The following is a 58,097-nucleotide window of genomic DNA, read 5'->3' on the forward strand; positions in this document are numbered from 1 at the left end:
GATTGGATCCAATCTGCCACAAAATCTGGGAGGATTTGGGATTTTACCGCCGTTCGGTTGACGTAAGTTATGTCGTGTGGTGCTAACTCGATAGCCCATTGAGACACTCGACCTGTGGCTTCCGGATTGGTCATTATGCTCTTCAGGGGTGCTTCACTCACAACTTTGATCGGGTGCTCCGTGAATTAGTGCCTCAGCTTGCGAGCCATACTGCATATGCCAACTTCTGGTGATGAGGATACCTCTGTCTTGCGGGGGTAAGTACTTCACTGAGGTAGTAAACGGGCCTCTGCACACCATGAACTCTCCCTGCTTCTTCTCGTTCGACAACCAAAACGCTACTGAAGACTTGAGCTGTAGCGGCTATGTACATCAGCAATGTCTCCTTTTCGCGCGGAGTTACGAGCACCGGGGAGGTCGATAGGATTCTCTTCAAGTTGTCGAAGGAGTCTTGTGCTTCTTTTGTCCACTCGAACTTTTCTGACTTTTTCATCAAGTTGTAGAAGGGCAAAGCTTTCTCCCCTAGCTTCGCGATGAACCTGCTAAGCGCTGCTAATCGGCCTGCCAACTGCTGCACTTGGTGCAGATTCTTTGGTGGCTCCATGTCGAGAATAGCTTTGATCTTCAAGGGATTAGCCTCGATTCCTCTGGCTGATATGAAGTACCCGAGTACCTGTCCTCTGGGTACCCCGAAGAAACATTTCTTCGGATTCAACTTAATTCTGTATCTGTCCAGATTGTCAAAGGTCTCCCGCAAGTCATCGATGAGCGTGGCTGCGTGCTTTGTTTTCACCACGATATCGTCGATGTAGACTTCAATGTTCCTCCCGATCTGCTCCGCGAGGCAGGCTTGCATGCAGCGTTGGTAAGTAGCTCCCGCATTTTTCAACCCGAAGGTCATGACATTGTAACAGAAAACACCGTGTGGAGTGATGAACGCGGTTAGCTCCTGGTCCTCCTTCTTCAGTTTGATCTGGTTGTACCCGGAGTACGCATCGAGAAAAGAGAGACGATCGCACCCGGCTGTAGAGTCGACTATCTGATCTATTCGAGGCAGTGGAAAATGATCTTTTGGGCAATGCTTGTTGAGGCTAGTGTAATCGATGCACATACGAAGGGCGGTTGTGTCCTTCTTCGGCACCATGACTGGATTAGCCACCCATTCAGATTCCTTAAACTCTCGGATGAATCCCGCCTTGCGGAGCCGATTAACTTCTTCACCGATTGCTCTTCTTTTGGGTTCAGAGAACCGCCGCATCGACTGCTGTACTGGCTTGGCCATCGGATCAACATTTAGGGCGTGCTCAGCGAGTTCCCTGGGGATACCTGGCATGTCGGATGGCTCCCATGCAAATATCTCCCAGCGCTCACGGAGGAACTCGATGAGCGCGCTTTCCTATGCGACATCTAGGTCAGCCGAGGTGTTGACCGTTTTCTTCGGATCAGTAGGGTGCACCTGCAGTTTTTTGGTTTCCTTCGCAGTATCGAACTCATCGGATCTTGTGTTTCGATTGTCGGCTGGTGGCTGTCTGTGATCTGTAATGGCGTCGATCGCGTTGAGTTCTTCCTTGGCTCCAAACTTCGAGGCGATCTTCTGAAATTCTCTGTCGCAGTTGTCTGACCGAGCGAAGCTGCCGTGAACGGTTATTGGGGTCCCGTTGTTGCCTGGCATCTTTAGTTTCAGGTATGCATAATGAGGCACGGCCATGAATTTGGCAAACGCAGGTCTGCCGAGGATGGCGTGGTACTGGGATTCCCAGTCGACTACCTCGAACTCAATCCTTTCTTTCCTGAAATTACTGGGCGTGCCGAAGACTACGTCCAATGATGTTTTACCCAGCGAGTAGGCGGGTCGAGTCGGTATAATGCCGTGGAACCCTGTGTCGGATTCTTTTAGCATGTCGACTGTTAAACCCATTGCCCTCATCGTGCTGGCGAATAACAGGTTCAAGCCGCTTCCACCGTCCATAAATACCTTGCCCATATTGTATCCTCCAATCTGTGCTTCCAGGACAAGGGCCGCGTGACCGGGCCTTGGGACGGCCTTCGGGTGGTCCACCCTGCTGAAGGTGATGCTCTGATCTGACCAATCGATAAAATCCGGCGTATCAACCATGGCAACTTCCGCGTATTTTACTTCTCGGGAGAACTTTTTGATTTCTCTTTTCGAAAAGCTGGTTTTGTGGATCATGTTGATCTGTCCACGCAGTGCGGGGAATGCCTCGACTGGTTCATATTCGTCTTTTTCCATTGGCTCGTATGGTTCTGGTACATATGGCTCTGGCTGATGACCATAGGACCTTGCTTTCTCTTCCATTATGCGAACTCTTGATGTGGCTTCAGCTCTAAGATCGTCGCAGAACTGCCGAATCTCTAGGAAGTGTCGGCAGTTCCTTAACAGATGGCTGGACTTCTCCCGACCATCCTTAGGATCGAAATAAGAGTGAAGATAACATGGCGCTTCAAGTTGCTCTGTAGCTGAGAGGTGTGGAGAACGGGTGCGTCCTCTGATTGATGACATGTCATAGCATCGAGAGTGGACTACTGTTCCGCCTTCCTCTTCACGGTGCGAACTCCTTTGTCTCTTTCTTTGTCTAGCTGCGGCGTCGGGATTTTTCCGGTTGCTCTCTCGTATGCTTCTGGGCGAAGCCTTTAAGGTTGCAGCCAAAGGGACACCCTCCTGAGGCACAACCTTTGAGTGGGACGCGCCGGCCCCGGGGAGGCGAAGAAAACCTCCGGAGTCGACGACGAAGTGGACGCCACCGAAAACAGCTTCCGTGTTGCGAGACGATGCCATAGAGTTCGGGTGAAGCTCTTCGTGGTGCGGCACAGATTCGAAGGATCCGCAGCGGATCGGGTCTCTTGACTTTGCTGGCGTCGGTGACTCGAGTAAGAACGCCGCGGACATAACTGGTGCTGCCGATGACCTGCCTTGTGCCGATAGGGGCTTACGGTTGACGGAATCCTGTAGGCTGACACGAGACATCGGTTCACAGACAAGCGGGGAGAGCAATTTACCCAGGTTCGGGGCCCTCGATGAGCTAAAACCCTTACGTCCTGCCTGTCTGTTCTTTGATTATGAGAATAATGGGTTACAATGGGGTGCCGAATAGTTCGGCTGAGATCTAGGCGAGATTGCCGTTGCTAGGGTTACCTAGCTCTAAGCTTTTCCTGGCTAAGATTGCTAAGATTGCTCGTGTCCTTCGGCAGCCCCTCTCCTGGCCTTTATATAGGAGGCCAGGTCTCAAGAGGTCTAACCGAATACAACTAGATTTACAGTAGTTTAGATCCAATCTTTTCTTGTTTGTTCGCTTCCTTGTCTTGCCCGTCAAGGGATCTTCTGGTGCGCCGACCTAGTGGCCCATCTAGCCTTCGGGTGTCTTTATGGGCCCCCAGTTAGTCAATACAGGATAGGGCAACGTCGGTTACTCGAAGGGTAATGCCCACGTCAGTCTCTGCTGCCCCGGACGGAAGCAAACACGAGCAGACACACCCATCCATCCAAGATGAGCGTCAACGCTTTGGGTATATCAAACACACCACCTCTGCTGCATGACGGTTCCAGGTCTGCCATCATACGCTCCAGTTTATCCATGGTGACATGATCAAAATCTTGGTAAGAAAATAGGATGCCATGCTTATCAGTGTTGCCTGCATCTACAAGTTCTAGCATCAGTCTGGCATATAAGGTTTCATGCCAGAGAGTGACGCACGCCTCTCCCAAATCCTCGTCCGTGCGATCTTGCATGATGCTGAGAAGGTTCTTCACGCTAGCTATTGAAGAACTGTGGCTGCCCCATAGACAACATAGGACTCTCAAATCCTCAACAGTTGAATCGTACATGCTGCGTAGTTCAAGACCGGGTATCATCTCAGGATGTACAGCTACGAGGAATACCATGTAATCTGATAGGATCTTGATCGCCTTCAAATATGTGGATGATGCCGCATCCTTGGGGTTGTCGCTGGACAACAGGAAAACATTTGTAAAGATGTGCCAGGTAAGGATCACCTCTTGGAGTTCGGCATCAAACACTACAGGAATGGCGACGTACGCCGAGGGCCGTGGCATACGCCGACGGTCAAATGTCGGGGCCATCGGCGTATGGCCCGGCACGGCCAGCCAGCAAGTCTCACCCTCGGCGTATCGTTGCCGTCGGCGTAGCGAAGTCTACGCCGAGGGCAGCCCTCGGCATATGTTTGGCCCTAGGCGTAGACAGGGCTACGCCGACGGCCACCCTCGGCGTAGACTATTTGTCAAATTTGTCTAATTTTGTAAAAATCATAACTAATTCATATGATGTCAGAAAAATGCGTATAAGGTATCAAAATGTTCAGAAAAACATCCTCTATCCGTTTATGTCAAAATCATGCATATTTGAATCATGTACATCATGTTAATATAGTAACAATTCAAACACTTTCTTATATGTCATCGGGTTCTCGTTTTGGCCAGATGGCGATTTAAACGAAGTCAGAAAATCCCGCGGAGCCGCATGGCGTCATTTTATGTGTTCTAGTAACCACTCCAAAAGACGAAATTGGGATACGGCAGTTATTTTGAAACACCCTTCACAAACAGGGCTATCAAGTCCGGAGTTCTATGACTTTTAGGGGAAATGAGTAGAAAATGGTCCGTGACACCGCATAGTTTGTCGGAACGAGGCCAAATTTGGCACGTGCGTGGTCCCTGGGATGGGAAGCAATGCCCGGAAGAGGATTTCCAATCCGACCCATGGCCGATGGTTTTTCATTTTCGGGGTGCCAAAACGGGTTTTTTTGTGAACCAGCTACATGAGGCGTATTTTTGTATTGCGCGAGACCTCCGCGTAGTAGTAGGACACCGCCTCCGCACCACATATCACATGTCATATGTGCGTGCTAGCTATCCGGGAAATCCCTGCGGCTTCCTGCTGTGTCCCGTTGAATCCACTAGAAAGTGACCGGATTTGAACTAGGGGTACACTTTCCGTCGCTCAATAAATTCTGGGAAAAATGTTTCTAGATCTACAACTCATCACTTTATGTGATAAATTTTTTCCGTTTAGCACGATGGTGAACGGGTGCACCAGCGCGCCCGGTACGGCCATACCGCATCTCCGTGGGGGCCCGTTTTGGCCGGAAGGAAATTTAAACTAAGTTAGAAAATCCCTTGGAGCCGCATGGCGTCATTTTATGTGTCCTAGTAACCACTCCAAAAGACGGAATTAGGATACAACAATTATTTTGGAAAACCCTTCACAAACAGAGCTATCACGTCCGGAGTTCTATGGCTTTTAGGGCAAATGAGTAGGAAACGGTCCGTGACACCGCATAATTTGTCGGAACGAGGCCATATTTGGCACGTGCGTGGTCCCTGGGATGGGAAGCAATGCCCCAGAAGCGGATTTCCAATCCGACCCATGGCCGATGGTTTTTTCATTTTCGGGGTGCCAAAACGGGTTTTTTTGTGAACCAGCTACATGGGGCGTATTTTTGTATTGCGCGAGACCTCCGTGTACTAGTAGGACACCGCCTCCGCACCACATATCACATTCCATATGTGCGTGCTAGCTATCTGAAAATCCCTGCGGCTTCCTGCTGTGTCCCGCCGAATCCGCTGGAAAGTGACCGGATTTGAACTAAGGGTACACTTTCCGTCGCTCAATAAATTCCGGGAAAAATATTGTTAGGTCTACAACACATCAATTTATGTGCTAAATTTTTTCCGTTTAGCGCGATGGTGAACGGGTGCACCAGCGCGCCCGGTACGGCCATACCGCATCTCCGTGGGGGCCCGTTTTGGCCGGATGGCAATTTAAACTAAGTTAGAAAATCCCTTGGAGCCGCATGGCGTCATTTTATGTGTCCTAGTAACCACTCCAAAAATTGGAATTAGGATACGGCAATTATTTTAGAAAACCCTTCACAAACAGAGCTATCACGTCCGGAGTTTTATGGCTTTTAGGGCAAATGAGTAGGAAACGGCATGTGACACCGCATAGTTTGTCGGAACGAGGCCATATTTGGCACTGCGTGGTCCCTGGGAAGGAAGGCATGGCCCCGGGAGCGGATTTCCAATCCGACCCATGGGTGATGGTTTTTTCATTTTCGAGGTGCCAAAACAAGTTTTTTTTGTGAAGCAGCTACATGAGGCGTATTTTAGTATTGCGCGAGACCTCCGCGTAGTGGTAGGATACCACCTCCGCACCACATATCACATGCCATATGTGCGTGCTAGCTATCTGGAAATCCCCGCGGCTTCCTGCGGTGTCCCGCCGAATCCGATGGAAACTGACCGAATTTGAACTAGGGGTACACTTCCCGTCGCTCAATAAATTCCGCGAAAAATGGTTTTAGGTCTATAACACATCACTTTATGTGATAATTTTTTTCTGTTTAGCATGTTGGCGAACGGTGCACCAGCGCGTCCGGTACGTATTTCGCATCTCCCGAGGGGGCCGTTTTGGCCAGATGGCAAGCTGGACGTCATATTTGGATTACTCTAATTTTTAGGTTCAAATGATGATATGGATGTTATATTTAGATTCCTCTCATTTTTCTGATCGATTTAGACATAATATTTGTGGAATTTTCAGTTTTTCGATTTAAAGATATTAATTATTCCATATTAAATAGAAAAACCCAAAAAATAAAATTATTTTATTGTTATTTGAATTCAATATTATTATTCATTGTTACTTATATATTCATTGTTGTTTACTTAGGTAATTTTTTGGAATTCAAAAATAAAGAGTTGTGACATCACGGTCCAAGGGTTAATAGGGTTGATAGACTATTATTATCAGTAAGGTGTCAATTCTTTAAGGGAAGCTCATCCGAATGGAACCAAGAAGTTAAGCGTGCTGAGGTTGGAGTAGTGTGAGGATGGGTGACCGGCTGGGAAGTTTAACCATGATTGTAATTTGACCTAGGATTAATTGTACTTAGAGTTAAAAGTGTATGGGTGAAAGATAAACAAGTAAAAAAAATGGTGTAAAAAAATTAAAATTTGAAAAATTTTAAAACTCTATGCCGATGGCAAAGCCCTCGGCATATAAAAAAATTATTATTTTTTCGAATTTTTTTTTTTGATTTTTTTTTGGAAAAATGAAAATGAAAATTTTTAAAATTTGTATGCCGACGGTTTTAGTAGCGTGCTACGCCGAGGGCCGGGCTACGCCGACGGTAATATTTTCTATGCCGAGGGACCTAAACGCCGACGCCATACGCCGAGGGCTGCCGTCGGCGTAGCCTACGCCGAGGGCCAGGCGTGGCTACACCGAGGGCAGCTGGCCGTCGGCGTATGCGTCCATTCCTGTAGTGAAAGTTCAGAGCTTCATCTAATCTCTCACGCCTCATGGTAGTTTCATTGTCTAATTCAGGACGAAAGCCTGGCAAATCATTAATAGGGGACATCATCTCCATGAGGCCCCACATGCCATTTCCCTAGGGTGTGGACTCAATCTCATTTTCTGCACTTGGAAGGTGAATATTCTTCACTAGTTGCCATACATGTTCGAACACCAACTCCTTGACATCCTGTGAAATCACTATGGTCTCTGTTAGATATATATTGTATATTGTAGCTTTCCCATATATTAGGAGCTTCCTGCATATTTGCACATGTACAATATATTGTGGCCTTTGGCCCCCTGGTAATACAATAAGTCTATTACCCTAACATGGTATCAGAGCTGTAGGTTAGCTCCTCTCCTCGCAGCAGTCGCCGCCACCCGCCCCGGCCTCCTGCCGCCGCGCCCGGCCGCCGCCGCTGTCTCTCTCTCGCCGTCCGGCCGCCGCCGCCCGGCAACCGCCGCCCGGCCCCGTCCACCGCCCGTCCTGGCCCCGTCCCGCCTCCTTCCGCGCCCGGCCCCCGTCCCGCCGGCCCGCCCGGCCCCCGCTGCTGCCCGTCTCCGGCTGCCCGCCCGGCCCCGCTGCCGCCCGTGTCCAAGGCTGCAGCCGCCCGTCTCCCAGTTTCGTCTCGATTTCGATCTAGTTTCGAGCGTCTCGTAAAAAAAACTATGTCTTCCTCGTCGGGTTATCTTGCGATTCCTCGCTGCCCGGTGATTTTTGATGACGCGAATTATCCTGATTTCGCTGCCTTCATGCGTGTCCACATGCGCGGTCTTCATCTTTGGGGTGTGCTCTCTGGAGAGGTCCTCTGTCCGTCACGCCCCACTGCTCCTACAACGCCTATTCCATCGATGCTTGTTGCCCTTTCGCCCGATGCTACTCAGGAGGTCAAGGATGCAACCAAGAGTGCTGATGACACTGCTCCGCACCGGCTTGATCTGACTGACTACACTCAGTGGATAGATGAGGATGCTCGTGCTGCTACTGTTCTCACTTCCAGTGTTCTACCTCAGTATGTTGCTGAGTTCATGGGTCTTCCGACTGTTGCTGCTCAGTGGGTTTTTCTTCGTCAGCGCTATCAGCCGTCTGGGATGCTCTTTACCTGTCTATGGTTCGTCAGGAGCATGCTCTTCAGCAGAGTGATTCCACTATTGATGAGTTCTATACTCAGAGTGCTTCTATCTAGCGTCAGCTTGATTCTCTTCGTACAACTGTGTGTGCCACCTGTCCCTGTTGTCTGACTGTGCGCGCGGATCTGGAGTTTCAGCACGTATTTGAGTTCCTGTCGTGGCTCCGCAAAGAATTTGAGCCTCGTCGGGCCCAGTTGCTTGCTCGTGGTCGTGTTCCGCTCTCTGAGGTACTGTCTGAGCTTCGTGCTGTGGAGACTCGTTTTCGTGGTGCTGGTCTCCTTGAGGTTCCCTGTGTACTTGCTGCTCGTGGTGCCCCTGTGCCGTCTGTTCGTGGTCTTCCTGTGTCGTTGATACGTCTCCGACGTATCGATAATTTCTTATGTTCCATGCCACATTATTGATGATATATACATGTTTTATGCACACTTTATGTCATATTCGTGCATTTTCTGGAACTAACCTATTAACAAGATGTCGAAGTGTCAGTTGCTGTTTTCTGCTGTTTTTTGTTTCAGAAATCCTAGTAAGAAATATTCTCGGAATTGGACGAAATCAACGCGCAGGGTCCTATTTTGCCACGAAGCTTCCAGAAGACCGAAGAGGAGACGAAGTGGGGCCACGAGGTGGCCAGACTATAGGGCGGCGCGGCCCAAGCCCTGGCCGCGCCGACCTGTAGTGTGGGCCCCTCGTGTGGCCCCCTGACCTGCCCTTCCGCCTACAAATAGCCTTCGTCGCGAAACCCCCAGTACCGAGAGCCACGATACGGAAAACCTTACTGAGACGCCGCCGCCGCCAATCCCATCTCGGGGGATTCAGGAGATCGCCTCCGGCACCCTGCCGGAGAGGGGAATCATCTCCCGGAGGACTCTACGCCGCCATGGTCGCCTCCGGAGTGATGTGTGAGTAGTCTACCCCTGGACTATGGGTCCATAGCAGTAGCTAGATGGTTGTATTCTCCCCATTGTGCTTAATTGTCGGGTCTTGTGAGCTGCCTAACATGATCAAGATCATCTATCTGTAATTCTATATGTTGCGTTTGTTGGGATCCGATGAATAGAGAATACTATGTTATGTTGATTATCAATTCATGTCTATGTGTTGTTTATGATCTTGCATGCTCTCCGTTATTAGTAGATGCTCTGGCCAAGTTGATGCTAGTAACTCCAAGAGGGAGTATTTATGCTCGATAGTGGGTTCATGTCTCCGTGAATCTGAAGGAGTGACAAGAACCTCTAAGGTTATGGATGTGCTGTTGCCACTAGGGATAAAACATTGGTGCTATGTTCGAGGATGTAGTTACTGATTACATTACGCGCAATACTTAATGCAATTGTCTGTTGTTAGCAACTTAATACTGGAGGGGGTTCGGATGATAACTTGAAGGTGGACTTTTTAGGCATAGATGCATGCTGGATAGCGGTCTATGTACTTTGTCGTAATGCCCAATTAAATCTCACTATACTCATCATAATATGTATGTGCATGGTCATGCGCTCTTTATTTGTCAATTGCCCAAATGTAATTTGTTCACCCAACATGCTGTTTATCTTATGGGAGAGACACCTCTAGTAAATACAATCTACTGCAATATTGTTCTACTGTTTTCTGCAAACAATCATCATCCACACTATACATCTAATCCTTTGTTACAGCAAGCCGGTGAGATTGACAACCTCGCTGTTTCGTTGGGGCAAAGTACTTGGTTTGTGTTGTGCAGGTTCCACGTTGGCGCCGGAATCCCTGGTGTTGCGCCGCACTACATCTCGCCGCCATCAACCTTCAACGTGCTTCTTGGCTCCTACTGGTTTGATTAAACCTTGGTTTCATACTGAGGGAAAACTTGCCGCTGTACGCATCAGACCTTCCTCTTGGGGTTCCCAACGGACGCGTGCTGTACGCGTATCAAGCACTTTTTCTGGCGCCGTTGCCGGGAAGATCAAGACACGCTGCAAGGGGAGTCTCCACATCCCAATCTCTTTACTTTGTTTTTGTCTTGCTTAGTTTTATTTACTACTTTGTTTGCTGCACTAAATCAAAATACAAAAAAATTAGTTGCTAGTTTTACTTTATTTGCTATCTTGTTTGCTATAAAAAAACACAAAAAAATTAGTTACTTGCATTTACTTTATCTAGTTTGCTTTATTTACTGTTGCTAAAATGGGTACTCCTGAAAATACTAAGTTGTGTGACTTCACAACCACAAATAATAATGATTTCTTATGCACACCTATTGCTCCACCTGCTACTACAGCAGAATTCTTTGAAATTAAATCTGCTTTACTAAATCTTGTTATGCGAGAGCAATTTTCTGGTGTTAGTTCTGATGATGCTGCTGCCCATCTTAATAATTTTGTTGAACTATGTGAAATGCAAAAATATAAAGATGTAGATGGTGACATTATAAAATTAAAATTGTTCCCTTTCTCATTAAGAGGAAGAGCTAAAGATTGGTTGCTATCTCTGCCTAAGAATAGTATTGATTCATGGACTAAATGCAAGGATTTTTTTATTGGTAGATATTATCCCCCTGCTAAAATTATATCTTTGAGGAGTAGCATAATGAATTTTAAACAATTAGATACTGAGCATGTTGCACAAGCATGGGAAAGAATGAAATCTTTGGTTAAAAATTGCCCAACCCATGGACTGACTACTTGGATGATCATCCAAACCTTTTATGCAGGACTGAATTTTTCTTCGCGGAACCTATTGGATTCAGCTGCTGGAGGTACCTTTATGTCCATCACTCTTGGTGAAACAACAAAGCTTCTTGATAATATGATGATCAACTACTCTGAATGGCACACGGAAAGAGCTCCACAAGGTAAGAAGGTAAATTCTGTCGAAGAAACCTCTTCCTTGAGCGATAAGATTGATGCTATTATGTCTATGCTTGTGAATGATAGGACAAATGTTGATCCTAATAATGTTCCGTTAGCTTCATTGGTTGCACAAGAAGAACATGTTGATGTAAACTTCATTAAAAATAATAATTTCAACAACAATGCTTACCGGAACAATTCTAGTAACAACTATAGGCCCTATCCTTATAATAATGGCAACGGCTATGGTAATTCTTATGGGAATTCTTACAACAATAATAGGAACACACCCCCTGGACTTGAAGCCATGCTTAAAGAATTTATTAGTACACAAACTGCTTTTAACAAATCTGTTGAAGAAAAGATTGGGAAAATTGATATACTTGCTTCTAAAGTCGATAGTCTTGCTGCTGATGTTGATCTTTTGAAATCGAAAGTTATGCCTCATGAGAATTTTAATAATAAAATTGTTACTACAGCAAATGCCATCCAAGTTAGAATTAATGAGAATATAAGATTGATGGCCGAATTGCGTGCTAGGTGGGAAAGAGAAGAAAATGAAAAAGAAGATAATATAGCTAAAGTTTGGACTATTACCACCACTAGTAATGCTAATGCTACACATGTTGCTGCACCTCCTACTAATAATAATAAAAGAATTGGTGTTAGCAATGTTTCCACTTCTAATGCAAAGCGCGAGAAACTGCCTGAAACTGCTAAAACTGCTGAAACTGCCTGTGATAAAACTGCTGAAATTTTTTCCAACATTGGGGATGATGATCCCATTGCTTTAGATTATAATGATTTGAATTTTGATGATTGCCACATCTCTGAAGTTATAAATTTCTTGCAAAAACTTGCTAAAAGTCCTAATGCTAGTGCTATAAATTTGGCTTTCACGCAACATATTACAAATGCTCTCATAAAAGCTAGAGAAGAGAAACTAGAGCGCGAAGCCTCTATTCCTAGAAAGCTAGAGGATGGTTGGGAACCCATCATTAAGATGAAGGTTAAAGATTTTGATTGTAATGCTTTATGTGATCTTGGTGCAAGTATTTTCGTTATGCCTAAGAAAATTTATAATATGCTTGACTTGCCACCGCTGAAAAATTGTTATTTGGATGTTAATCTTGCTGATCATTCTACAAAGAAACCTTTGGGGAAAGTTGATAATGTTCGCATTACCGTTAACAATAACCTTGTCCCCGTTTATTTTGTTGTCTTGGATATTGAATGCAATGCATCTTGCCCCATCATATTGGGAAGACCTTTTCTTCGAACTGTTGGTGCTATCATTGATATGAAAGAAGGTAATATTAAATATCAATTTCCTCTCAAGAAAGGTATGGAACACTTCCCTAGAAAGAGAATGAAGTTACCTTTTGATTCTATTATTAGAACAAATTATGATGTTGACACTTCTTCTCTTGATAATACTTGATACACACTTTCTGCGCCTAGCTGAAAGGCGTTAAAGAAAAGCGCTTATGGGAGACAACCCATGTGTTTTTACTACAGTACATTGTTTTTATTTTGTGTCTTGGAAGTTGTTTACTACTGTAGCAACCTCTCCTTATCTTAGTTTAGTGTTTTGTTGTGCCAAGTAAAGTCGTTGATAGTAAAGTTCATACTAGATTTGGATTACTGCGCAGAAACAGATTTCTTTGCTGTCACGAATCTGGGCAAAATTCTCTGTAGGTAACTCAGAAAATTATGCCAATTTACGTGAGTGATGCACAGATATGTACGCAACTTTCATTCAATTTGAGCATTTTCATTTGAGCAATTCTGGTGCCTCGATAAAATTCGTCAATACAAACTGTTCTGTTTTTGACAGATTCTGCCTTTTATTTCGCATTGCCAGTTTTGTTATGTTCGATGGATATTTCGATTCCATTGACTTTCAGTAGCTTTGTGCAATGTCCAGAAGTGTTAAGAATGACTATATCACCTCTGAACATGTATATTTTGATTGTGCACTAACCCTCTAATGAGTTGTTCTAAGTTTGGTGTGGAGGAAGTTTTCAAGGATCAAGAGAGGGAGATGATACAACATGATCAAGGAGAATGAAAGCTCTAAGCTTGGGGATGCCCCGGTGGTTCACCCCTGCATATATCAATAAGACTCAAGCGTCTAAGCTTGGGGATGCCCAAGGCATCCCCTTCTTCATCGACAACATTATCAGGTTCCTCCCCTGAAACTATATTTTTATTCCACCACATCTTATGTGCTTTTCTTGGAGCGTCGGTTTGTTTTTGTTTTTGTTTTGTTTGAATAAAATGGATCCTAGCATTCACTTTGTGGGAGAGAGACACGCTCCGCTGTAGCATATGGACAAGTATGTCCTTAGGCTCTACTCATAGTATTCACGGCGAAGTTTCTTCTTCGTTAAATTGTTATATTGTTGGAATTGGAAAATGATACATGTAGTAAATTGCTAAAATGTCTTGGATAATGTGATACTTGGCAATTGTTGTGCTCATGTTTAAGCTCTTGCATCATATGCTTTGCACCCATTAATGAAGAAATACATAGAGCATGCTTAAATTTGATTTGCATATTTGGTCTCTCTAAAGTCTAGATAATTTCTAGTATTGAGTTTGAACAACAAGGAAGACGGTGTAGATTCTTATAATGTTTTCAATGTGTATTTTATGTGAGTTTTGCTGCACCGCTTCATCCTTGTGTTTGTTTCAAATAACCTTGCTAGCCTAAACCTTGTATCGAGAGGGAATACTTCTCATGCATCCAAAATACTTGAGCCAACCACTATGCCATTTGTGTCCACCATACCTACCTACTACATGGTATTTCTCCGCCATTCCAAAGTAAATTGCTTGAGTGCTACCTTTAAAATTTCCATTCTCCACCTTTACAATATATAGCTCATGGGACAAATAGCTTAAAAACTATTGTGGTATTGAATATGTAATTATGCACTTTATCTCTTATTAAGTTGCTCGTTGTGCGATAACCATGTTCACTGGGGACGCCATCAACTACTCTTTGTTAAATATCATGTGAGTTGCTATGCATGTTCGTCTTGTCTGAAGTAAGGGAGATCTACCACCTTATGGTTAGAGCATGCATATTGTTAGAGAAGAACATTGGGCCGCTAACTAAAGCCATGATCCATGGTGGAAGTTTCAGTTTTGGACAATATCCTCAATCTCAAATGAGAAACTTAATTGTTGTTACATGCTTATGCATAAAAGAGGAGTCCATTATCTGTTGTCTATGTTGTCCCGGTATGGATGTCTAAGTTGAGAATAATCAATAGCGAGAAATCCGATGCGAGCTTTCTCCTTAGACCTTTGTACAGGCGGCATAGAGGTACCCCTTTGTGACACTTGGTTAAAACATGTGCATTGCGATGATCCCGGTAGTCCAAGCTAATTAGGACAAGGTGCGGGCACTATTAGTATACTATGCATGAGGCTTGCAACTTGTAAGATATAATTTACATGATACATATGCTTTATTACTACCGTTGACAAAATTGTTTCTTGTTTTCAAAATCAAAGCTCTAGCACAAATATGCTTTTCCTCTATGGAGGACCTTTCCTCTACTTTTATTGTTGAGTCAGTTCACCTATTTCTCTCCATCTCAAGAAGCAAACACTTGTGTGAACTGTGCATTGATTCCTACATACTTGCATATTGCACTTGTTATATTACTCTATGTTGAAAATATCCATGAGATATACATGTTACAAGTTGAAAGCAACCGCTGAAACTTCATCTTCCTTTGTGTTGCTTCAATGCCTTTACTTTGTATTATTGCTTTATGAGTTAACTCTTATGCAAGACTTATTGATGCTTGTCTTGAAGTACTATTCATGAAAAGTCTTTGCTATATGATTCACTTGTTTACTCATGTCATATACATTGTTTTGATCGCTGCATTCACTACATATGCCTTACAAATAGTATGATCAAGGTTATGATGGCATGTCACTCCAGAAATTATCTTTGTTTATCGTTTACCTGCTCGGGACGAGCAGGAACTAAGCTTGGGGATGCTGATACGTCTCCGACGTATCGATAATTTCTTATGTTCCATGCCACATTATTGATGATATATACATGTTTTATGCACACTTTATGTCATATTCGTGCATTTTCTGGAACTAACCTATTAACAAGATGCCGAAGTGCCAGTTGCTGTTTTCTGCTGTTTTTGGTTTCAGAAATCCTAGTAAAGAAATATTCTCGGAATTGGACGAAATCAACGCCCAGGGTCCTATTTTGCCACGAAGCTTCCAGAAGACAGAAGAGGAGACGAAGTGGGGCCACGAGGTGGCCAGACTATAGGGCGGCGCGGCCCAAGCCCTGGCCGCGCCGACCTGTAGTGTGGGCCCCTCGTGTGGCCCCCTGACCTGCCCTTCCGCCTACAAATAGCCTTCGTCGCGAAACCCCCAGTACCGAGAGCCACGATACGGAAAACCTTACTGAGACGCCGCCGCCGCCAATCCCATCTCGGGGGATTCAGGAGATCGCCTCCGGCACCCTGCCGGAGAGGGGAATCATCTCCCGGAGGACTCTACGCCGCCATGGTCGCCTCCGGAGTGATGTGTGAGTAGTCTACCCCTGGACTATGGGTCCATAGCAGTAGCTAGATGGTTGTCTTCTCCCCATTGTGCTTAATTATCGGGTCTTGTGAGCTGCCTAACATGATCAAGATCATCTATCTGTAATTCTATATATTGCGTTTGTTGGGATCCGATGAATAGAGAATACTATGTTATGTTGATTATCAATTCATGTCTATGTGTTGTTTATGATCTTGCATGCTCTCCGTTATTAGTAGATGCTCTGGCCAAGTTGATGCTAGTAACTCCAAGAGGGAGTATTTATGCTCGATAGTGGGTTCATGTCTCCGTGAATCTGGAGGAGTGACAAGAACCTCTAAGGTTATGGATATGCTGTTGCCACTAGGGATAAAACATTGGTGCTATGTTCGAGGATGTAGTTACTGATTACAGTAGGCGCCAGACTTAATGCAATTGTCTGTTGTTAGCAACTTAATACTGGAGGGGGGTCGGATGATAACCTGAAGGTGGACTTTTTAGGCATAGATGCATGCTGGATAGCGGTCTATGTACTTTGTCGTAATGCCCAATTAAATCTCACTATACTCATCATAATATGTATGTGCATGGTCATGCCCTCTTTATTTGTCAATTGCCCAACTGTAATTTGTTCACCCAACATGCTGTTTATCTTATGGGAGAGACACCTTTAGTGAACTGTGGACCCCAGTCCAATTCTCTATACTGAAATACAATCTACTGCAATACTGTTCTACTGTTTTCTGCAAACAATCATCATCCACACTATACATCTAATCCTTTGTTACAGCAAGCCGGTGAGATTGACAACCTCGCTGTTTCGTTGGGGCAAAGTACTTGGTTTGTGTTGTGCAGGTTCCACGTTGGCGCCGGAATCCCTGGTGTTGCGCCGCACTACATCTCGCCGCCATCAACCTTCAACGTGCTTCTTGGCTCCTACTGGTTCGATTAAACCTTGGTTTCATACTGAGGGAAAACTTGCCACTGTACGCATCACACCTTCCTCTTGGGGTTCCCAACGGACGCGTGTTGTACGCGTATCAGTCGTCGGCTTCGTTGCGGTCTCCAATACCACCGATACTCTCTACTCCTCCGGTCTAGGGCCAGTGTCAGCCTCAGCAGCCTCGTGGTATGACATCACCTCCTCGTCCTCCCTGCGCCTACTATGGCAAGCCTGGCCACGATGTCTCTAGCTGCTGGAGCAGGGATTTCAGTCTACGTCAGCAGTACCATGCTCGTAAGCAGGCTGGTTCTTCAGGACATTATCTGTGGTCTTCGTGGTCTGCTCGCTGCTACAGGCTCCTCCTCGACGGGTATAGCTGGTTCTGTGCCTGGCTCTTCTAGCACCGTGCGACCACCATCTTCTACACAGTCAGGTACATCATCCCCGTGGTAGCTGGATTCTGGAGCTTCTTTTCATATGACTTCTGTGTCTTCTATTCGTTCTGGTCTTCGCTCTCTTATTTCTCATGTCCGTATTATCACGACTGATGGTACCTCTCTTCCTGTTTCCAGTCGAGGCACCATCTCTACTCCCTCTTTCTCTGTTCCTGACGTTTCTCATGTTCCTAGTCTTAAGATGAATGTTTTTTTTCTGCTAGTCAGCTTACTGATTCTGGTTGTCGCGTCATTCTTGACGCTGATTCTTGTGCTGTTCAGGACCGCCGTACACAGGCCCTGGTTCGAGCTGGCCCTCGCAGCCTTGAGTCTCCGGGGCTATGGGAGTTAGACTGGCTTCGAGTTCCATCCGCTGACACTTCTTCTGCCAGTTCTCCTGCGGTTGATACTTCCGTCACTGGCTCTTTTCAGCAGTGGCCTCATCGGCTGGGTCACCTTTGTGGCTCCCGTTTATCGTCATTAGTCTGTCGTGGTCTTCTGGGGTTTGTCTCAGGAGATGTGTCTTTAAATTGTCAGGGTTGTAGGATAGGCAAACAGATTCAGCTTCCCTATCCTACTAGTGTGTCTGTATCTCAGCGATCTTTTGATTTAGTTCATTCAGATGTTTGGGGTCCGGCTCCATTTGTTTCAAAAGGGGGCCATCGATACTATATTTTGTTCATTGATGATTTTTCACGGTACACCTGGTTATTTTTTATGCTCTCTCGCAGTGAGGTACTCTCTATTTATCAGCGTTTTGCAGCCATGGTTCGTACTCAGTATTCCATGCCTATTCGTGTGTTTCGTGATGATTCTGCAGGTGAGTATATCTCCCAGCACCTGCGTGATGTCCTTGCTGAGCAGGGCACCCTCGCTCAGTTCTCGTGTCCCGGCGCCCATGCTCAAAATGGTGTCGCCGAGCGTAAGCATCATCATATTCTTGAGACTACCCGTGCTATGATGATTGCTTCCTCTCTTCCGCCGCATTTCTGGGCTGAGGTCATCGCTACGTCGACTTACTTCATTAGCATTCAGCCTTCTGCTGCCCTTCAAGGTGGCATTCCTCTCGAGCGTCTCTTTGGTAGTTCTCCAGACAACTCGACTCTTCGTTTATTTAGTTGCGTTTGATATGTTCTCCTACCTCCTCGCGAACGCACCAAACTGACCGCTCAGTCTGTTGAGTGTGTTTTTCTCGGATACAGTGATGAGCATAAGGACTATCGCTGTTGGGACCCCGTTGGTCGTTGGATGCGCATCTCTCGTGATGTCACGTTCGATGAGACGTGTCCATTCTATCCTCGCCCCACCTCTGGTACTTACCCGGTAGATGATATATCTTTTCTTCTATTTCCTGATGCACCTCCCATTGTCCCTTCTCCTCGACCTCTTAGTTCTGATGCGCCCCCTTCAACCTCGGCGCCATCCTCTCCTCCGTCTAGTTCCCCTAGTTCTCCTTGTTCTCCGGCTTCGGACCCTTCCTCTGCTGTTCCTTCTTCCTCTTCTTCTGATGAGTCATCTTCCGCCGATGAGCTTCCCTCTTCACGTCCTGTTCGTCAGCGTCGTGCTCCAGACCGTTACTCTCCTAGTCACTATGGTCTCTCTGTCGTCTCCGAGCCGACTTTCTATCGGGATGCCGAGCGTCATCCTGAATGGCAGCTTGCCATGGCTGAGGAGATCGCTGCGCTTGAGCGCACTAGCACCTGGGATCTTGTTTCTCCCCCTTCTGGTCTTCATCCTATCACGTGTAAGTGGGTCTATAAATTAAGACCCGCTCTGATGGATCTCTTGAGCGCTATAAAGCGCGTCTTCTGGCTCGTGGCTTTCAGCAGGAGCAGCTCCGTGACTATGATAAGACTTTTGCCCATGTGGCTCATATGACCACTGTGCGTACTCTTCTTGATATTACTTCTGTTCGACGCTGGTCTGTGTCCCATCTTGATGTTCATAACGCTTTTCTTAATGGTGAGTTGAGTGAGGAGGTTTACATGCAGCCTCCTCCTGGGTATTCTGTTCCCGATCGGATGGTTTGTCGTCTTCGGCGTTCTCTTTTTGGCCTGAAACAGGCCCCTCGTGCATGGTTTGAGCGCTTTGCCTCTGTGGACTGTTGCTGGTTTCTCTCATAGTCTTCATGATCCAGCGCTTTTTGTTCACACTTCTCCTCGTGGACGCACTCTTCTTTTTCTCTATATTGATGATACGATCATTACTGGTGATGATCCTGAGTATATTGCCTTTGTCAAGGCTTGTCTTCGTGGTCAGTTTCTTATGACTGATCTTGGTCCTCTTCGCTACTTTCTTGGGATTGAGGTCTCCTCCACTTCTGATGGTTTTTCTATCTCTCGGGAAAAGTATATTCAGGATCTTCTTGCTCGTGTTGCTCTTGGGGATGAGCGCACTGTTGAGACTCCTATGGAGCTTAATGTTAAGCTTCGTTCTACTGATGGTGATCCTCTTCCTAATCCGACACGTTATCGACATCTTGTTGGGAGTCTTGTTTATCTTGCTGTCACTCGTCCTTGTGTGGCGAACCATTGATTGAGAGATGGCCGAGAGTGTAGACAGCGGTGAAGTCGGCCATGAGGTACACTAACCACAGAAGGATCCTCAGCACAGCAGAGGATCCGTGTCGACGGGTCCTCGCGAAGACAAAGAGGAAAATCTGCAGTGTGAAGCTGAGTAGGACAAGGATTTGAGTTGCCCACTCATTCCAGAGCAGCAGCACCGGTCCTCCAGCCATTGAACCACCGGAAGTTGATTTACTGTAACAACAAAATGAAAAGAAAAGGTTCTTGTTAGAAACTAAATATATGCGTTTTCGCTTAATTCCATAAAGAACACTTGATCATGCATCGAGGTGATATAAAATGCACCGGCCTATGCAACAATACGGTGCCAAGAACCTGTTAACACATTTAAGATGTATGCATTGTTATCTGCATATGCAAGGAAATCTTTGTTTTGAAGGAATTGTTCCCCTCTGATTTTCATTATTAGAACGCAAGGCTACAGTAGCTGGCACAGTAAGTAATCTGTGTCGAAAAAAGAGTTTCAGCACCAAAACTGACATTTCCATGGAACTTTAGAGTTTCTTCTGTATTAGTACTTGAACGTAGCTATGCTCCGACGAAATTGCATACGATCTACAGTAACTCCACCTGGTAACCACTAACTGTTAGAATACGTCATGGGCCTGGGCCCGTTACCTTATGGTTTGCTTAGGGGTCAAGTAAGTCTTGCTTGGGAGTCAAGTAGACCTCTCTCTATATAGAGAGGAGATGTATCAATCTAATCAAGCAAGAATTAAGAAGGAAATCCCTTCTCTCTTGCCACCGGCCGTGGGCAAGGCCCCCGGGCGGCCTTCTCGCGCCCTCGCAGCCCTCTCTCTCCCTCCCAAACCCTAGCAGCCACATAACATTTGGTATCAGCTTTCCCGGGTTCGATCATGTCCAGCCCTCCACCGAGTTCTTCCCACCCGCCGCCGCCGCACTCCGACGTCCCCGCCGTTCTCTCCCCGGCGGAGATCACCGCAGCCCTCCGCGATCTCGCCACCGCGGTCCAGGAGATCCACCTCTACTTAGCTGGCCCCTACGGGCCGCCGCCGGCCGCGCCACCAGCCGCCACCACCGGGCCACTGCTCCTGCCGGGGCAGCCGCCGCATCTGGCGGTCTCCGCCGCGGTCGCCGCCACCACCCCGCCCTGGTTGGCGTGGCCGTCCCAGCCCCTCACGGGCCCCGTCGCGGTCGTGGCCTCGCTGCAGCAGCCGACGTTGCTGCTGTCGTCACCGCCACCCGACGCTGGGCTGCTGCAGTCCCCGCTGCCGCTGTCCACCATCTCCGGGCCGGGCCCTACCTCAGCACCGGGGGTTCCTCTTCTCCAGCAGCCGGCCACCTTCTTCCCCACCGGGACGCTGCAGCAGCAGCAGCTGTCGCCGCCACCAACGCTGCCGCTGCAGCTGTTGTCCTCACCGACGTTGTCCCTGCCATTCGGTGGGCAGCTGCAACAGCAGCAGCAGCTGCTGCCGCCACCGACGCCGTCTCTGCCTTTCGGCGGTGTGGGAGCAACCTTGGCCCCGGGCTCTACATCGACACCGCCCGGGATGCCCTTCCACCAGGTCCGTTTCCCTCCGTCGCCATCACCGCTTCCGGCTTGGATCGCTATCCGCCACGTGTCGGCGGCGGTGAGGCTGCAGGCTGCTGCGCGCGGCCTCCTAGCGCGTCGGCGTGTGCGGGAGATGTGTGATCTACAGCTGCAAACTATTAGCCCTCGGAAAACTGCAAACTGAGTTCGAGCTACACGTAGCTCTTTTTCTAATAATAAAGTTAAGAACAACATCTTAAGCTTCAAAAGTTCTACTCCCTCCGATTCATGGATTGTATTCTACCAACATGTAAAATCCCAACTCAGAAGACGAGCTCCAAAACAGATAGGGTGTTTCTGCACCCAGTTTGCTGTCGGTAAGAATAAGTCTTTACGTGGGAGATGTAGCCACCTATTGTAGCCAGATGCATGGGAAATGGTTTGTCAGCATATCACTGGGAATGCGATTCCTTGCAGCTTGTTCATTACTAACCACCTATTGTAGCCAGATGGGTAGTGAGTGTAGCGTTTTGGAGGCAAAACTCAAAAACATATTTTTAAAATTTAAAAAAGTTAGGAATTTTTTTCGCAAATAGAGGAACATATTCTATGTGTGCACTTAAAGTTTCATATAAAACCAACAATTTTTGTGCCCTCCGTAAAAAAAACAAAAAATATCATGAGAAATAGACTATTTTAGCACCAAAAATGTATCTTTTTTACACAGGGCACATAGCATCTCACTTTTTTGCCGAAACAATTTTGTGAGCAATATAACATGTCAAGATATATATGCACGAGACTTTTTTTTTGGTATTTTTTGACACTTTTAAATATATTCAAAATGCCTTTCAAATAAAGGGTGCAGATGCACCTGGATCGCTAGCAGTAACTAGTGCAGGTTTAGTGCTAAACGAAACGCCCCAGGATCTACCGACTCACGCCCAGAAACACTCTGTTAGCATTGCATTTCCTCACTAAAGCCACGCCTCTCCTGTAGGGGAGGCTTTCAGAAGCAATCCATGCTTTTAGAATGAGGCGTCTCGTAGGCAAACGGCGAAATGCGGCTGCCGGCGAACAGGGGATATAGAGAGAGAGGACATGGAGCTTACCCTGGTTGCGGTCGAAGAAGCGCCGCACGGCGCAGGTGGGTGCGGTGCTGGAACCTGCCGTCGGCCGCCATGAACTCAGGGAGCAATGAATGGCGGGGGAGAGAGGGTGGGTGTCTGGAAGAAGAGAAGTAGAGTGAGGACGTCGTCGTTGTTTATGCGCTGAACTCATTTTCATTATTTCAAAGACCAGCGTTTCCTCTCCACTCCAGTCTGATATATTCCAGTCCACCACAGATCAACTGATTTTCCTCCCGTACGCGTATGTCTGACTGTGTCCCCTCATACGGATGGAATTGCCTCCTTCATGGCGAATTTTTTTTAAATAATACACTTTTTAATATTAATTCCAGAAATAATATTCGTTTTCAGCTAATTTCAGAAATAATACACCGTCCGGGTGGGGGAACCCGAATTTACAAAATCGGGTTTGAGGAACCCGAAATTATGAAATCGGGGTTGGCGAACCCGAAAATAAATTTGTTCTGCGCCTTCTGCGCCGTGATGGAAAAAGAAAAATAAAAAATGCAGTAATCGGGGTGGTTGAACCCGATTTATCAAAATCGGGCAAGCTGAACCCGAAACATAGTAGTCGGGCAATTTGAACCCGAGTTCAAAAAATCGGGTTTATTGAACCCGATTTTCTGCCAACCACGAAATTTTCCCGCCTTTTCGCGTTCGCACCGCCGTGTTTCCCTCCCGCCTTTGCCGCCACCCTTCCCGCCACTTCTTCCCGCCACTCCTTCCCGCCATCATCTCCCGCCACTATCTCCCGCTAAATTTTCCCGCCACACTGTCGAATTTTTGCCTATAAAAGCAGGCATCGCTACTCTGGATTGCACAAGTTCTTGTATCTCTATTTTATCCCGTTTGCTCACCCTTAGCCATCATGAGTGTGCCTTGCTCTGACCAGGACTTTAGGCCGGCGAAGGCGAAGGCTGCAAGTTTGCCCCCGGGTGTGACTGCGGAGCGTTGTTGGTGCGGCCGTGTTGCTAAGGTTAAGCAGGTGGAGGATTTCTCCGACTGGTTCGGCATGAAATTTTTCATGTGTGCGAGCTATGAGCATGATCCACCCCGTAGTTCAGCTTCGTCGTCCACCAGGCCGCCGGTATGTTTGGACATAATTTTATGTTGGCTTAAATTTGTTTGTGAATTTGATTTAATCTTACTGTTTGTGTTGTAGTCTCCCCCGCCCCTATGCAAATGGTTTCACTGGATAGACACGGAGCAGCCGGATTGGGCGCGCGAGGAGGTTGAGGAGAAACAGCGCCGTGCGTGGGCAACGTTCTTTGAGGAGGAGCGTTGGGAAAAGGTTCGTGCTAATGAGAAAGCAGAGCGAGAGAGGCAGATACAGAAACTAAGGGCGGAACAAGCTCGTAACCGAGAGGTGAATCAGAAGAGGATGGATGATGAGGCTGCACGTAGGTTTGCAGACGAAGAGGTTCGCAGGGAGGCTCGTGAAGCGGAAAGGAAGAGACTAAGGGAAAGAGCTGCTGAAGCGCAAGCGGCAGAAGAACGCGGCGACAAGTCTGGAAAATGGCCACGGTGGACGCAGGGAAAGTAGTGTGATGTGTCGTATTGGCTATGTATCTTAATTTCAGTTGTATCTTAAATTCCGTTGTAGTGTCGTTGTATCTTAAATTCCGTTGTAGTGATAAATCCTATTTCTATTTCAGCTGCAATGTATCTTCATTTATGTTTTAGTATTATTGTTTCCCGCCTAATTTTTCCCGCTCACTTTTTTCCCGCCTTTTACCCCCGCCGTAATCTCCCGCCAATTTTTCCCGCTCACTTTTTTCCCGCCTTTTACTCCCGCCCTAATCTCCCGCCAGTTTTTCCCGCTCACCTTTTCCCGCCGAAAGTCGTCCCTTCTAGCCTATAAAAACCCCCCAGTGTTTCCTTCTGTTTCAGTGTATTCTCTCAGGAAGATGGATCCCCCATATAAGAATCCCCCCCATCTTTTCACCGAATCCATGGCCAAACCTCTTCTAGACGAGGCCCGCAAAGTGATGAGGGAGAGTAAGGTAGACACATTTGAGGAGTTCATCAGTAGCGACGCCTTGCTCCGTAAGGTGGGTAGGGAGTTTGAGAAATATTCTTATGGGTGGCCATTGAAGAAGATGCCTGCTCGCAGCCCACGGGAGATAAGGTGTGAGCTTATCAGGTTGAATGAGAAGTGGAAGTCACTAACTTGGAAGAATGAACGAGATAGGGAAAGAGATTACAACTTTCCATGGCTGTGGACGGTTGAGAGTGAGGACGACGATGATATCTTTGAGCCTAGCAGCAAGGCGAAGAAAGCTGCATTGTCGAAGGGCAAGAGTGCCAAGTCCTCAAAGGGGAAGAGTGCTGCACCACCGGTCGTCGACTCGGACGACGACTTCGAGCCTAGCACGAAGGCGAAGAAGGCTGCATCGTCAAAGGGCAAGAGTGACAAGTCCTCGAAGGGCAAGAGTGCTGCACCGCCGGTCGTCGACTCGGACGACGACTTCGAGCCTAGCACCAAGGCCATGAAAGCTGCATCGTCGAAGGGCAAGGGAAAGGGTGTGCTGCGTTCTTAGTGTTTTAGTTATCAGTAATCATGGATCTTGTAGTATGTTGTAGCGATGGTGTACCATTTAATATGTTAGCAGAGAGTTATGTTGTAGTAGTAAGTTGTATCTTAATTATCGCTTGAAGTTCAATATGAAATGTTTGTTAAATAGAAATAGTAGTCATACATGGCGCATACAAATAGTAGTCATACATGGTGCATACAAATAGTAGTCATACATGGTGCATACAAATAGTACTCATACATGGTGCATACAAATAGTACTCATCTCACTGACCACGGCCCCTCCCTCCACCTCGCCTCGGTGGTGGTCGAGCCTGAAAAGGTGACGGCGAGTACATACGAACAGGTGGCTGGCGATGTCGGGGAGGAAGCATGTACCCCTGCTCGTGCTGACTGTACTGCGTGGGATCTGGAGGTGGAGTTTGCTGTTGACTTGAAATCCAGTCTTGATAGCTCTGCTGTGTTTCGTCCTGATCGTGAGCACTGGACCAGAAGGATCGTGATCCGGACCCCGTCGACATATGTCCCTCACCTTTGATTAGATAAAAAAACCTTTAGTCGATCATGAGGAAATTCACACATGGTGCACAATTAATATGGATAGTGATGAATTGCGTACCCTCTGGCTCATCCATACGGGGACGCCACCCGAAGTTAGGCATGGGAAATTGCTGCTCCATGCCGAAACCGGCACGCTGCCAATACTCGTAAGTAGGCTCCTGCTGCTGCTGGTTTTGCCACCCAGAACCGCCTGCCTGGTTAGGAGATGGTGGCCTCGGGCTCGGCGGTACCTCCATACGTGCTCCATGTGTGTCATGCAGCAAAGACCACCTTTCTAATGGCTCGTGCTCTATCCACTCTGCAAAATTTTTAATCCGTCGTCCAGGCCTCCTTCTAGTATTGGGTGGGTCAAATCCAGGCAGGTCACATAGCCCAATAGGATCTGGCTCGGGGCCTACTGGAACCTGTGTACCCTGTGCCACAGCTGCTGCATGAGCTGCTACTAATGCAGCTCGGGCGGCTAACCTGTCCCGCACATGGTCCTTAGTGAACTCATCCAGCTTGCCGCGGAGAAAAGTGTACTTGCATTCTTGATTCTGCTTGCACAACTTCTTGAACAGATTCATAAGACCCTTGCTCCTAAACTGCGAGAAGAAATTGGCCCCCAGGTGGCGCATGCACCACCTACTCTGCATATCCTGCCATGGCGTCTCTTCATCAGGTCCGGCTTCTACCAGAGTCTTGATAGCCGCAAGTATACCTGCATGCCTGTCATGTAGCACGCACACATTTTCGCGATCTTTCACTATCGATTTTTTTAACTGCCTGAAGAACCATAACCAGCTAGCAGTGTTCTCGCTCTCAACAAATGCAAATGCGAGAGGCACACATCGATTGTTGCCATCCACTCCAATTGCTGTCAGAATCTGTCCCTTGTACCTCCCAGTTAGAAAAGTTCCATCTACACACATCACCGGACGACAGTGCATGAAAGCCTCGATGCATATGCTGAATGCGAAAAACACCCTGTGCAGAACCCTGACATTAGGGAACTCTGGTATCACAAAGTCTTGTATGTCCACATGGGTGCCCGGATTCCGGTCCTTCAATGTCTGCAGGAGACGGACGACACCGTCATAAGCATCATAGAAGGTCCCGAATCTGTTCTCCAGTGCCGTCTGTTTAGCCCTCCATGCCTTGCCATATTCAATTACATACTTATATTGAAGGTGAACTCTTCTCTGGATGGCTTTAACCCCCATTGCTGTATTCTCTACAATCTCCTTGTAGAACAGGCGAGCAATAAGAGTGGATGTAAGGTTTCGGTGATCCTTCAACATACTCTTAAGGACACATGTGTGCGGCACGAAGTCGCTCACCACCCATGTTGTGTCATACTTCGGACAGTACCCATGCACCCTTGATGGACATCTAGCATCGCTGCAGACCACTGTCAAGAATTTCTGACTTGAAACGGTGGTTCTGAATACCCTTTGCGTGTTCATTGCCCACTGAGTGATTGCTTCCTGCAGATGTCTCTTGTCAGCATATCTAGCACCAACTGAGATGGTGTTCATGCTGTACTCCCAGGCAGAATCGTGCCGATCATCGACTATCATTGCCTCCGACAAATCATGGTTCCAAGAAGAGGGGATCGGATCCGCCTCTTCGTTATCATCTGAAGTATCGGATCCACCGGATTCATCTGAGTCAACCTCATTGTCCACTCCATCCTCGTCTTCCTCGTCCATCATGTTCTGCATCTCTTCTTCTTCTTCGTCCACGCTTTCAAGCTCAACAGTATCGTCATGACCACCTGCTGCATGGCTACTCTGCCCGGATTGGAAACTGCTGCCGGACATCGAACTTTGATCGCTGGCCTGGATGGAACGCACCCTCGCCTTCTTGGAAATTCACCACCTTCGCCTCGGGAAGCATTAAGGCGATGGGGTGAGTTCCCCTGCGCTCGCACGCTTCCAACCAGTGCACCCACTGAGAGGTCCGCTCAATCGGCTTCAACCGCCAGAAAATCTGGGTACTGGAGCTGCTCCACAAAGCATGCACACCAACAGTGTATGCTTCGGGATTAAGCCCGAAATTCACGGTCAACCACTCCTTCAACTGACTAACTCGCCATGTTTTTGGGTTTGTCAGATGCAACTCCTCATACTGAAACTCGCTCAGATCAGCTCCCATCGGAGTTGTTCGGACCGTGCCATGACCGAAGTATACAACGATTTTTAATCTATCTGACATATCTGCTCACCTATACAAATTACAGACTCGTCAAAAAAATCTAGCACCTACACTCTAAAATAAATAAAAATCTAGCACCTACAGTCCTAAATATATACTTTCTACCGGTACATATTTCAGTAAATAATCTGTGAAGCTAACGAACGCAACATGCATTATGATTAGACCATCTAATATCAGGAATTAGGGTTTACCCTTGAAGCGTGTCAAACACCTCGGTTAGCAGGTCCGCTCCTCCACCTCGCAGCAGCTGTACCACCAAGCAGCAGCTGCAGCAGCACCACCACCAACTCCACCACCACCACCACCACCACCAAAACGCTCCCAAATCTAACCCATCTATAGATCAGGTGATTCTACAGCACTTGGTGGTGAAATAACAACAAAATGTAGGATAAATCGCAGCTAAATGGGAGAAAACAGAGGTGGAAGAGCTGAGAGAATGAGAGAGTGAGAGGAGCTGCTGTGAGGAAGAACTGAGGAGGAAGAAGAGCACCGTCGCGCCGGTCGATTTTATGCTGTGGAATTTCGGGGTGGAGAAACCCGAACTGGCCTTGTCGGGTTCAACGACACCGATTCCTCCACCTCGGGATTCTGCGACCCGACATCTCTGCCGGTGGCAGGCCGACCGGCCGACACTGCTTTTCTCGGGATTCCGTCGCCCGACTAAAGCTACTCGGGTTCCCTGACTCCGAAACGGCGTCGCACGGCCTGGCAGGGATAAGATTCCCCTCGTTTCGGGGTCCTGTGCCCCGATTTTACAAATTCGGGTTCAACCACCCCGACAGTGTATTATTTCTGAAATTAGCTGAAAACGAATATTATTTCTGGAATTAATATTAAAAAGTGTATTATTTAAAAAAAATTCGCTCCTTCATGTGCCTATTTGATAAATCATTTTCCTATTTCTGCAGGAATATCATTTAAAGATCACAGTTTATAAAGTTTGACAAAAAAAAAATATAATGCGTATGCTGAGCGCTTTACAGCATCAATTAGAATAGAAAATTTTTGTGGGACTATTGTGGAGGGGAATTTCCCAGTTAAATCCTACATGAAATTTCCTCAAGTAGCGTTTGACTCACAAGAGAAAAAAAAAAGGATCATAACATGAGGTTTGAGTGGATGGAAATTTTCCTCCAAAACACATTGCAATGCTATCCTATAAGAAAAATTCATAGGCATTCCGAAGGATTCTAACCCGGCGAATCAAACGATAGAGGCAGGAAAATTTCTTAAGAATGGATATCCTACAAAATTCTCATGACATTATTTTGAATCAAACGAGCCCTTAAGCTGTAGTTACTATATAGTGGGCACACCCGGTGTTGACTACCAGAGCCTACAACTTTTTTTTCCATCCAACTAGTTCAGTACTACCTCACATCAGACCCAAGAATTGCCAAAGTAACTGCACGCGTCACTATATAGGTATGGTAGTTAATAATGCTAGCTGGGTAAAGATAGTTTTGCAGCGACAACACCGGTACAACACATGACAACCTCAGAAATCAGAACCTGATACAAATTCTCCTTTGGACATCGGCAGCGAATGGTAGTTAATAGTGCTAGCTGGGTAAAGATATTTTTGCAGCGACAACAGCGGTACAACACATGACAACCTCAGAAATCAGAACCTGATACAAATTCTCCTTTGGAATCGGCAGCGAAAAGTCCAAATACTGAAATACACAAAGGATACTGAAAAGACAAAAAGAAAAAAGCAAGCAAGATCCAGACAGCACACAGTGCAGCGGGGCACCATGTTGTTGAGACGTAAGGCAAATGAAACCCGAAGGTGCTAATTAACATATAGATCGCCAATAGCCTGAAGCAACTTGACGGGTTACTGTCTAGTGGCCTCATGCCTACAGATACTAGGTAGTGACGCAAACAAGTCAGCAAATTAAATCCTACAAAGTCCACTTCACATGAAAACGCATCATTCAGAGTTGAAGAACCTACATACTACTACATAAGGATAAATTTCAGCGTCAACCACATACAAAAGCAGAACCTACAACAGCTAGCCATTTCCATGTCTCGTCAACTCGAACAGAACTCCAGATACCTACACAACAATCAATGTCATCATTAAACATGTTTATACAAGCATTAACTCGATTCTGGGCATCATGCAACAATATCCAAAGATAGATCATCTCAGCATTATTAGATAAAACTAACAAGATCCTGGCGATAGAAGAACAATAAGTTTGTAGTGTTCCACACACCTCATAGCCTGAATGCTACAACTGTAAGACAAATACATATTGAATGCGTTGATATCCAAAACTAACTTATACAGTCTACCCACGTAACATACAGGCTGTAAGGATGCTTCAACATAGAGACAAGTAAAACCGTTCTTCCATTATACAAACCTACCAAAAATACTAGACATTAACAATCTGAGACATTAGTTTGAGGTCACAATTCAAAAGCTAACCAATGTTGCGAAACCGTATCAAACACCAAAATATCTATATACGTGTAAGTGTTAAAAGACTGGAATGGGTTGATTCATATCCCTCCACCTGCTAATCCCTAATCCTCTGATCCCCCAGGATTATGCTTCATTAGTTTGCCATAAGAAAACACTTTCTGGTTTCTATCACAATTAATCAGTAATATAAAGCAACTACTCTTGTCCCAGAAAGAAGAACCAGAGGCAAATATGGATGATTTAGATGTGCTTCTAGTACAGGGTATCATGCATCATTCTGCCATTTTCAAGATCACAGCCCCATTCTCTTCAAATATAACAAGCCTAGCTAGATCTTTGTCTTAAATGGATTTTGTTTGGACACATATATAAATTAGTCAGCTGTGTGTGACATTTTAAAGCACTCTCAGCATCAAAATTAATAATAGCAGCAGAGCTAGCTGTTCATGAATGTGTGAAAAATAACACTACTTCCCCGGAAATTGTTCGTGAATTCGAGATGAGAAAGAAAGTTGAGCCGGAGTGAGTGGCCAGCTAAACTGTATATTGCTCCAAATCACATGTTTGAATTTACAACTCAGTTCTTCCCCCTCTCACTTCCCATCGAAGTCTGAACTATATCGCTGCATTCATCTACCAACTCTCATCAATTAATATACAAAACATCAAGATACCTTCAGTTAAAAGTGATTATGACATTGCAATTGTCTCTAGAACTGAAGTGTTCTTTTACATGATAGGGCTCCTACAAGGTGAGAAGATAAATATTGAACTTGCGAGATAAATAGTTGACACGTTATTTAACAGACAAATGCGAGAATAGCAAATCCAAAACCCAAAAGAGATTTTTAATGTATATTCAATTCCTAATGAGAAACTTCTTTTGTGTACATTCAATTAGAACAGGAAAAGTTTGATGGCTGGTCTAGAATTAGACTATCTTATAAAATAATGTCAGTAATTCTCTGAGGTTAATACTCTTTGCAACTGATGGTAACACATGAGGGTAACATTGGCCTCACATTTAGAAGCTAAAAAAGTGACACATAGCACTACTTTTCGAGTAGAAACTACTTTTCTCCAAAAAAGGAAGTAAAACACTCTTTTGCACTCTACCCAAGTAGCAATAGGCAAAGTCACAAAATATGCAAAGATCAATTGTGCACACGGACTTCAAAAAGATCACGCGCCAAGAGCCAATGCCTACTGTTTCATGTCAATCCAGCTAGTTCAGAACCTCACAAACAGAGCCAGAAATTGACTGAAGCAACACCTGGGTCACTGACTTGGCATGATGGAAGTTGACTAATGACTACTGACATTAGGTAATACAAAAGGTTACACAACCAAACTTTGCAAGTCCACTTCGCAAAAAGATAGTGACTCAATGCCTCCACTAGAGGTAGATACTGACCTCCCTAGATAATCAAATCATCCGAGAATCACTTTGGGTGGTGGGAATATGAGAAGCTCATTGAGTACAATGAAAAAAAGTCCGATATCTACTCAAAGGCAAGTTCAAGAAAATCAAAGACATGCTTTGTAGAACTGTAATAGCTATACAGTTTATAAGCTAATCGAATCCATACACTAAGAACCTATACATTATCCTACAAATTGATTAACCAAGACAAAAAGATATAACAAAGCAAAAAGATATATTACCTCACTTCTCAACCAAGATAGCAAATTAGCAGATCTATGTGTTCACAGTTCTGTTTTCAGATCCAACCAGTTCCACTCAACTCTCCTGCCTATAAGCAAAAGTAGCCCAATAAAAATTCAAGTGAAATTTTAATCAATGAGAAGGCATATGGGCATGGGCAGGGATAAAAACTATTTTTACGCTTTTTCTTGGGAAAAAATACAAATTAAACTTTCTGATTCTGAACTGTAGATAGGGAAGAATTACCTGCAGTATAGAAATTTCTGTAGGGATAAAAGCTGTTATAACACATTTCATTTCTTCTGATAATATGTCTGATCAACATTGAGTCAAGTTGGAGCGTAAAGTTACCAATCATTGTACTAAGAACAACCATATTTGCATCCTCATCATAGCCCACGAAATGTGCGGGTCCGTCGTGACTATGCACTTCCTGTGGAAGGAGCCCCTCCAGCAATATAGTTTTCTGCAACACCCATCCAACAACACCATCGCAGATAGATCTCGCCCACAATTGGACAGTGAATTCCGACAAAACAGCCAAGCCAAGTCCACCATTCTCCATCCGTAAGGGCTGAAAACAAGAGACCTCAAGTACGTCGCCCGTAACATGGGCATCTGTTGGCTTCTCGATCACGCCAAGGCTCTGCGTTTCCAAATCAAATGCAAGGATGTGACCTCCCCCAATACCCCAGCAAAGTGCATTCCCGGCTAGGATGCCAGGCCTTAAAAAAAGATTCTGACATATAGTTGTAGTCGTTGTAGAGACAACATCTCCCCATACACCAGACACAGAGTCGTAGAGGCAAAGGAATGCCCGCAAGTATCCCTCGCAGATCAAGACCAATTTGAATGGGCTAGAGAAGCAATCGCCGTGCACATGCCCATCTTCGGCGTCAGCGCATAGCACCGTAGCGGTGTCCCAGCACTCCCCGTCGTCCAAGTTCATCACTGGCGGAGAAGCCACGCGGTGCTGTTGGCCAGTGAGGGGATCACACACTACAGTCTCGCACGATGATTCTTTGAACATGACAATGAGGCCCTGGGGGCAGCCCATGAAGCCCCAGTGCATACTGAGGCTCAGCGGCACCATGAAGCGAGCGGCAGGGACGCGGTCGGGCGGCTCTAGGATGGAAGTGAAGATGTAGTTCCGCCAGCTGGGCTTCCCTTGGAAGAAGCCGAGCAGGGGAGGTACCCGGTGGTGTTTGCGGAAGCGGCTGAGGAAGCGGGTGTCGGAGAGGATGCTGCGCCAACTCTTGCAGACGAGGGAGGCGCGAGGGAGCGAGGATGGCATCGGAGGGAGGCGGAGGAGGATTTCTTGGAGTAGGTCTTCGTCTTCCAGCGGGGACGCTGACGAGGAATAGCGGCGGCTCATTGTCTAAATTGAGTGATGAACAGCTGAAATCCCCTCAAGCCAAAGCACCACGGTGTGCTAGGCAGCTAGGGTTCCTGCAAGCGAAGAGAGGAAGAGAAATAAAATCAAAATTGGGGAGCAGGAGGTAGGGCAATGCAACAGAAAGTGGGCGAAGGTAGGGCAATGCTCACCGTACCAGCAAACATCTGACCAGACTGCCGCTGTCGGTCGCCTAGATACAGTAGGGCTTGGGCGAAGGGATCGGCGGAGGTCGCGGGGAGACGCAGCGGAGGGTGGGATGGAAGGCAGGAGCCGGGAGTGGCAGCGGATGGCGGCTGCCGCCGCTGGGTGAATTCGCCGGACAATCGACTCGGGCTCGATGCAGAGAGGGTGAGATGTGAGAGCCAGTTGCTACAGTGGGTCGGGACAGGGGCGAACGGCGTAGGTAGGGAGAGGCGCGGCAACGCCGGGAGAGACGGCTGGGACTGGCTGAACGCGGTGCCGGCGAGAACTGCGGCGGCGGGCGGCCGCTGGCGCTGGATGAAGTCACGGGAGAGCCAGACTCGATGCAGACAGTGCGACAGTAATCTCCAGCCGTCTCCGGGAGGGATAGAGAGCAGGTGACATGCACAACATTGCGAAAAAAAAATAAAAAAAAATCATGCAGCACATATTTAACCCCTAAAAATTTCAGATCAAAATTAGAAATAAAAAAGAGAAACGCAGATGTGAATAGTCTACAGAGAAACTCAGATTTGAATTCGGGAACTATTCATGACAGATTTGAATAGTACACAGTTTATTCTGAGGCGATCGTCGCCGACGCGCGGCACCGCTCCTGCCCCAGCTCTCCGCGCCGCGCTGTCCTCCGCCGCGAGCGCGCTGCACGCGCGGCCTCGTGGCCCACCATGGACGTGAGGAGGGAGCAGAACATGGCGTCGTCCTCCTCCGTCTCGAGTTGGCGGGTCACGTACGCTCTCTGGCCGTTCGCCGGCGGCGGCCGGAACATCCCCTTCCTCGACGGAGTGCTAATCATCCACCACGCCAAGGGGCGCCTTCTCCTGCTTGATCGCTCAGAATTCGTGGTTGATTCGAGGAGGCTTGGGGAGAGGGAATCGGTTGGATTTGGCGGCCCTGTTGCTCTTCCGCGCCATGATGTCCGCGTTCCCCCCAGGCCCCTGCCGCCGAGCTCCCTCTTCGGCGCTGAAGCTCGGCATGGACGCCGGCAATCGGGAGGTGATGCGATTCCGACGCGCGCCTCGGTCGCGTCTGGATCGGCTCCCTTCCCTTCATCGATTGAGGAGCTTTTCTACAAAACTGCACCGACCAGAAATCCACTCCGCCTGAGCTCACCGGAGCCGCCGCGTCCGCGCGGTGGACATATCATTGATCCTGGAAGATGGGGCTCGTATGGATTGTTGGGGGCCTCTCCGAGTGCTACCACATCCATGGCGGAAGGCCCAGTTGCTGTTGCTGGATTGGGCTTGAGCCCAGCTGCTACCACATCCATGGCGGCTATGGATGGAGATCGTCACACGTGTCCTGCGAGCGAACATCCATCGTCCATCGTCAATGGCGGTCTCCAACAAGAGGGCCCAGGAAAACCTAGCGCCTATATATCCTCAGATCGAGACGCCGCCGCTGGTTTTGACCTAGATCTCATTCTCAGCCATTACTGGGACAAATCCAGGGTTCCTCCTCATCCTCCTCCACAAGCTTCTGATACCTTCGGCTGGTGGCGCGGCAAGGTTGCCGGAGATCTTCGCTCCTTCGCGCAAGTCGCCGCCTCTCCTCCGTCGATGGGCGATGGCGGGGGACGGTTTGGCGGCGGCAGAGGACGCAACCATCCCAACCGGGGGCGCGGCCGCAATGTCTGGCAGCGGGAGGACGCGGCGCAGACCTCCTCCACCAACCTGCGTGGCTCCAACTCTCACTCTCAGCAGTCCAATGATCGATGGGAGGCTGCGGCGTGGGAGTCGGAGAAGCGCCGCCAGGAGGCTCCCGCCATTGCTGGAGGTAACACCGGTACTACTCAAGGGGCCGGAGCCAGTTCCCTAATGGCGGCCGGTGACCCAGCTCCCTGTCTCAATTGCAACCTTACTGGCCATTACACCGCGCGGTGTCCCATGATCCGCTGCGACCGCTGTAAAAAACTTGGGCATATTGCTCAGATCTGTCAGACCATCCTCCCCTGGGAATGTACTCCTTCTATGTGTGGATTCCAGGCCCCTGGTCGTGGTTTTTTTCTATATGCCTGATCTAAGTTCCTCCAAATTGGTCAAAGAAAGAGCCACCAGTGTGGTCATTACTATCATTGAGGGGAATGCAACCTGTAGAGAGATTGAGCAATCCTTTAACATGATTTTTGGGGATAGCTGGAGATGCACTGCCAGGGCTATTGGTCCGAATCAGTACACTATGCGGTTCCCTACGCCTCGTGAAGTGGAAAGAGCAATGTGCTACGGTGCATCCATGAAGCTCAAGACAGCAGATGCGACTGTTAACCTCTCACCATGGACGGCTTCGGTCGGAGCTAAAGCACAGCTTCAGAAAGCTTGGGTAAAAATTAGCAACATTCCCCTTGATAAGAGATGTGAAGCTAATGTGTTCTATGCTGGAGGCCTTGTGGGTGTATCCCTTGATCTGGAGGCTTCCACTCTGCATAAACCTGAGTATGTCAAAGTTTTGATTGGCTGTAGAGACATTGAGATGATTCCTGCCAGTGCTGAAGGTTGTCTTGGTGATAATTTCTATGACTTTTACTATGAGGTGGACAAGATTGTGGTTGGAGGAAAACCTAGAGATTCTTCCAACATTGCGGCGGGCAATACGGGTGCTCCTTCCCCGAAGAGGCCAAGATTCGAGCAGAGTAACATTGTTACTGAAGAAAATTCTGATACTCAGCTTATGAGCAGTCAAACTGAATCTGTTCACCAGGGATGCCAGCATGAGAATGTTATCATTACTGATGTTACAGTTGAAGTGGATACTCAGGAATCAGAAGATGATAGTGCTGGTGGTGAACTCCTTATTGAAACAATTGCCAGAGAACATGAGGATGCTCTGCGCCAGTCTGGTACGTCTCCTAATAAGTGGCTTATTCCCTGCCCCATTCTTAATGACAGTAATAATCTGCCCTGCAATTCTCTGAACCCTACGACTGCTCCCACTTCATCCTTGCTGTTACCGTTTTCTCACTCTCTCTCGGATGAAACCTGGCCCCCGCTTCCTGTGATAACTGATGTTACTGACATGGTAAATTCCCCTACGAACATGTCCTCAGATTACCTGGTCCAATCGCCTGAGTTATCTGCGGGAGACAATGAGGAAGGCACTCAGGAGGAGCAGGCTGTCCCAAGATACAGCCGCAGATGCCCTGAAGATGAAAACGCGAACATCATGGACAAGGTGGAGAGGGTGGCCAGGAAGAGAAACTTGGAAGGTAATATCATTGTACCTATCTCTGATTCTAATTCCTTCGCTGCGCTTTCAAACAATGAATTGATGTGTAGAGCCTATAAGATGGGGGTTCAAATTCCTGATAATGACTTTGCTGCCATTGACATCCTTAGAGAACTGGAAACCTCGAGAAATAATTTGGCTGATAAAAATGTTTCTGCCCAACTGCATACTAATAATCTTTATATTGAAAACAATATTGGTAACTCAACTCCTCTGTCTATGGACTGGATACCACCCTCTGATAATGATGAACCCTTCACTATAGTTAGAAAAAAAGGGAAAAAATCGTCACGGAAAAAATCTACAGTGATTGTATCCAGACCTAACACGAGAAGTCAAACCAAGAATGACTCCCCTTCTAGTGACAAATCTACCCAAATTCCTGGTGGGGTCACTAGAAAACACGTTAAACCAAGTCGTTTGAAATGAAAGGTCTCATTTGGAACAGTAGGAGTGTGGGGAAAAAGTAGTAACCTGCATTAAAGATATGATTGCTGATTATTCCCTGGATTTTGTTGGCATCCAAGAAACCATGAAGCAAGATTATAATTTTAGTTTCTTCCGCAAGTTAGATCCGGGTACTACTTTCTTTTGGAAATGGGTCCCTTCCGTTGGCAAATCTGGTGGTATCCTTTGTGGAGTTAGGAATGAGTCGTTGGAGGTTAATGCTGTTAAGAAAGGTAAATATATGCTTCAATTTGTTCTGTGGGATAAAATTCATAAAGCTAATTGGGCGCTTATTATTGTCTATGGTGCTCCTCATGAGGAGTATAAGCTAGAATTCCTTACTGAGCTTTCTGCTTTCTGCCACAATCTTCTTATGCCATATATTGTTGGAGGTGACTTTAATATTATAAGGCATAGTGGAGAGAAAAATAAAAAAATGTGTGCATTCCCATTCCATTGATATCTTCAACTCTGTTATTCACACCTTAGGGCTCCGCGAGATTTTCATGCCTGGTGGCCATTACACTTGGTCTAATAAGCAATCTCCCCCTACCTTGGAAAAATTAGATCGTTTCCTTATGTCACCTGGTTGGGAGGACATGTTTCCTCTAGTTTCGGTTAGAAAGCTGGTCAGAGACATCTCGGATCACAATGCCTTACTCCTTGACACTGGTACAAAGTCTCCTATTGCCAATAAGTCGAGGGAATTTAGATTTGACATCTCCTGGTTCAAACATGCTGATTTCTTACCTATTGTTACTGATATTTGGGATAAACGTGTTTACAGCAATGATCCCATTGGCATATTAAATATTATGCTGAAACGCTTCAAAAAATTCTTCAAGGGTTGGGGATCAAATTTATATGGGCACACTAGAAAAAGAAAAATGGATTTAAAAGAGGAATTAGCTTATATTGAAGAGTTAGAAGAAACCTATGATCTTTCGAGTGATCTGAATATGAAAAAAACTATGATCATGATCGAGCTTATGGAGATATATAAAGATGAGGAATTGATGTGGTACCAAAAAGCTCATGAGAAATGGCTCCTTGAGGGAGATTTAAATACAAGTTATTTTCATCGAGTGGCCAATGGTCGCAAAAGAAAAAATACTATGATCTCCCTTGATGACAATGGTGTTATTATTGAGGGAACTGAAAATCTCTTGAGCCAAGCCACCTCTTATTATAAAAATCTGTTTGGCCCGGCTCCTGGGAACCTTTTTCCTCTTAACCACTCAATGTGGAAATCACATGAGAAAATGAATGATGCTGATAATGAGATCATCAGTAGACCTTTCTCTGTCGATGAAGTGAAAGACGCGTTGTTCTCAATGAAGAAGAACAAAGCTCCTGGCCCTGACAATATCCCCATTGAATTTTACCAACACTGTTGGCCTATTGGCAAAAATGATATAATTAATATCTTTTATGCGTTTCATGATGGTTCCCTGGATGTACAACGCCTTAATTATGGAATCATCACCCTTTTGCCAAAAATGTCTGATGCTAACAAAATAAGTCAATACAGACCTATATGCCTCCTCAGATGCATATATAAGCTGCTTACCAAAGTCCTTACCATTAGGGTGGAACCCTTCCTCTCTAAGATTGTTAGTTTTCATCAAAATGCTTTTATGAAAAACAGAACTATAGTTGATGGGATTATGTCCCTTCATGAACTCATGCATCATACTCATGTCAAAAAACATGTTGGGGTTATCTTTAAGCTTGATTTCGAAAAAGCTTTCGACAAGGTGAATTGGAATTTCCTCTTGGACAGTCAGCGAGCCATGGGCTTTGGGGATTTTTGGTGTGATAAGGTTGAAAAAATTCTCAATAATGGCACAGTTTCCGTTAAGATCAATAATACAACTGGTCCCTACTTCCAAAGCTCGAAAGGGGTTCATCAAGGCGATCCCCTATCTCCTTTCCTTTTTAATTCTGCCGCGCAATGCCTTACCAAAATGGTTCTTGAGGCTCAAGAAAATGGCCTCCTTACTGGTCTGGCACCTGACCTTGTTGATAAGGGTGTCGCAATCATGCAATACACCGACGACACGGTTCTTTGTCTAGCACATGATTTTGACAAAGCTATCAACCTGAAACAGCTTCTTTACCTTTTCGAGTTAATGTCGGGGTTAAAGATAAACTATCAGAAAAGCGAGATTTTCCTTATTGGAGGAGACAATGATATAGCTAGTTTTTATGCTGACATGTTTGGTTGCCAAATTGGAAACTTACCCATGAAATATCTGGGCATCCCGGTTTCTTTCCGATGTCTGAAAAATTCTGACTTGGCTTTTGTGGAAAGCAAATTCATTAAAAAAACTAGATGCTTGGATTGGTGGAGCCACTTCCTCCGGGGGAAGATTGACTTTAGTTGACGCATGTCTTTCCAATCTGCCTTCTTATGTTATGAGCATGTTCTTGTTGAATAAGACCTTCATAGAGAAACTAGATAAACATAGACGTCGTTTCTTTTGGCATGGAAAAAAACAGAAAAAAGGATATTATATGGTCAAATGGACCAGAGTTTGTCGGTCAAAAAAGAAAGGTGGTCTAGGTGTCAAAGACCTTAGGAAGCAAAACATTAGCCTTTTATGCAAATGGTGGTGGAAACTAGACACCATAGATGGCTTATGGCAGCAAATTGTTAAGGCAAAGTATCTGAGGACCAAATCTGTGGCTATGGTCACTTCTAGGTTTAACGATTCTCCTTGTTGGAAATCTATTTTGAAAGTAAAAGATACTTATATGGCTGGAAGAAAAGTAAATTTGAAAAATGGAAACATCACCAGGCTTTGGAAAGATCCTATCATGGGCGAGCAACCTTTCTGTGAAAAATTTCCTGTTCTTTTTAATCTATGTCAGGTGCAAGACTGCACCATTAAAAGTTGCAGAGAGGCAAATTTTGATATTCCTTTCCGTAGACGTTTGAGAGGTGATTTAATTGATCATTGGCAATATATCTTAAGCATTTTGTTCTTGGTTCCTCCATGTGATGATGATGATAAAGTTGTTTGGTCTTTGAATAAGAATGCTGTTTTCTCTACCAGATCAGTATACACTCTCTTGGAAAAGCCCCTTGCCGAATGTAATAACAAGTGGATTTGGAAAGCTAAAATGCCACTGAAAATTAAGATTTTCATGTGGCAACTTTGCCAAGATGCTATCCTTACTCGTGAGAATATGAAAAAAAAGAATTGGCCCGGATCACCTACTTGTTCTTTCTGTAGACAAGTTGAATCGAATGATCACATCTTTTTTACCTGTAACACTTCGAGAGTGGTTTGGGGAGTTTTGGCTTTGGCCATGGGAGTGAGATGTATCCCTACTTCTTTTTGGCAAGCCATGGCTTGGCTTCATACTTATTCCCCTGGTTTCGATAGGTTCTATATCATTATCATTGCAGCTGTGTGCTGGGCGATATGGAACGTGAGGAATAAGATCACTTTTGATAAACATATCCTGAGATCGCCGAGTGAAATTTCATATTTTGCGGTGGCTTTGATTGTTTACTGGGCAGGTTTACAAAAAGCATAGGACAAAGGCTTTCTGATCGAAGGCGTGGAGAGGATAACGCAGGCGGCGGCGACAGTCTACTCAAGGCGCACAACATCTTGGTCGAACCAGAGGCAGCTGCTGTTGATCAAGGGGGCCTAAAATTTGATGATCTGGCTGTCCGGGTTTGCTGAAAGATTGAAGAGGATCTCAGGCTTTTGCTGCTAGAAAACTGCTGCTTCCTTTGCTCTTTTGTTCTCGCTGTTCCCTTAGTATGTGTGATGTGAACCTGTTTGTCTAGAACTTGTTATTGGTGGTGTCAGGTTTTTGCCCCATAGTGGATATCTCGATGTCGAGTATTCACAGTGGGTTTCCTGGCACTGCCCCAGCTCGCTTCCCTTCTCCCTACCCCCTCTCTATTGTAACATAACTGAACTTGTTCTTTCCGTTTTTGCAATGGAAAGGGGTGGAAGCCCGGTTGGAAAAAAAAAGACAGATTTCTCTTTTTGGTTTCTCGATGTGTCTTTCGAATTTTGATCTGAAATTTTTAGGGGTTATCTTAATATGTGCTGTGAACATGCATGATTTTTTCAGATTTTTACGCAATGTTTAAATTTAGATTTAGGCCGCATGTCACACGGTGACATGCAAAAGGTGCATGTCACCTGATCTCTATCCCTCCGGGAAGTCCCGGGACGCCTTTTTTTCATCCGATGAACGAAAACGCTCGGTCGTTCACTGGATTCTCGTTTTCGCTCGGATTTGTACTTTCATCCAACCGGCGAGCCCAGGTTATCCCTGCCCTCCAGGGAGCGCTCGGGGAGTCCGGAGGAAACGAAAGCGCGGGAAACACTGAGAAAACTTCCCGCGAGGCTGGTGGCCCCGACTTATCGATAACAAAGGCCAATCGTTTGCGCGCTGCAAAAGCCTACCGTCGATCAGTCTTCGCCGGATGCGTAGCTTCCACGCGACGAGTTAATGTCATTGCCTCTGCTTCGGTTGTGGCTCCCTCTATTTATCGCGGAACATGTCTTCCTCCTCTCCCACTAGTAGAAAAAAGGTTTTCCATCCCAACCCATTAGTCCCCAAATATTTTGATCCGAGACTAATGGGGTCTTTAGTCCCGGTTCTGCTGTTGAACCGAGACTAATGCTCCGGCCCGGGACTAAAGGGTACCCTTTAGTCTCGGTTGGTAACACCAACCGGGACTACAGAGCTATAGTGGGTTGCGGCCCATGCATGCCTCTTTAGTCCCGGTTGGTGTGTTACCAACCGAGACTAAAGGGTACCCTTTAGTCCCAGTTGGTCCGGGAAACCTATGATCTTTCGAGTGATCTGAATATGAAAAAAACTATGATCATGATCGAGCTTATGGAGATATATAAAGATGAGGAATTGATGTGGTACCAAAAAGCTCATGAGAAATGGCTCCTTGAGGGAGATTTAAATACAAGTTATTTTCATCGAGTGGCCAATGGTCGCAAAAGAAAAAATACTATGATCTCCCTTGATGACAATGGTGTTATTATTGAGGGAACTGAAAATCTCTTGAGCCAAGCCACCTCTTATTATAAAAATCTGTTTGGCCCGGCTCCTGGGAACCTTTTTCCTCTTAACCACTCAATGTGGAAATCACATGAGAAAATGAATGATGCTGATAATGAGATCATCAGTAGACCTTTCTCTGTCGATGAAGTGAAAGACGCGTTGTTCTCAATGAAGAAGAACAAAGCTCCTGGCCCTGACAATATCCCCATTGAATTTTACCAACACTGTTGGCCTATTGGCAAAAATGATATAATGAATATCTTTTATGCGTTTCATGATGGTTCCCTGGATGTACAACGCCTTAATTATGGAATCATCACCCTTTTGCCAAAAATGTCTGATGCTAACAAAATAAGTCAATACAGACCTATATGCCTCCTCAGATGCATATATAAGCTGCTTACCAAAGTCCTTACCATTAGGGTGGAACCCTTCCTCTCTAAGATTGTTAGTTTTCATCAAAATGCTTTTATGAAAAACAGAACTATAGTTGATGGGATTATGTCCCTTCATGAACTCATGCATCATACTGATGACCCACGAGTATAGGGGGTGTATCGTAGTATCTTCGATAAGTAAGAATGTCGATCCCAACGAGGAGCAGAAGGTGTTGACAAGCAGTTTCGATGAAGGATTCACTGTAAATGCTCACAGACAAGTATTCAGGGGGTTTTGATGTAACAGTTGAATAAAGTACGAGTAAGTAAAGTGCGAGAGTAACAATTGCAGCGAGTGGCCCAATCCTTTTTAGCACAAAGGACAAGCCGGTTTGTTTACTTATAATGACCAAACGTTCTCGAGGACACACGGGATTTTAGTCTAGTGCTTTCGCTACATACGGCTAAATAATCTTCATTGTTATGATAAGTGTTGTGTGGGTGAACCTATGCTAATGTACCGCCCTTCCTAGGACTAATACATACTTGTGATTATACCCCTTGCAAGCATCCGCAACTACAAGAAAGTAATTAAGAATAAATCTAACCACAGCCTTAAACTCTGAGATCCTGCGATCCCTCCTCCATCGATATACCAGCGGGGGTTTAGGTTTCTGTCACTCCGGCAACCCCGCAATTGGCAAACGAGTACAAGATGCATTCCCCTAGGCCCATAAATGGTGAAGTGTCATGTAGTCGACGTTCACATGACACCACTAGAAGAATAACACCACAACTTAAATATCACACCATTGAATATTACTCAACCATAGTTCACTACTAACATTTAGACTTCACCCATGTCCTCAAGAACTAAACGAACTACTCACGAGACATCATATGGAACATGATCAGAGGTGATATGATGATGAATAACAATCTGAACATAAACTTGGTTCAATGGTTTCACTCAATAGCATCAACAACAAGTAGAGATCGATACCGGGAGAGTTTCCCCTATCAAACAATCAAGATCAAACCCAAATTGCTACGGCGGTGACGGTGTCCAGCGATGGAGACGGCGGTGATGATGGTGGAGATGATGATGATGGTGATGGAGATGATGTCCAGCTCGATGACGGTGACGATGGCGTCGATTTCCCCCTCCCGGAGGGAATTTCCCCGGCGGATTCCTGCCCGCCGGAGAGCTCTTTTCTCGCTGGTGTTCTCCGCCCCGCAGAGGCGGCTGTAACTCTTCGCGAGGTACCCTTTGTGGCTTAGGTTTTCGGGACGAAGGATTTCGCGAAGAAAAGGAGGTGAAAGGGGTCGTGGGCCCCCCAAACCACATGGCGGCGCGGCCAGGGCATGGGCCGCGCCGCCCTAGGGTGTGGGCCCACCCTGGGTCCTCCTGGCCCCTCCTTCTGGCTTCCTTCGTCATCTTGAAAAATAGGATTTTTGGTATAATTTCCTCCCACAGTTGATCTTCCGAAATATTGCGTTCTGACGGTGCTTTTTCCAGCAGAATCCTGGCTCCGGTGCTTGATCCTCCAATAATGATGAAACATGCAAAATAGATGAAATAACATAAGTATTGTGTCCCAATATGAAATATATCAATGAATAATAGCAAATTATGATATAAAATAGTGATGCAAATTGGACGTATCAACTCCCCCCAAGCTTAGACTTCGCTTGTCCCCAAGCGAAACTGAAATCGATAGACAGGACCACATGTTTATGGAGTGAAGAGTCGATAAATAAAATACGGACAAGAAGCATCATATTCTTTCACACAAGACATTATAGTAAACAACCTCTTATAACTCAACTTGAAACAAGTATAAGGTAATCACAAGTAAAGGTGCATAAGAAATCATAATTGGTGATGGCAAACTTCGTTCTTGGTCAGAGAACAATTAACAGATTATATTTATCTCATTGAGCAGCGCTCTCATGTTAAAGTTTATAAGGCACAACTTGCATACTCAATCATAATGGTCTTCTCATGATCATTGATAACTTGCAAAGCTATATTCATTCAGATAAAACTTGTACTAAACAAAGAAGAATAAAAGACATGATGTAGCAAATCACAATATAATGGTTTGATCACAACTACTCAAATGCTTGCTTGAGATGGAGGGAAATAGGTTTACTGACTCAACATAAAGTAAAAGACAGGCCCTTCGCAGAGGGAAGTAGGGATTAAATCATGTGCTAGAGCTTTTTCAGTTTTGCAATCATATAAAGAGAATAAAAGTAACATTTTGAGAGGTGTTTGTTGTTGTCAACGACTGGTAGCGGGTACTCTAACCCCCTTGCCAAACAACCTCCAAAGAGCGGCTCCCATATTATTTTCATTTTGTGTGGCACTCCTTCCAACCTTTCTTTCACAAACCATGGCTAACCGAATCCTCGGGTGCCTGCCAACAATCTCATACCATGAAGGAGTGCCTTTTTATTTTAGCTTTATTATGATAATGACACTCCCCCCAACCTTTGCTTACACAAGCCATGGCTAACCGAATCCTTTGGGTGCCGTCCATCAATCACATACCATGGAGGAGTGTCTAATTAGTTTAATTAATTTGGGACTGGGAATCCCATTGCGAGCTCTTTTTGCAAAATTATTGGATAAGCGGATGAAACCACTAGTCCATTGGTGGAAGTTGCCCAACAAGATTGAAAGATAAAACACCACATACTTCCTCATGAGCTATGAAACATTGACACAAATAAGAGATACTAAGTTTTGAATTGTTTAAAGGTAGCACATGAAGTATTTACTTGGAATGGCAGAAAATACCATGTAGTAGGTAGGTATGGTGGACACAAATGACATAGGTTTGGGTTAAGATTTTGATGCACGAGAAGTATTCCCTCTCAGTACAGGTCTTTGGCTAGCAAGGTTAATTAGCAAGCATAAGAGTCGAGGGAAACAAACAAATATACATATGATAGAAACAATCATGCATCTTCCTTGTAAGCACAAACAATCTTAACTTCAGAATAATAAGCTATGAGCTAACAAGAAAGACAATGAAACATCTACATGTATTTCTCTTTTCTACTTAAACCTCAAAGTGTTGTTGCTATTGACCAATGCTAAGTTTGCCAAAACCAAATAGATTTATTCAATGCTCCCAAAGTGACACCAATACTAACAACAAGGTAAATCATATAGTAGAGATTGCAAACTAAAATAAGATGTGCAATATGTAAATGATAAGACTTCTCATTAATATTCCATAACGATAACTCACACCAAGGGATACATAGACAACCAACTAAAGGAAAGATACTTCCAAATGCAACCCATCTTATATGATAACTTCCCTACTCATGATATGACACTACTTGACAATAAAAGTAAAAGGTAGTGATAATGTGATACCGCGGCACTCCCCCAAGCTTGGAACAAACCAAGGGGATGCCAATACTGATGATGAATTACTCCTTTGGTGATGGTGGTGATGAATTCTTGACAAGCTTCTCAATAAGCTCCTGAAGCTCGTCAATCCTGTATATGAGATTGCGAATCATCTCTGAATTGTGCTCGACGCGGTTAAAGAGTCTGTCTGACGGCGAGTCCCAGCTCTTGGAGTTATTTCCCCACTCTTCAGCCTCAGGCTCCTTCTCTCCTGCAGTGTTAGAGCGATCTATATCCCACTGGCTAGGCAATGCTGCCTTGGGAGTCCCTTCAATTTGATTATTGAAAATTAGATTGTGGAAGGGGTGATGAGTGCCTGATGGAGATGTTTTCGAAGCTAGGTAATGACGTGGAACCCCTCCTCCAGTGCGAATTCTTGCGCTCTTGCTTGCACTAAAAGGGTTGTCCACCACCTTGATGCTTGCGATAGTAGCACGCGGGCGTGCGCGCGAATCTTCCTCCACCTCTTCTTCATCCTCTTCCTTGACGTCCTTGTCTCCCTCTTTCCACCCAAGATCTCGATCTTCTTCATCCGGAAACTCCTTGCCCTTGTTCTTGGAGACCATGGTGCTTCTAAACTAAAAACAGATCCTGACAGAAACAGCTCGAAACAAAACACGTCGAGAAAGCGATATACGAACCTCCAGGGGTCCGGGGGATTATATAGCAAAAATTTTCGCGACACAAGGAAAGTACCAGATCGAACCAGAGTCGGAAAGGGGCGACGAGGCGGCCAAACCATAGGGCGGCGCGGGCCCTGGTCAGGCCACGCCGGCCTATGGTTCCACGCCCTCGTGCGTCCTTTCCACTCCGTTTCGAACTCGTAATTTTTCATATTTTCCAAAAATAGCAAAAATATTGTTCGGAAAGTAAATTGCGTACTTTTCATTACCAGTACTGTTACCTATTCAAAGTCGAGTTCTGGCGGACTGTCAATTTGCCCTTTGATGAAAGCTTCCGGTGTTTCCACTTGAATAATATCAACATCAACATTATAGGAATCACCTGAGATATAATGCTTGAGTCTTTGTCCATTCAACACTTGCGTAGCATTGCCTTGGAGAGAGCTAATTTTAATTGCTCCTGAACGATACACCTCCTCGACAACATATGGTCCTTCCCATTTCGAGAGTAATTTTCCTGCAAAGAATCTGAGACGAGACCGATACAATAGGACTTTATCCCCAATATTAAATTCTCTTTTGATAATCCTCCTATCATGCCATTTTTTAACTTTCTCTTTAAAGAGTTTAGCATTTTCATAAGCTTCACTTCTCCATTCATCTAGAGAACTCAATTGCAACAACCTCTTATCACCGGCAAGTTTAGGATCTTTATTTAATTCTCTAACAGCCCAATAAGCTTTGTGCTCTAGTTCTAAAGGTAAATGACAAGCTTTCCCATAAACCATTTTATAAGGTGACATTCCCATGGGATTTTTATAAGCAGTTCTATAAGCCCATAGTGCATCCTTCAATTTACTAGCCCAATTCTTTCTAGTTTTATTAACGGTCTTTCCCAAAATAGACTTAATCTCTCTATTTGATAATTCTACTTGACCACTAGTTTGAGGATGATAAGCGGAAGCAATTCTATGATTAATACCATACTTAGCAAGAGTTTTTCTAAAACCTCCATGAATAAAATGAGAACCTCCATCAGTCATAATATATCTAGGTACTCCAAATCTAGGAAAAATAATATCTAAAAGCATTCTTAAAGAGGTCTCACCATCAGCACTTTTTGTAGGTATAGCTTCCACCCATTTAGTAACATAATCAACAGCAACAAGTATGTGAGTGTTACCTTCTAAAGACGGAAAAGGTCCCATGAAGTCAAATCCCCAACAATCAAACAGTTCAATAACAAGAGTATAATTCATAGGCATTTCATTGCGTCTGGAGATATTACCAACCCTTTGGCATTCATCACAAGATAAAATAAACTTTCTCGCATCCTTGAAGAGAGTTGGCCAATAAACACCTGATTGTAGAACCTTTTGCGCGGTTCTTTCTCCGGCGTGATGTCCTCCATAAGCACTACCATGACATTTACTCAATATCTCCTGTTGTTCATATTCGGGAACACATCTTCGCATAATACCATCCACTCCTTCTTTATATAAGTGTGGGTCATCCCAGAAATAATGCCTCAAATCATAAAAGAATTTCCTCCTTTGCTGAGCTGAAAAGGTTGGAGGCAAGTACTTGGAAACAATAAAATTAGCATAATCAGCATACCAAGGACTGTCTCGCGAGCTCACCTTTATTACAGCCAATTGTTCATTTGGAAAACTATCATTAACAGGAACAGGATCATAAGCAATATTTTCCAATCTAGACAAATTATCAGCAACAGGATTATCAGCACCTTTCCTATCTACAATATGTAAATCAAATTCTTGCAAAAGAAGTACCCATCTAATAAGCCTTGGCTTAGCATCTTTCTTTGTCATTAGGTATCTAATTGCAGCATGATCAGTATGAATAGTAACCTTTGAATCAACAATATAAGATCTAAATTTATCACAAGCAAAGAATACAGCTAATAATTCTTTTTCAGTTGTAGCATAATTTCTTTGAGCAGCATCAAGAGTTTTACTAGCATAATGAATAACATTCAGCTTTTTGTCTACTCGCTGTCCAAGAACAGCGCCTACAGCAAAATCACTAGCATCACACATAATCTCAAAGGGTAAGTTCCAATCAGGAGGTTCAACTATAGGAGCAGTTGTTAAGGCTTTCTTAAGAGTTTCAAAAGCTTCCTTACAATCATCATCAAAAACAAATGGTACATCTTTTTGAAGAAGATTAGTAAGAGGCTTTGAAATCTTGGAGAAATCTTTAATAAATCTCCTATAAAACCCAGCATGACCAAGAACACTACGAATACCTTTAACATCCCTCGGATAGGGCATCTTCTCAATTGCTTCAACTTTAGCTCTATCAACTTCAATACCTCTCTCAGAAATTTTATGTCCCAATACAATTCCTTCATTAACCATAAAGTGGCATTTCTCCCAATTAAGAACAAGGTTAGTTTCTTCACATCTCTGCAAAACTTTATCAAGGTTTCGCAAACAACTATCAAAAGAATTCCCATAGACGGAAAAATCATCCATGAATACCTCTACAATACTTTCACAAAAACCATGAAAAATAGCAGACATGCATCTTTGAAAAGTAGCAGGAGCATTACATAAACCAAAAGGCATGCGTCTATAAGCATAAGTTCCATATGGACAAGTAAAAGTGGTTTTCTCTTGATCTTTAGCTTTAACAGCAATTTGTGAAAACCCGGAATAACCATCAAGAAAACAAAAATGAGTATTTTTAGACAATCTTTCTAGCATTTGATCAATAAATGGTAAATGGTAATGATCTTTCTTAGTAACTTTATTAACTTTTCGAAAATCAATGCACATTCTATACCCTACAACTACTCTTTGAAGGATGAGCTCATCATTATCATTAGGCACAACAGTCATTCCTCCTTTCTTGGGAACGCAATGCACAGGACTAACCCATCTACTATCAGCAATAGGATATATAATACCAGCTTCAAGAAGTCGTAATACCTTATTCCTTACCACTTCCTTCATCTTCGGAATTAGACGACGCTGATGTTCAACAACAGGCTTTGCATCATCTTCCATATTAATAGCATGTTGGCAAATAGAAGGAGAAATCCCTTTCAAATCATCAAGAGTGTAACCAATAGCTCCTCGGTGCTTCTTCAATATTTCCAATAACCTTTCTTCCTCAATCTCTGAAAGCTTAGAACTAATAATAACAGGATATATTTTCTTATCATCAATATGAGCATATTTAAGATTATCAGGCAAAGGCTTTAAATCAAAAACAGGATCTTCTTTAGGTGGCGGTGTTGTACCCAAATCTTCCACCGGTAAATCATGCTTGAGAATAGGTTGGCGAAGAAAAATTTCCTCAAGCTCATCTCTTTCTTTCCTAAAAACTTCACTCTCGCTATCCTCCAAATGTTGCTGCAAGGGATTATTAGGAACAAGAACAATAGATGCACACTGCTCCATTTTAAAATCATTACTAGGCAAATCAGCTTTATAAGGAGTTTTAGTAAATTTAGAGAAGTTAAACTCATAAGATTCACCAGCAAATTAGTCAAAATTTTCTCTTTCTTGCAATCTATAATAGCTCCACAAGTATTTAGAAAAGGTCTACCAAAAATAATAGGACAATAATCAGTAGCAGCAGAACCAAATACCAAAAAGTCAGCAGGATATTTAATCTTACCGCATAATACTTCCACATCTCGAACAATACCAATTGGAGAAATAGTTTCTCTATTAGCCAGCTGAATAACCACATCAATTTCTTCAAGTTCACAAGAATCAATTTCGTGCATAATCTCCGTGTAAAGCTCATAAGGAATGGCACTAACACTTGCACCAATATCACATAATCCATAATAGCAATGATCACCAATTCTAACAGATAGCATAGGAACACTAGCTTGTTTGGGTTTATTAGGATGTGAAACAATATTAGAAGCATCTTCACAGAAAATAATATGACCATCCTCCACATTTTCAGTCACAAGATCTTTAATTATTGCAACAAAGAGTTCAACTTTTATTTGTTCTTCAGGTTCTACAGGTTTCTTTTCACTTTTATGAACCGCACTATTTATAACAGAGTACTCCTTCATTTTAGCAGGGAAAGGAGTTTTTTCAATATAAGCTTCAGGAATAACATGATCAGCAGTTTCAACTACAACGCATTTATTAATAGATGAATCAATTTTATCTTTATACGGTTCATGATACTTATCAAAATTCTTCTTTGGCAATTCATAATGAGAGGCAAAAGCTTTATAAAGATTTGCAGCAACTTGAGAATCAAGACCATATGTAGCACTCATATTACGAAATTTATCAGTATCCATAAAAGCTTCAATGCATTTATAATCATAAATTATACCTGATTCTCTATCCTTGTCGTTCTCCCATCCTTCGCATTTTCTTGGATCCGATCAAGAAGGTCCCTTTTAAACTCTTCTTTGTTGCGTGTAAATGATCCAGAACAAGAAGTATCCAGCAAGGTCTTGTCTTGAAAAGAAAGTCTTGCATAGAAATTATCAATAATAACATTACCAGGAAGCTCATGAATGGGGCATTTGAGCATTAAAGACTTCAATCTCCCCCAAGCTTGGGCAATACTCTCTCCATCATGAGGCCAAAAATTATATATGCGATTCCGATCCTTGTGAATTTCACTTGGAGGATAGAACTTAGAATAAAACTGGGGCACAATATCATTCCATTCAAGAGAATCCCCATTATCCAAGAATTTATACCAATGCGCCGCTTTACTGCACAGCGATAAAGAGAACAGTTTCTTCCTCACTTCATCCATAGCAATACCTGCACATTTGAATAACCCGCATAATTCATGCAAAAACAGTAAATGATCACCAGGATGGACAGTTCCATCCCCTTCATAGCGGTTATCCATAACACGTTCAATAATTTTCATAGGTATTTTATATGGTATCACTTCCTCACCTGGCGCCTCATCCACTACCGTTGCAGTAGTAGTAGATTTCCCAAATAAAAATTGAAGAGAAGATCTCTCCATAATGACTTATAGCAGCAGTGAGAAATAAAATCAGCACAACACTAAAGCTTTTCCTTACCAATTCCACTTACCAATAGCGCTTCACTCCCCGGCAACGGCGCCAGAAAATAGTCTTGATGACCCACAAGTATAGGGGGTGTATCGTAGTATCTTCGATAAGTAAGAATGTCGATCCCAACGAGGAGCAGAAGGTGTTGACAAGCAGTTTCGAAGAAGGATTCACTGTAAATGCTCACAGACAAGTATTCGTGGGGTTTTGATGTAACACTTGAATAAAGTACGAGTAAGTAAAGTGCGAGAGTAACAATTGCAGCGAGTGGCCCAATCCTTTTTAGCACAAAGGACAAGCCGGTTTGTTTACTTATAATGACCAAACGTTCTCGAGGACACACGGGATTTTAGTCTAGTGCTTTCGCTACATACGGCTAAATAATCTTCATTGTTATGATAAGTGTTGTGTGGGTGAACCTATGCTAATGTACCGCCCTTCCTAGGACTAATACATACTTGTGATTATACCCCTTACAAGCATCCGCAACTACAAGAAAGTAATTAAGAATAAATCTAACCACAGCCTTAAACTCTGAGATCCTGCGATCCCTCCTGCATTGATATACCAGCGGGGGTTTAGGTTTCTGTCACTCCGGCAACCCCGCAATTGGCAAACGAGTACAAGATGCATTCCCCTAGGCCCATAAATGGTGAAGTGTCATGTAGTCGACGTTCACATGACACCACTAGAAGAATAACACCACAACTTAAATATCACACCATTGAATATTACTCAACCATAGTTCACTACTAACATTTAGACTTCACCCATGTCCTCAAGAACTAAACGAACTACTCACGAGACATCATATGGAACATGATCAGAGGTTATATGATGATGAATAACAATCTGAACATAAACTTGGTTCAATGGTTTCACTCAATAGCATCAACAACAAGTAGAGATCGATACCGGGAGAGTTTCCCCTATCAAACAATCAAGATCAAACCCAAATTGCTACGGCGGTGACGGTGTCCAGCGGTGGAGACGGCGGTGATGATGGTGGAGATGATGATGATGGTGATGGAGATGATGTCCAGCTCGATGACGGTGACGATGGCGTCGATTTCCCCCTCCCGGAGGGAATTTCCCCGGTGGATTCCTGCCCGCCGGAGAGCTCTTTTCTCTCTGGTGTTCTCCGCCCCGCAGAGGCGGCTGTAACTCTTCGCGAGGTACCCTCTGTGGCTTAGGTTTTCGGGACGAAGGATTTCGCGAAGAAAAGGAGGCGAAAGGGGTCGTGGGCCCCCCAAACCACATGGCGGCGCGGCCAGGGCATGGGCCGCGCCGCCCTAGGGCGTGGGCCCACCCTGGGTCCTCCTGGCCCCTCCTTCTGGCTTCCTTCGTCATCTTGAAAAATAGGATTTTTGGTATAATTTCCTCCCACAGTTGATCTTCCGAAATATTGCGTTCTGACGGTGCTTTTTCCAGCAGAATCCTGGCTCCGGTGCTTGATCCTCCAATAATGATGAAACATGCAAAATAGATGAAATAACATAAGTATTGTGTCCCAATATGAAATATATCAATGAATAACAGCAAATTATGATATAAAATAGTGATGCAAATTGGACGTATCACATACTCATGTCAAAAAACATGTTGGGGTTATCCTTAAGCTTGATTTCGAAAAAGCTTTCGACAAGGTGAATTGGAATTTCCTCTTGGACAGTCAGCGAGCCATGGGCTTTGGGGATTTTTGGTGTGATAAGGTTGAAAAAATTCTCAATAATGGCACAGTTTCCGTTAAGATCAATAATACAACTGGTCCCTACTTCCAAAGCTCGAAAGGGGTTCGTCAAGGCGATCCCCTATCTCCTTTCCTTTTTAATTCTGCCGCGCAATGCCTTACCAAAATGGTTCTTGAGGCTCAAGAAAATGGCCTCCTTACTGGTCTGGCACCTGACCTTGTTGATAAGGGTGTCGCAATCATGCAATACGCCGACGACACGGTTCTTTGTCTAGCACATGATTTTGACAAAGCTATCAACCTGAAACTGCTTCTTTACCTTTTCGAGTTAATGTCGGGGTTAAAGATAAACTATCAGAAAAGCAAGATTTTCCTTATTGGAGGAGACAATGATATAGCTAGTTTTTATGCTGACATGTTTGGTTGCCAAATTGGAAACTTACCCATGAAATATCTGGGCGTCCCGGTTTCTTTCCGATGTCTGAAAAATTCTGACTTGGCTTTTGTGGAAAGCAAATTCATTAAAAAAACTAGATGCTTGGATTGGTGGAGCCACTTCCTCCGGGGGAAGATTGACTTTAGTTGACGCATGTCTTTCCAATCTGCCTTCTTATGTTATGAGCATGTTCTTGTTGAATAAGACCTTCATAGAGAAACTAGATAAACATAGACGTCGTTTCTTTTGGCATGGAAAAAAACAGAAAAAGGATATTATATGGTCAAATGGACCAGAGTTTGTCGGTCAAAAAAGAAAGGTGGTCTAGGTGTCAAAGACCTTAGGAAGCAAAACATTAGCCTTTTATGCAAATGGTGGTGGAAACTAGATGGCTTATGGCAGCAAATTGTTAAGGCAAAGTATCTGAGGACCAAATCTGTGGCTACGGTCACTTCTAAGTTTAACGATTCTCCTTGTTGGAAATCTATTTTGAAAGTAAAAGATACTTATATGGCTGGAAGAAAAGTAAATTTGAAAAATGGAAACATCACCAGGCTTTGGAAAGATCCTATCATGGGCAAGCAACCTTTCTGTGAAAAATTTCCTGTTCTTTTTAATCTATGTCAGGTGCAAGACTGCACCATTAAAAGTTGCAGAGAGGCAAATTTTGATATTCCTTTCCGTAGACGTTTGAGAGGTGATTTAATTGATCATTGGCAATATATCTTAAGCATTTTGTTCTTGGTTCCTCCATGTGATGATGATGATAAAGTTGTTTGGTCTTTGAATAAGAATGCTGTTTTCTCTACCAGATCAGTATACACTCTCTTGGAAAAACCCCTTGCCGAATGTAATAACAAGTGGATTTGGAAAGCTAAAATGCCACTGAAAATTAAGATTTTCATGTGGCAACTTTGCCAAGATGCTATCCTTACTCGTGAGAATATGAAAAAAAAGAATTGGCCCGGATCACCTACTTGTTCTTTCTGTAGACAAGTTGAATCGAATGATCACATCTTTTTTACCTGTAACACTTCGAGAGTGGTTTGGGGAGTTTTGGCTTTGGCCATGGGAGTGAGATGTATCCCTACTTCTTTTTGGCAAGCCATGGCTTGGCTTCATACTTATTCCCCTGGTTTCGATAGGTTCTATATCATTATCATTGCAGCTGTGTGCTGGGCGATATGGAACGTGAGGAATAAGATCACTTTTGATAAACATATCCTGAGATCGCCGAGTGAAATTTCATATTTTGCGGTGGCTTTGATTGTTTACTGGGCAGGTTTACAAAAAGCATAGGACAAAGGCTTTCTGATCGAAGGCGTGGAGAGGATAACGCAGGCGGCGGTGACAGTCTACTCAAGGCGCACAACATCTTGGTCGAACCAGAGGCAGCTGCTGTTGATCAAGGGGGCCTAAAATTTGATGATCTGGCTGTCCGGGTTTGCTGAAAGATTGAAGAGGATCTCAGGCTTTTGCTGCTAGAAAACTGCTGCTTCCTTTGCTCTTTTGTTCTCGCTGTTCCCTTAGTATGTGTGATGTGAACCTGTTTGTCTAGAACTTGTTATTGGTGGTGTCAGGTTTTTTCCCCATAGTGGATATCTCGATGTCGAGTATTCACAGTGGGTTTCCTGGCACTGCCCCAGCTCGCTTCCCTTCTCCCTACCCCCTCTCTATTGTAACATAACTGAACTTGTTCTTTCCGTTTTTGCAATGGAAAGGGGTGGAAGCCCGGTTGGAAAAAAAAAGACAGATTTCTCTTTTTGGTTTCTCGATGTGTCTTTCGAATTTTGATCTGAAATTTTTAGGGGTTATCTTAATATGTGCTGTGAACATGCATGATTTTTTCAGATTTTTACGCAATGTTTAAATTTAGATTTAGGCCGCATGTCACACGGTGACATGCAAAAGGTGCATGTCACCTGATCTCTATCCCTCCGGGAAGTCCCGGGACGCCTTTTTTTCATCCGATGAACGAAAACGCTCGGTCGTTCACTGGATTCTCGTTTTCGCTCGGATTTGTACTTTCATCCAACCGGCGAGCCCAGGTTATCCCTGCCCTCCAGGGAGCGCTCGGGGAGTCCGGAGGAAACGAAAGCGCGGGAAACACTGAGAAAACTTCCCGCGAGGCTGGTGGCCCCGACTTATCGATAACAAAGGCCAATCGTTTGCGCGCTGCAAAAGCCTACCGTCGATCAGTCTTCGCCGGATGCGTAGCTTCCACGCGACGAGTTAATGTCATTGCCTCTGCTTCGGTTGTGGCTCCCTCTATTTAATTATCGCGGAACATGTCTTCCTCCTCTCCCACTAGTAGAAAAAAGGTTTTCCATCCCAACCCATTAGTCCCCAAATATTTTGATCCGAGACTAATGGGGTCTTTAGTCCCGGTTCTGCTGTTGAACCGAGACTAATGCTCCTGCCCGGGACTAAAGGGTACCCTTTAGTCTCGGTTGGTAACACCAACCGGGACTACAGAGCTATAGTGGGTTGCGGCCCATGCATGCCTCTTTAGTCCCGGTTGGTGTGTTACCAACCGAGACTAAAGGGTACCCTTTAGTCCCAGTTGGTCCGGGACTAAAGGTTTTTTCTGGTTTTTACTCCCCACGCACCTTTCACACGGACCACCCCCCCCACCCCCCCCCCCCCCCCCGTGGATCGCCTTTTTAACTCTGTAAAATAGAAAAGAAAATGATAGAAAATTTTAAAAAAGATCTTTTGAGATTCCTGTATGTTACGCAACCTACTATTAGGGAAAATTAAGAAATCCGAATTTTCACTTTTTTTGCAAAAAAGGTTTGAAAAATGGTAAAACCGCATTAACTTTTGCATACAACGTCGAAAAAAAACGTATAATATATCAAAATCATCGTGAGAAAAAGTTACATCCAAATTTACCCGGGTTTTCCCGGTTAGCCAATTTTTAGATTCTTAAAATTCCAAATTAAAATATGAAAGCAGGAAAATTTTAGTTTTTGCTATAAATTACGGATTTTAAATTTTTTTATTTTTCAAAAAACTAAAATTAAAATTTAAAAAAGATTACTATTACTTTTATCCAATTTTTAGATTTTCAAATTTTTAGATTTTTGGTTTGACAAAAAATAAATATTTAAAGGGTTAGTGCATAATCAAAAATTCACATATTCAGAGGTGACACAATTATTCTTAACACTTTTGGACATTGCACAAAGCTACTGAAAGTTAATGGAACAAAGAAATTCATCAAACATAGCAAAACAGGCAATGCGAAATAAAATGCAGAATCTATCAAAACAGAACAGTCCGTAAAGATGAATTTTTCTGGGGCACTTAACTTGCTCAGATGAAAATGCTCAAATTGAATGAAAGTTGCGTACATATCTGAGGATCACGCACGTAAATTGGCAGATTTTTCTGAGTTACCTACAGAGAGCCCTGCCCAAATTCGTGACAGATAGAAATCTGTTTCTGCGCAGTAATCCAAATCTAGTATCAACCTTACTATCAAAGACTTTACTTGGCACAACAATGCAATAAAATAAAGATAAGAAGAGGTTGCTACAGTAGTAACAACTTCCAAGACATAACAAAACAGTAGCAAAATAAAAACATGGGTTATCTTCCAAGAAGTGTTTTCTTTATAGCCATTAAGATGGGCTCAGCAATTTTAATGATGCACTCGCAAGAAATAAGAGTTGAAGCAAAAGAGAGCATCAAAAAGCAAATTAAAAAAAAATTAAGCCTAACCCACTTCCTATGAAAAGGAATCTTGTAAATAAACAAGTCAACGAAGAACAAAGTGAATAGCATAGGAAGACAAAACAAGTGTAACTTCAAAAATTTCAGCATATAGAGAGGTGTTTTAGTAACATGAAAACTTCTACAACCATATTTTCCTCTCTCATAATAATTTCCAGTAGCATCATGAACAAACTCAGCAATATAACTATCACATAAAGCATTCTTATTCACATGCATAAAAGTATCATCACTCTCCATACAAGCATAATCAATTTTATTAGTAATAGTGGGAGTAAAACTATTACATCCATCATTATAATCATCGTAAATTGGAGGCATAGAGTAATCATAATGAATTTTATCCTCAATAGTAGATGGACCAAAAATATCACAATCATCATTGTAATCATCATATATAGGAGGTAAAGTATCATCAAAGTAAATTTTCTCCTCCATGCTTGGGGGACTAAAAATATCATGCTCGTCAAAACCAGCTTCCCCAAGCTTAGAATTTTCCATAGCATTAGCAACAATGGTGTTCAAAGCGTTCATACTAATATCATTGCTACTAGCATGCAAATAAGGTTCCATAGGTTTTTTAATTTTCGCATCAAACA

General features: G+C 44.5%; 2 protein-coding genes across 3 annotated transcripts; one reads left to right on the top strand and one right to left on the bottom strand.

Annotated features, from left to right (window-relative positions):
* The first annotated feature begins 23,082 nt into the window (after positions 1–23,082).
* LOC127348204 (uncharacterized) lies at positions 23,083–24,092 on the top strand. The gene is made up of 2 exons (XM_051374291.2): positions 23,083–23,530; positions 23,606–24,092. The coding sequence occupies exons 1-2, from the start codon at positions 23,312–23,314 to the stop codon at positions 23,984–23,986; spliced, it is 600 nt and encodes a 199-aa protein (XP_051230251.1). The 5' UTR covers positions 23,083–23,311; the 3' UTR covers positions 23,987–24,092.
* A 5,427-nt stretch (positions 24,093–29,519) lies between these two features.
* On the bottom strand, positions 29,520–33,800 carry LOC127291830 (uncharacterized). 2 transcript variants are annotated; one of them, XM_051321154.2, is made up of 4 exons: positions 33,399–33,800; positions 32,095–33,297; positions 31,848–31,936; positions 29,520–29,807 (listed from the first exon to the last, which is right to left on the bottom strand). In XM_051321154.2, the coding sequence occupies exons 2-3, from the start codon at positions 33,221–33,223 to the stop codon at positions 31,890–31,892; spliced, it is 1,176 nt and encodes a 391-aa protein (XP_051177114.1). In that variant the 5' UTR covers positions 33,224–33,297; positions 33,399–33,800; the 3' UTR covers positions 29,520–29,807; positions 31,848–31,889. The 2 variants fall into 2 exon arrangements, with proteins under 2 accessions (XP_051177114.1, XP_071674565.1); XM_071818464.1 differs by having other exon boundaries at positions 33,394–33,800.
* Between the last annotated feature and the right edge of the window lie 24,297 nt (positions 33,801–58,097).

Source organism: Lolium perenne, chromosome 4, assembly GCF_019359855.2.
Source record: "Lolium perenne isolate Kyuss_39 chromosome 4, Kyuss_2.0, whole genome shotgun sequence".
NCBI classification, from domain to species: domain Eukaryota; kingdom Viridiplantae; phylum Streptophyta; class Magnoliopsida; order Poales; family Poaceae; genus Lolium; species Lolium perenne.

What these genes read in the sequence shown, in the direction of transcription:
- LOC127348204 (XM_051374291.2), top strand. Translation starts at nt 23,312, where the DNA reads ATGAGTGTGCCTTGCTCTGACCAGGACTTTAGGCCGGCGAAGGCGAAG. An exon ending in CGTCGTCCACCAGGCCGCCG is followed by an intron (nt 23,531 to 23,605) that starts GTATGTTTGGAC and finishes TTTGTGTTGTAG; the next exon opens with TCTCCCCCGCCCCTATGCAA.
- LOC127291830 (XM_051321154.2), bottom strand. Translation starts at nt 33,223, where the DNA reads ATGAGCCGCCGCTATTCCTCGTCAGCGTCCCCGCTGGAAGACGAAGAC. An exon ending in CAGAAATTTCTATACTGCAG is followed by an intron (nt 31,937 to 32,094) that starts GTAATTCTTCCC and finishes TTTTGCTTATAG; the next exon opens with GCAGGAGAGTTGAGTGGAAC.